The sequence below is a fragment of the Lynx canadensis genome, chromosome A1, assembly GCF_007474595.2.
Source record: "Lynx canadensis isolate LIC74 chromosome A1, mLynCan4.pri.v2, whole genome shotgun sequence".
NCBI classification, from domain to species: Eukaryota; Metazoa; Chordata; class Mammalia; order Carnivora; family Felidae; genus Lynx; species Lynx canadensis.
Window position 1 is genome coordinate 83,391,194 of NC_044303.2, and position 72,089 is coordinate 83,463,282.

At 34.4% G+C, this 72,089-nt stretch overlaps 2 protein-coding genes and 2 pseudogenes across 2 annotated transcripts; all 4 read left to right on the forward strand.

Moving 5' to 3' along the window:
* Positions 1-9,661: 9,661 nt before the first annotated feature.
* LOC115510320 lies at positions 9,662-10,490 on the forward strand (annotated as a pseudogene).
* Positions 10,491-27,082: 16,592 nt separating this feature from the next.
* On the forward strand, positions 27,083-28,033 carry LOC115499614 (olfactory receptor 2M3-like). The gene has a single exon (XM_030293760.1). The coding sequence runs from the start codon at positions 27,083-27,085 to the stop codon at positions 28,031-28,033; it is 951 nt and encodes a 316-aa protein (XP_030149620.1).
* Positions 28,034-56,864: 28,831 nt separating this feature from the next.
* On the forward strand, positions 56,865-57,683 carry LOC115499686 (annotated as a pseudogene).
* A 12,609-nt stretch (positions 57,684-70,292) lies between these two features.
* LOC115499765 (olfactory receptor 2M3-like) lies at positions 70,293-71,240 on the forward strand. Its single transcript, XM_030293963.1, has one exon. The coding sequence runs from the start codon at positions 70,293-70,295 to the stop codon at positions 71,238-71,240; it is 948 nt and encodes a 315-aa protein (XP_030149823.1).
* The last annotated feature ends 849 nt before the right edge of the window (positions 71,241-72,089 follow it).

Below are 72,089 nucleotides of genomic sequence, written 5' to 3' on the forward strand. Positions count from 1 at the left end.
ATATAAAAGTAAACACAAACTAAATATAAATACTTTAAATTAATAATTTAAATTTAAAAACCTAAATATAAACCTGAATAGTTCATGTAATGTAAAGAAAAAGCTCAGCTTGTTGTCTCAATTCAGAAAAAATCAGTAAATCAATGAGCTACATTTATCACTATTCCTATCACTTCAAAGACCATGGAAATTTAAATGGGTTAAAGTGTCAAAAAAAAGCAGTGTGCTTTGTAATAGCTATCTATCGAAAATGAAAATATAACAACAATTTTTGTTGAGTCTTTTGAAATCATTGAGCAACTTAATGAAAGAGGGAGTGAATAAGACTATGACTGCCTTGAAAAGTAATTACTTAAGAGAAAGAAAAGAATGCATATAATATAAAGTATATAAATTAGAATAATATATCAAGGGAAAATTTAAAATATGCTACATTGCATGAATATCACCATTATTAAAATACCATGCTTAAAAACGGACTATAATCTTGTAGTCACTATTGAGTTCCTTTTGCCCAATCATGAACTGAAGAATTTTATGGTTTCAGTCATTAAGGTCTGCAATGACTCAGTAAATAAGCAAATATATAACTAAATAGATAATTTCATAAGTAATTTAATTAAAACAATAATCAATGGATTAAGTTCTACAGGATAGAAAAATGCATCCTTCACATTGCTACACAAAAGATTATATATTATTTATTCCCTCTTTTATAAATAAGAAATTTTTATTTATATATTTATATAAATATATATATTAATGTATTATATATTATTTATTTAAGGTGGAAGAAGTAGTTAAACCAATTATTTTGATTTTTTCTTATTAAATTGTTACATAGGGGATATTTGACAACCTAGACAGTTTAAGTTACAGTTGGTAAATTCAGGGAATGGATTGTTTAAATATAAAATTTGATGGCTGTGTTAATCTGAGTTAAGAATTATAACTTGTAAGGGAACACCTACCCATATCACATGACAAATGAGTTGAAGAATTTTTTAAAACATCTATCATTTTATAATTGTATACTAGTTTGGGAAATGTTTCTATACAGTAGAATTCTAAAAAATGAATGTAATTGTAGCCTTTGCAATGACATGGAAGGGGCTAGAGGATATTACGCTAAGTTATAAGTCAGTCAGAGAAAGACAAATACCATATGATTTTACTCATATGTGGAAATTAAGAAATAAAACAATTAAGAATAAAACAAATGAGCAGAGGTATGTTGGATGTAACTGTTGAATCACTATATTGTAGTCCAGAAACTAATATTACACTGTATGTTAACTAACTAGAATCTGGGTAAAAAAATATATATATATATATAATTTTAAAACACATATTATGATTTATGGCTTAAATAATTAAGGATAATTTATAGAAATAATAAGTGATTTAGATAGGAGACAAACCAGATTATTTTAATCCAAAACTGTCTGCTCTTGGAAGTATGTTACTTTGCCACATAGAAATTCACTTTTTTGTGGCATTTTTAGAAAGTCATATTTAAACAAGATTTTGTTTCATAAGTAAGAAATTGATTTTTTAAGTATTTAATTACTTCAACTTGAGGCAGCCTGATGTTTTTTGTTAATTTTAATTTATCTATGAAGATATCAGGTACTGTTATTTTTTTTTTTTTAATTTTTTTTTTCAACGTTTATTTTATTTTTGGGACAGAGAGAGACAGAGCATGAACGGGGGAGGGGCAGAGAGAGAAGGAGACACAGAATCGGAAACAGGCTCCAGGCTCTGAGCCATCAGCCCAGAGCCTGACGCGGGGCTCGAACTCACGGACCGCGAGATCGTGACCTGGCTGAAGTCGGACGCTTAACCGACTGCGCCACCCAGGCGCCCCGGTACTGCTATTTTTTAAAGCAGATGTCCATTTTTAGAACCCTCAAATATCTAAATATAAAAGAAGACAAATATGTACAATATTCACCTTTATAGGTTGAGTGATTTCATTTGAAAATAAGTGATCATGTAGGTATTTTAAAGAAGTTATGAAAAAACAGTCTGCTTACTGGTGGTGAATGACTCAGAAAAACTGTGATGTGTCTTACTTGTGATACAAATGCTTTTAATATCCAGATTTTGACTAAAAAGCAATGGTGTTCAAGAAAAAATATATACATTGTTTTAATTTGTTATTAAGGAATGATTGGTAAAATATAAAATTATAATTTAATAAAAATAGAAACAAATGTTTATATATTTTCAAATTACATTTTAATAAAATATAAATTTAATTGTGTATAAACTCTTAGATTTTCGTCACTAATCATGAGTTGCATACACTCAAGTGTGGCTTCACTCTTAATCTTTCGATTAGGACAATTCATAATAGTAAATTTTTAGCTTCTAACACAATGAAACGAAGGTTAAGTTCCCAAAGTGCTAGTCTATTAACAGAGCAATGAAAATGATTATATTATTACAGTGATAAAAATGGTGGCTTTATTAAGGGAATATTCCATTTAAAACTTACAAAGCTCTCAGAATTCTAACACTCTCAAGTATGCTAATTTTATGACAAAAGGGATTTCTTTTGTCATTTTCTAAAACAATTATATACAAACATTTTCAGATAAACCAATTCAGACTTTTAAAAACCTTGAGAGTGTTGTATGGAAACCAATTTGTCAATAAATTTCATAAAAAAAAAACAAAAAAAATAAATAAACAAACATTAAAAAATGTAAAAAAAAAAAATAAAAACCTTGAGAAAATCTGTAAAAGAATGAAATTTTAGCCAAAAATCAATACTTAAAAAAACTATTTTTAATTTTTTGAGGAACCTCCACACTGTTTTCCAGAGTGGCTGCACCAGGTTGCATTCCCACCAACAGTGCAAGAGGGTTCCCGTTTCTCCACATCCTCGCCAGCATCTATACTCTCCTGATTTGTTCATTTTAGCCACTCTGACTGGCGTGAGGTTGTATCTGAGTGTAGTTTTGATTTGTATTTCCCTGATGAGGGGTGACATTGAGCATCTTTTCATGGAACTGTTGGCCATCTGGATGTCTTCTTTAGAGAAGTGTCTATTCATGTCTTCTGCCCATTTCTTCACTGGGTTATTTGTTTTTCGGGTGTGGAGTTTGGTGAGCTCTTTATAGATTTTAGATACTAGCCCTTTGTCCGATATGTCATTTGCAAATATCTTTTCCCATTCCGTTGGTTGCCTTTTAGTTTTGTTGGTTGTTTCCCTTGCAGTGCAGAAGCTTTTTATCTTCATGAGGTCCCAATAGTTCATTTTGCTTTGAATTCCCTTGCCTTTGGAGATGTGTCAGGTAAGAAATTGCTGCGGCTGAGGTCAGATTTTTTCCTGTTTCTCCTCTAGGGTTTTGATGGTTTCCTGTCTAACATTCGGGTCCTTCATCCATTTTGAGTTTATTTTTGTGAATGGGTAAGAAAGTGGTCTAGTTTCATTCTTGTGCAAGTTGCTGTCCAGTTCTCCCAACACCATTTGTTAAAGAGACTGTCTTTTTTCCATTGGCTATTCTTTCCTGCTCTGTCAAAGATTAGTTGGCCATACTTTTGTGGGTCCAATTCTGGAGTCTCTATTCAATTCCATTGGTCTATGTGTCTGTTTTTGTGCCAATACGATGCTGTCTTGATGATTACAGCTTTGTAGTAGAGGCTAAAGTCTGGAAATGTGATGGTTCTGCTTTGGTTGCCTTTTTCAATATTACTTTGAATATTTGGCGTCTTTTGTGGTTCCATACAAATTTTAGGATTGCTTGTTCTAGCTTCAAGAAGAATGATGGTGCAATTTTGATTGGGGTTGCATTGAATGTGTAGATAGCTTTGGGTAGTATTGACATTTTGACAATATTTATTCTTCCAACCCATGAGCATGGAATGTTTTTCCATTTCTTTATGTCTTCTTCCATTTCCTTCCTAAGCTTTCTATAGTTTTCAGCATACAGATCTTTTATGTCTTTAGTTAGGTTTATTCCTAGGTATTTTATGCTTCTTGGTGCAATTGTAAATGGGATCAGTTTCTTTATTTGTCTTTCTGTTGCTTCATTATTAGTGTATAAGAATGGAACTGATTTCTGTATTTGATTTTGTATCCTGCAACTTTCCTGTATTCAGCTATCAGTTCTAGCAGACTTTTGGTGGAGTCTATCAGGTTTTCCATGTATAATGTCATGCATGTCATCTGCAAAAAGTGAAAGCTTACCTTCATCTTTACCAATTTGGATGCCTTTGATTTCCTTTTGTTGTCTGATTGCTGATGCTAGGACTTCCAACACTATGTTTACAACAGCGGTGAGAGTGGACATCCCTGTCGTGTTCCTGATCTCAGGGGAAAAGCTCTCAGTTTTTCCCCTTTGAGGATGATATTAGCTGTGGTCTTTTCATAAATGGCTTTTATAATGCTTAAGTATGTTCCTTCTATCCCGACTTTCTCGAGGGTTTTTAATAAGAAAGGATGTTGAATTTTGCCAAATGCTTTTCTGCATTGAATGACAGGATCATATGGTTCTTATATTTCCTTTTATCAATATGATTTATCACACTGATTGATTTGGGAGTGTTGAACCAGCTCTGCAGCCTAAGAATGAATCCCATTTGATCATGGTGAATATTTCCTTTTATATGCTGTTGAATTTGAATTGCTAGTATCTTGTTGAGAATTTTTGCATGGATATTCATCAGGGATATTGTCCTGTAGTTCTCTTTTTTTTTTTGCTGGGTCTCTGTCTGGTTGGGGAATCAAAGTAAAGCTGGCTTCATAGAATGAGTCTGGAAGTTTTCCTTCCCTTTCTATTTTTTGGAAGAGCTTGAAAAGGATAGGTATTTTCTCTGCTTTAAATGTCTGGTAGAATTCCCCTGGGAAGCTATCTGGTCCTGGACTCTTATTTGTTGGGAGATTTTTGATAACTGCTTCAATTTCTTCGCTGGTTATGGGTTTGTTCAAACTTTCTATTTCTTCCTATTTCAGTTTTAGAAGTGTGTGGGTGCTTAGGAATTTGTCCATTTCTTCTAGGTTGTCCAGTTTGTTGGCATATAATTTTTCATAGTATTCCCTGATAATTGCTTGTATTTCTGAGGGATTGGTTGTAATCATTCAATTTTCATTCATGATTTTATCTATTTGGGTCATCTCCCTTTCCCTTTTGAGAAGCCTGGCTAGAGGTTTATCAGTTTTGTTTATTTTTTCAAAAAAACAGCTCTTGGTTTCATTGATCTGCTCTATAGTTTTTTTAGATTCTATATTGTTTGTTTCTTCTCTGATCTTTATTATTTCTCTTCTGCTGCTGGGTTTGGGGTATCTTTGCTGTTTGGCTTCTAGTTCCTGTAGGTATGCTTTTAGATTTTGTATTTGGGATTTTTCTTGTGTCTTGAGATAGGCCTGGATTGCAATGTATTTTCCTCTCAGGACTGCCTTCGCTGCATCCCAAATCATTTGGATTGTTGTACTTTCATTTTCATTTGTTTCCATATATTTTTTTTAATTTCTTTTCTCATTGCCTTGTTGACCCATTAATTCTTTAATAGCGTGTTCTTTAACCTCCATGCTTTTGGAGGTTTTCTAGACTTTTTCCTGTGGTTGATTTCGAGTTTCATAGCATTGTGGTCTGAAAGTGTGCATGGTATGATCTATATTATTTTATACTTATGAAGGGCTGTTTTGTGACCCAGTATGTTATCTATCATGGAGAATGTTCCATGTGCACTCAAGAAGAAAGTATATTCTGTTGCTTTGGAATGCGGAGTTCTAAATATATCTGTCAAGTCCATCTGATCCAATGTATCATTCAGGGCCCTTGTTTCTTTATTGATCCTGTGTCTAGATGATCTATCCAATGTTGTAAGTGGAGTATTAAAGTCCCCTGCAATTACCACATTCTTATCAATAAGGTTGTTTATATTTGTGATTGTTTTATGTATTTGTGGGCTCCCATATTTGGCACATAGACATTTATAATTGTTAGCTCTTCCTGATGGATAGACCCTGTAATTATTTTATAATGCCATTCTTCATCTCTTGTTACAGCCTTTAATTTAAAGTCTAGTTTGTGTGATATAGGTATGGCTACTCCAGTTTTGTTTTTACTTTCAGTAGCATTATAGATAGTTCTCCATCCCCTTAGTTTCAGTTTAAGATGTCCTCAGGTCTAAAACATGTCTCTTGTGGACAGCAAATAGATGGGTCGTTTTTTTTTTTTTTTTTTTTTACCATTCTGATACCCTATGTCTTTTCGTTGGAGCATTTAGTCCATTTACATTCAGTGTTATTATTGAAAGATATGGGTTTAGAGACATTGTGATCTCTGTAGGTTTCTTGCTTGTGTTGATGTCTCTGTTAATTTGTGGTCCTTGCAACATTTCACTCACAGAATCCTCCTTAGGATCTCTTGTAGGGCTGGTTTAATGGTGACGAACTTCTTCAGTGTTTGTTTGGGAAGACCTTTATCTCTCCTTCTATTCTGAATGACAGAATTGCTGGATAAAGGATTCTAGGCTGCATAAGTTTTCTGTTCATCACATTGAAGATTTCCTGCCATTCCTTTCTTGTCTGCCATGTTTCAGTAGATAGGTCTGCTACTATTATTATGTGTCTACCTTTGTAATTTAGGGCCTGTTTATCCCTACCTGCTTTCAGAATTTTCTCTTTTTCCTTGTATAATGTCAGTTTTACTATGATATGTCTTGCAGAAGATCTATTCGAGTTACGTCTGAAGGGAGTTCTCTGTGCGTCTTCGATATCAATGCATTTTTCCTTCCCAGGTCAGGGAAGTTCTGAGCTATGATTTGTTCAAGTACACCTTCAGCCCCTTTCTCTCTCTTCTTTTTCTGGAGTTCCTATGGTACTGATATTGTTTCGTTAGTTTGTATCACTTAGTTCTCTAATTCTCCCTTCATACTCCTGGATTTTTTTATCTCTCTTTTTCTCAGCTTTCTCTTTTTCCATAATTTTATCTTCTAATTCACCTCTTCTCTCCTCTGCCTCTTCAATCCGTGCTATGGCCACCTCCATTTTATTTTGCACCTCATTTATAGCATTTTTTTAGTTATCATGACTATTTCTTAGTCCCTTGGGGTCTGTAGCAATAGATTCTCTGCTGTCTTCCATTCTTTTTTCAAGCCCAGCAATTAATTTTGTGAGTATTATTCTACATTCTTGTTCTGTTATATTGCTTAACTCGTTTTTGATCAATTCGTTAGGTGTTGTTAATTCCTGGAGTTTTTTTTTTGGAGGAGAATTATTCTGTTTCGTCATTTTGGGTAGGTCCTGTGGTAAAAGGGCATTTCCCCTGTTCTGTCCTGATTATCTTGTGTTGGTGGGCGGGGCCACAGTCAGACTGGTGTGTACCTTGTCATCCCCTCTCCCATGGGCAGGACTCTCTGTGGCGTGGTGTGGCCCCTGTCTGGACTACTTGCACACTGCAAGGCTTGCGGTGTTGTTGATGAGATCTGGCCAAGGGAGTATTAGGTGAGGTTGATCCCCGAGGTGCACATGGGTGGGAGGGGCAGGCTTAGCTCCCTTTGCCATTGGTAGTCCCTTGGGGGAGGGGCCCTGCCACACTGGGAGGGAGGCAGGCCCTTCAGAGGGATGGATCCATGGAAGCAGTGTTGGGTGTTTGCTCAGTGGAAGAAAATTTGTTTATGGGAACTGGTTCCTTTTGGAATTTTGACTGGGAGATGGTTAGAGAAATGGCTCTGGCCAGCACCTTTGTTCCCCTTCTGAGTTCTGTCTTTCCGGGTTTCGATAACTCTTCCTCCCCATGTCCTCTTGCCTTCCCCACTCTCCGAGAGCAGAGCTGTTGACTTCTAACATTCCAGATGTTAAGTCCTACTGGCTGTCAGAACTTATGGAGTCCGGCCCCTCTGCTTTTGCAAGCCAGACTTCGGGGGCTCTGCCTTGCCCAAGTGGCTGTCCTTCCACTGCCTTGGCTCCCTCCTGCCAGTCTGTGTAGCACGCACCACTTCTCAGCCCTTCTTACAGTCTTCTGTGGGCCTCTTGTCTATGCTTGGCTCCGGAGAGTCTGTTCTGCTAGTCTTCGGGTGGTTTTCTGGGTTATTTAGGCAGATGTGTGTGGAAAAAAGTGATCAGCAGGATAAGCATCCTACTTTGCCTCCATCTTCCCCTTTGGAGCCAAAATTGTATATGATTCAATCCTTGAGTAATCTATAAACAACAAAACAGGAAGGACATCAGCTCAATTTCTTTTCAATGTAAAGCAGTTGATGAAACATATCTTAAGACTGATGTGATAAAAAAAAAGAAGTAATGGGTTTGTGCAGGTTGTCTATGAAAACTTCATATGCAAGATGTTTAATAAGTTTATGAAAGAGCATACTAACAAAATGGTGTCTGCGGGAACTGATCATTGTGAGTGAGTCTGGATTGTAAGATTTTGAACAGAATTAATTTCAAATAAAGCATGAAAAATTTAACTTCAAATAAAGTGTGAATCACAGTAAACTTAACTGTGGACAGCGTTGTTGTTCATGGTCCAATATTATTATTGTTGCTGTTGTTTGTTATTATTTTGAGGGAATTCAAAGAAAGTGCTATAAAAAATAATACAGGAGATCTAGGAAAATACAAGTAACACATTAAGTCAAGAAGAAAGTTGGTTCATATATCCACTGATGAATAAACCAAACAGAGGACTGATAAAATGATCTATAGAGATGTGATAGCAATGACCAAGAACTTGTTGAGTGATACAGAATCAAAGAAATCAAAAAGGAAGAAATTCTAGAAATGTTGTTGAACATATGGAAGATTAAAGTGAGAAAAACACCCTCCATAATTTAACAGAAAGCAAAAACTAAATTAGTGTTGTAACATTTTGTGTTTAATTTTGTTGTTTTATTTTTTCAGCTAGTAAAACCAAAGAAGGTTTGAAAACTTGGAAAATTGAAGATTACAATGAGGGAATATTAGGGGTAGGTTCAAGAGGCAGTAAGGAAATAATAATACTGGGCTCATTCATTCTCTCTTTAAAAGCAGAGCAGAATAACTAGAAAAATAACTTGAAGTATAAAAATGTAACAAAAATTGGGCATAGATTCAGTTCAAGTAAGTATATCAGCTACTGAGGCTGTATTCCATTTGAGATATTAGAGTAAGTAAAGTTTCAAATTACATTGATATTTTGTCATGGTAACAGAAGAGAATTTTGAAACCATTATGCATAGAAGATTAGCTCAAGAAAAATAAGATCATTTCCCCCATACATCTGTAGCCTCAAATAAAAACATAAGACTGAAAACAATCAAAATATTTTATTCTAATTATCCAGTGTTCAACAATATGATTTACATAATATCTTTCAAATGCAACTGTATTTATGTAATCTGTATCTATATTTGTATGTATTTGATCATGAAATTTGTATTTTCCAATGGAAATGTGTAGAAATATGCATTTAATTTTTATGCTTATTGGTTATGAGCAATATGACTGTAATTTTCACTCCAGTATACAGTAGGATTAAAAATAAAATCATGTAGACTAAAGGAGGTTCACTTAATTTTCTCTCAAAAATATTAGGGACATCAATATATATTAGAATTAGGTAGGAATCAAAACCAAAGTAGTTAAGAAATATCTTTCCATAATTTGATTCTTCATGGGCTCAAGACTTCACTTCTTACTTTCAGGTACATATTGTGTTACCCACAGATGACAAATTCCAATGTGATGATGGGATTTCTCCTCACAGGGTTTTCTGATGTATGGGAACTGCAGGTTTTGCATGCCATAACCTTCTCTGTGATGTTGGGAAACACTGTCATTGTTACTGTCACCACCCTTGACAGGAGTCTTCACACACCCATGTATTTCTTCCTTAGGAATCTATCTTGGTTGCATGCTACATTTCTATAACAGTTCCTAACTCATGCATCAATTCTCTACTTGACAGCAGCACCATTTCAAAGGCTGGGTGTAAAGCTGAGGTCTTCCTAGTGGTTTTCTTTGTATATACAGAGCTTCTTTTTCTGACTCTCATGGCCCAAGACCATTATGTGGCTATCTGCCAACCCCTTTACTACCCTATAATCATGAACTCTCAAAATCTGCATACAAATGACTCTGGCTTTCATACTCAGTAGTCTCATCCATGCTGCTGTACACACTGGCAATACATTCAGGCTGCCATTCTGTCAATCCAATGTTATCCATCAGTTTTTTTTGTGATATCCCTTCTTTGCTAAAGCTCTCCTGATCTGACACCTTTAGCAATGAGATGGTGCTCATTGTCTGTGGTCTAGGGATTGTTGGTGGCTGTTTAATTTTCATCATCAGCTCTTACAGTCACATGTTTTCTACAGTTTTCAAGTTTCTGAGAGGAGCAGACAGAAAAAAGGCTTTTTCTACCTGTGTCTTTAATATATTTGTGGTATCTGTCTTCCTCAGCTCAGGTGTTTATGTATACCTGAGGCAATCAGAAAACTATTCCACCATCCAAGACATATTCCCCACTCTTCACCCTTATTATCTACAGTTTTAGAAATGAACAAATAAATGTGCCATTAATAAAATAAAGAGAATGTTTACTCAGGAAATGTGCAGAAAATTTCTGAGGCTCACCAAAAATTAGTGAGTAAAATTCATGTTTACAACAATAAATTGAGATAATTGATTAGATTTATATCAATATAACTTATATAAATTAATAAATAATGTCATTAAAATATATCGCTTATCAAAATAATTTCCTTTCTGAAGGCATTGGATTATCTGAATGTGCCAGTGTGTAAAGGATCTGGTGTTCCAAATAAGAAATCCCTATTCATGCTTTGATATTGTAAGAAACGTTTAGACTAAACCTTTAGACTAAAATTTTTAGTCTAAAAATCCAAAAAAGTTATCCTTAGAAACATTTCATGTTAAACTTCAGTTTTGTATTTATACACTATTTAAATATTTATAAACTTAGTATTGAAAAGAATTATAAAGAAATAAATTACAATCATTCAAAAATAAATGTGGAAATTATAGGTTCTTTATTTTAATTTCAGTTTTAGTTAGTTAACATACAGTGCAATATTTGTTTCAGGAGTAGAATTCAGTGATTCATCACTTACATTCAACACCCAGTGCTCATCCCAACAAGTAACCTCCTTAATACTCATCACCCATCTAACCCATCCTCCACCCACCTCCCTCCAACAACCCTAATTTTGCTATTACTGAGTCTTTTGTGGTTTGTTTCACTCCTCTCTTCTCTCCCCCACTTCCCATATGTTCATCTGTTTCATTTCTTGAATTGCACTTTGGTGAGGGTAGGGAATCATGTATGAGAGGATCAGAATTATTTTACACAACTTGTATGTGTAAGGACAGGATTCCTTTGTATGGCAAGGAAAATATATGGATACATTATATCTGTCATCAGACCAAATTTTTGCTAAAAATATGTTCAAGTTTGGGGATACATTTACCTGTTTATATTTAAACATTATTTGTTAGGTTGATTAAAGAAATGTACAAATTTTCTCTCCCCACTTATAATCACATGCTTCTCCATACATCCATTAAGACCCTGAGGAATAAAAAAAAATGTTGCTTTGCTTTCTTATAGTGTCATCTAAAATACTTATTTTAGGGGTGCCTGGGTGGCTCAGTCGGTTAAGTGTCCAACTTCAGCTCAGGTCATGACCTCACAGTTTGTGAGTTCAAGCCCCATGTCAGGCTCTGTGCTGACAGCTCAGAGCCTGGAGCCTGATTTGGATTCTGTGTCTCCCTCTCTCTCTGACCCTCCCCTGCTCATCCTCTGTCTCTCCCTGTCTCAAAAATAAATAAAACATTACAAAAACTTAAAAAAATATTTATTTTAATCATCAATGATATCCTTTATATGCTAGACTATAATGCAAGAATTAGTAACATCAAAAGCCTTAGTAGCTTAATATAACAAAGGTTTACTTCTTCATTGTATCTGCCAAACATAGGCCATCAGGGGGCTTTCTGAATTGGATGCATTTGACAGAGCCATTGGAAATAAGAGCTCAGTCACATTGAAATATGATTTTTAAGCATTTATTTTAAAAAATTGAGGTAGAACAAGGGGAGCATTCACCAATAAGAAGCAAAATAACTACAGTTGACATGGAAATATCAGTTCTGTGAGTTCATTCATAAACACAGGCATAATTTAAGGTAGCTCCTGCACACCTTCCAAGAAGATTTTGGCATTGATAGTGGAGAGAGACCCTTAAACTCTCAATTATTAAAAGTCAATCCACCTATGCATTTTGAAAACAAGTTTTAATAGTTAGCAATGTAAAATAATATTTTTGAAAAGATTCAAACATATATTTTGGCACCAAGAAGAATCACAATTACAAAGATATGACATTCATGTGAAAAGAAGTTTTGATGTACATACAAAAACAAAGGGACTCATGCCAGAATTTTTCCTGTTTTCAAATGACACGAAATTATTTTATGGGAAAAGAGAATTCCATAGTCAAGTCTCAGTCACAGAGAGAAAGAAAACTTTAAAAAGTGCACACGGGTTTTTTACGTCTTTACTCATCATTTCTGTTCACATTTTATTGGACAAATAAGTCACATGGCCACATTAGCTGTTAAAGGGAGAGAGTCGGCAACCTCCTCATACTTGTAAGAAAAGGAGATGAACAAGAATGTCATTAGGTACTAGAAATGATGAACTGTAATGATGAGTGTAATGATGAAAACTCAGATTCTGAAGGCTTGTTTTCCATGAAATTATTATTAGCATGAATAATCACTGCATATTTTCTAAGCCAGCACATGATAACAAAAAGTTTTAAAGTTTAATAAATGTAACATATTGTGGTGTGAAATGTGCAAAGTTCTTTTAATGCATTACCTTATTGAACTCTTTAATAACCTCACATAACTGATAATCATGTTCCCACATTTTATAGATGTGTGCCCTACTTTAGAAATATGAGTGTGTCTATTTTTTATTATGTTTATTTATGCTTTAATCTCTATTGTTTTCCTTATACCATGGGCTGAGTTTGTACTTACAAAATATTTTTGTACTTGAAGACTAAAATTAGGTCATTTTATCAAACACTTATGTCTACAAACACTCATGTCTATAAACACTTATGTCTATAAAGTTCCCTGTAAGTACTACTTTTGGTAAATCACATAAATTTTGCCATTTTGTGTTTATTTTCATCTTTCTCAAGATGTTACTGACTGCACATTTGATATTACTTTTGTTCTATTGGTGGTAAAAGAACCTGTTGTTACATTGCCAGATATTTGAGCATTTTCCAATTATCCTTTTGTTATTAATTTCTAGTTTTATTTCACTATGGATGAAAAGTATAATTTGTGTGATTTCAATGTTCTAAAATTTGTTAAAACTTCTTCTTTGACCTAAGTATGCTCATTCTTGGAGAATGTTCCATATATATTTGAGAAAAGTGTATATTCTTCTGCCATTGGGTGCAATGTTCTATATATGATCATTAAGTCCATTTAGTCTATAGTGATGTTCAAATTCATGTTATTAATTTAATTACTGATTTTCTGTATGGATGTTCTATTAGGACTTGATATTATGGCTTGTGGATACTTCTCAAAAGCTCATGGCTTCAATCTCTGAGTTCTTGGGTTTTCTCCCTTCCTTTGGAATAAATAAAAAGACTTTGCAACACAGCACTTTTCAGCCTGATTTCCACAAAATCCAAGTAATATGGAAGCCTTTTTTTATTGAATAATATGTATGTGTCTGCAGTGTAATACTTCTCAAGACCATCTTCACTTTTGACGTCAACTGCAAGTTTGTGGGTATTCCAAACCATGGTCGGTTTCAATAATTCACTAGAAATATTCACAGAATTCAGAAAAGGCTTTAAGCAATGGTTATGTTTTATCACAGCAAAAAAGATACAGATACATATTAGCCAAGCCATACAATACCTCAAATGTCCCAATGGCCCAGAAAAACAAAGACACTTATCTGGTAGGACATTTGAAGGGCTTGTAAGTTAATAGTCTGAGGCTGAGGACAAAGAACAAACTTGCCTTTGGGAAAGGTTACTCCATTGCTGAATAGATTCCTTTAGTCATACTGGCCAGAAAAAAATCTACAAAAGAATTTATCAAACTCAGCACCCCCCCCCAAAAAATAAATGAAATAATAATAATAATAATAATAATAATACACTGGAGAAACAGGCAGAAGACATGTAAGGACACTTTTCCAAAGAGACATCAAGATAGGTAACTGACACATGAAAAGATGCTCAGCATCACTCATCATCAGAGAAATACAAATCAAAACCACAATTAGATACCACCTCACACCTGTCAGGATGGCTAAAATTAACAACTCAAGAAACAATAGATGTTGGTGAGGATGCTGAGAAAGGGGAGCCCTTTTGCACTGTTGGTAGGGTTGCAAACTTGTGCAGCTACTCTGGAAAATAGTAGCGAGATTCCTCAAAAAGTTAAAAATAGAATTACCCTAGGGGAGCCTAGGTGGCTCAATAGATTGAGCTTCAGTCTCTTGATTATGGCTTAGGTCATGATCTCACAGTTTGTGGGTTCAAGCTCTGCATCGGGCTCTGCCCTGGCAGTACACAGCCTGCTTGGGATTCTCTCTTCTTCTCTCTCTCTGCCCCTCCCCAACTCACACAGTCTCTTTCTCAAAATAAATAAATACTTTAAAAACAAAACAAAAACAAAAAAAATAGAAATACCCTACAGCCCAGCAATTGCATTACTATGTATTTATCCAAAGGATACAAAAATGCTGGTTCAAAGGGGCACACTCAACCCAACATTCAATGCTATCAATTATAGCATATATATATATATATATATATATATTCACACACACACACACACACACAGTGGAATACTACTTGGTGTTTGATAAGTTCTTTATAGATTTTGCATACTAACCCTTTATCTGATGTGTCATTTGCATTAATTTGGTTGATTGTTTCCTTCACTATGCAGAAGCATTCTATATTGATGATGCCCCAAAAGTTCATTTTTCATTTTTTTTTAATTTTTAAAATTTATTTTATTTATTTTTGAGAGAAAGAGAGACAGAACATGAGCAGGGGAAGGGCAGAGAGAGATGGAGATACAGAATCTGAAGGAGGCTCCAGGCTCCAAGCTGTCAGCACAGAGCCTGGCTTATGGCTCAGACTCACGAACTGTGAGATCATGACCTTAGCCCTGAGCCGAAGTCCAGTGCTTAACCCACTGAGCCACCCAGGTGCCCCTCACAAAAGTTCATTTTTGTTTTATTTCCCTTGCCTCCATAGACATGTCCAGTAAAAAGTTGCTGAGCTTGAAATCAAATAGGTTGCTTTCTTTGTTCTTCTGTAGTATTTTAATGGTTTCCTATGTCACATTTAGGTCTTTCATCCATTTTGAATTTATTTTTGTGTATCATGTAAGATAGTGGTCCAGTTTAATTCTTCTGCATGTTGTTGTACAATTTTCCCAGTACCATTTGTTGAAGAGACTGTCTTTTTTCCATTGGTTACTCCTTCCTGCTTTGTCTAAAATTAATTGGCCATATATTTGTGGGTCCATTTCTGGGTTCTCTATTGTATTCCATTGATCTATTTCTTTTTTTTCTTTTCTTTTTTTTTTTTTTTTTGCCAGTGCCATACTCTCTTAATGATTACAGCTTTGTAATACAGCTTGAACTACAGAATCATGATGCTTCCAGCTTTGGTTTTCTTTTTCCACATTACATTGGCTATTCAGGGTATTTTCTGGTTCTATACAAATTTTAGGATTATTTGTTCTAGCTCTGTGTAGAATGAATGTGTTATTTTGATAGGGATTTCATTGAATGTGTAGATTGCTTTGGGTAGCTTAGACATTTTTAAAATATTTGTTCTTTCAATCTATGTCCATGGAACGTTTTTCCATTTCTTTGTGTCTTTTTCAATTTCTTTCATAAGGTTTCTATAGTTTTCAGTGTACATATCTTTTATCTCTTTGGTTAGGTTTACACCTAGGTATTTTATGGGACTTGGTGCAATTATAAATGGAATTGATTCTTTGATTTCCCTTTCTGTTGTTTAATTATATGTGTACAGAAATAAAACCGATTTCTGTACATTGATTTTATATCCTGTGATGTTGCTGAATTCACATATTGATTCTAACAATGTTTTGGTGGGGTTGTTTGGGTTTTCCATGTAGAATATCATGTCATATGCAAAGAGTGAAAGTTTGACTTCTTCTTTGCCAATTTGTATGCATTTCATTTCTCTTTGTTGTCTTATTGCTGAGATTAGGACTTCTAGTACTATTGTGAACAATTGTGGTGAGAGTGGGCATCCCTGTTGTGTTCCTGAACTTAGGGGAAAAGCTCTCAGTTTTTCCCCATTGAGGATTATATTAACTGTGCGTCTTCCATATATGACCTTTATGATGTTAAGGAGGGCACTTGTTAGGATGAGCACTGGGTGTTATATGTAAGTGATGAATCAATGGGTTCTATACCTGAAACCAATACTACACTGTATGCTACCTTACTTGAATTTAAATTAATTAATTAAATACATAAATAAATATCAAAAATAAAAAAGAAATAAAAGATAACAAGTGTTTGTAATGTTGTGAAATTAGAACGCTTCTTACTGTTGGGAATATAAAATAATGCAGCCACTATAGAAAACAGTATGGTGGTTTCTCATATAATTAAAAATAAAACTACTATATGACCCAGCAATCCCACTGTTTGGTAAATATCCAAAGGAATTGAAATTAGTATCTCAAAGAGATAACTGTACTTCCATGTTCATTGCAACAATATTCACAATAGCCAAGATATGGAAACAACCTATGTGGATAATGGATGAATCAATAAAGAAAATGTGGTTTGTGTGTGTGTGTGTGTGTATACATACATATATGTATATGTATATTTCACACTGTGGAATATTATTCAGCTTTGAAAAAGAAGAAATCTTGTCTTTTGTGGATGAACCTGGAGGACATTATGTTAAGTAAAATAAACTAGGTACGTAAAGACAAATACTGCATGTTCTCTCTTATATGTGGTAGTTAAAAAAGCCAAAGTCTTAAAGCATAAAGGAGAATGGTGATTACCAGAGGCTTGGAAAAATGGGGAAAATGTTGGTCAAATGGTACAAAGCTTCAGATATGAAGGATAAGCAAGTTCTGGAGATGTAATGTACCATCATATGGTGACTGTAATTAATGCTATTGTATTGTATATTTAAAATCTGTTAAGACTGTAGATCTTAAGTGTTTTCACACCAACAAAAAGAAAAAGTAATTATGGAAGGTGTGGATATGTTAATTAGCTTAATTATGGTAACCATTTCATAATATATTCATATATCAAAAAGTTATGCTGTACATCTTAAATACATACAATTTTACTTGTCAATCATATGTCAATAATGCTGGAAGAAAAAATAAAATACCTAAGAAACTTATACATATCATATGTAAGTGATAAATCACTGAATTCTACTCCTTAAATCAACATTGCATTGTTATGTTAATTAACTAGAATTTAAATAAAAATTTGAAAAGGAAAACAAAAAAACTCAAATAGCCCAAGTGAAAAAGAAAAGACATTTCTATATGTTATCAAAGAGATCAATTTAATTAAAATCAATTAATTAAATTAATTAAAATCAATTTAATTAAAAATCAGAAAATAAAAATCAGGAAATAAAAATCTGTTCAATATAATAGCAAAATTTTGAAGGCTGAATAATGTTAAGTGATGTAAAGAAGGTGGGCAGATACTTTTTTTTTTTTTTTTGGTAAATTGTCTTTTGGAACAAGGTCTGATATTGGCATCTTTCGGTTCAAACTCCTGGTATCAGTTAATTTATATTTGCATATAAATTAAGACTCAAAAATTGTGGCCATGGCCATTTATATAAAAATAAAGTTTCAGAAATATCTAAATAATGAGAAAAAATGCAAATAACTAAAACTTTGGTTTTAGTTATGAATGACAAGCTTCTTAAAGTATGTGACTTAACCAAAAAACTATTAAAAAACAAAACAAAACAAAAAACCCTCTGGATTGAAGTAGTTTGTGATGGAAGGTAAACTTGAACCAATTCTAAATAAATCTTAGCCATATGTAAATATGAAACAAACAAGTGATGATATCTTCAATGTCATCAAGAATTATTTTTAAGCCAGAGGGAAAAAAAAAAACAAGTAATACTGTAATAAATAAAATTAAGTAATGACTTCACATATAAACTTTCATGCAAAGAAATTTGGTAAATATTAATGTCATTATAAATTACTGTAGAAAGACGGTCCAATGCAAAACATAATTTTGTGAAAATTCGAAAACCAATAGGAAAAATATATGAAATTATATTCCTATTATTTTGCTTTCACAAGAGATAAATTAATGAGTTTATTGCAATTAATTTAAGAGTATATCTGGATGGGCAGTAAATACATGAGACAAATACACACAGTAAAAAAATGCATATTAATATAAGAATGAGAAATCATTTCTCACAAATAAGTTCAAAAAAGTTTAAAAATAACAATCAAGCAGTAACAAATGATTTTGACAATGTAATGAAAGAATATGCTCTTTCTGTTCACAAAGCTAGTAAAAATATAAAATATTCCAAGCATTCTTGTATACAGTTGGTCAATATTTTTGAAAAGCTAGACATTTTTCTTCTGGATATTGTTTCTATCCTACATAACTCTAGGAGGGGACGACCATTAACAAAATGGAGTGTTACTTTGAAGATGAAGTGAATATTAAATGAGTAGTAGATTCATACAGAGGTAATGGTTCAGAATTGAACATGAGATAAGGAATAAGTATCAGAACAATATAATATCAGGCATTTGGTAACATATGGATTTTAGAAAAAATATTAATTGAAGATATATAGATACAGTGATCATACATGTGAACCAAAGAGAAAGAGAGGAAAAAATCTGAAAATTTGGGGAAATCTAATTATCCATGGAGGAAAGGTTAACCAAGTGCATAGTATTTGGGAATAACGAAAAGACAACCAGTACTAGAATCAGGAAAGAGTAACCACAATGGCAAGTGTTCAAAAACATTAAAAAGAAGGGAGTGGGTAGTTGAGAGCAAAATAAAAAGACAAAGAAGAAATTAAAATTGTGTTGAGATCTTCAGTGTAGACATCTTAAGTCAAATGGCTCCCAACATTAAACTACTTGAATTATCAATTTGGAAACAGCTAGTGAATTTTATTTAAAAAAAAATTTTTTTTTTCAATGTTTATTTATTTTTGGGACAGAGAGAGACAGAGCATGAACGGGGGAGGGGCAGAGAGAGAGGGAGACACAGAATCAGAAACAGGCTCCAGGCTCTGAGCCATCAGCCCAGAGCCCGACGCGGGGCTCGAACTCACGGACCGCGAGATCGTGACCTGGCTGAAGTCGGACGCTTAACCGACTGCGCCACCCAGGCGCCCCACAGCTAGTGAATTTTAACAGAGTTCTATTTAGAGGTAATAAACCCCAAATGTCAATGAGTATCTCTATTTTAAAATCAGGAAACCAACTGCCTCTTGGTCAGTTAATATTATGGAAATAGCTTGAAATTATTAGAAAAAACACTTTAAGAGGAGAGTGCAAATGGAGTCATTAATATATGAATAAGCCAGGAGATACAAGGGGAAAATGCAGGGGGTTATAGTATTAATCTAGAAAGTAACTGAATTTTATTTTGTTTCTTAAATATCAGTAAGATCACATTTTCAAAATAGAGAACTCATTTTATATGAGGGCTTAAAAGAAAAAAGTAGGTGATAGCATACATTACTATAATTAAAGACCAGGGACTGGAAAACCTGGAGGGATTACAGGTTGAAATCACAGATGACTTAGCAAAAAAAATGTGTTACACAAGTTTTCTCTAGATATTTAAACGTTTTCAGTCACTTAGTAAGTAGTTCCACGTCTTCCTAAAAATATCTAGATGGTAAGTCCAAGGAAGATGGTATATATTTCAAAATGCCCTTCTGAAGTTCAGTAAGATGGAACTACATTTCCTTCAAAAGGTATACATTAAAATTTTTGTTATTTTGAAGTCCTCTGACTAGAGAGGCAACTTATATTTTTACATTCTTTGTAATATTAGCTTAATATGCTTCTTATATTTAATACAGGGACTTGTGAATGTTAAATTAAATAATAATAGTGATGATGCAAAGTAAATGTGAGACATTACTCAGAGCAATAAAATATATGCTAGCTATGGACTATTGCAAGACTCTGGTGAATCTAGTTTATTCAAGTTTTCAATCACTTATGGGGATCTTATGAGCTCTACCTGTGTGTAAACATCTACTGTTAACTCATTACATAAGAAAAATTTAAATATATACCTTAGCAATCGAAAACCAACAATCTAATAAGGAAAACAGAATATTGATTTATTTAAAATAATTGTAAGTAAGCAACAGTGGAAATTACTGCAAGAATCTAATAAAAGTGTGATAAAATGTGTGCAAAAGGTTATGTTCCTCTAAAGAACGTGCACTGAAAGACACTTTGATGAGGAATTCATAAGAATTAACACATTCTATCTTACAGTAACTCTCAAATGGGGGCAGTGGGATAAAATAATCTCAGAGAAGTTAAATAATTTGCCTGATGATATAGGAGTTAGAGGTAGCGCAAGATTGCAAACTCATGTTTGTCTGATCTTAGGGTCCATGATATTAGCTTTTTATATAGAACAGATGTAGATGCCACCCACTTGTAAGTACAATATATACACAACTTTTATCTACAGAATGAACAGAAATATAATGAAAAATGCATGTGCATTCAAACTTGAAACAAATATGATATAATTTACAAAGGTAAAAGGAAAAGGAAAAGACATTCAGAGTAAAAAACAAACTGAAGAGGGACTAAGCTCAGATTTATGTTGTATCTTTGGGATTTGCACAGAGTTGTATTGGAAAATGGAGAACAGGGGCTCCTAGGTGGTTCAGTCAGTTAAGCGTCCGACTTCAGTTCAGGTCATGATCTCGGGGTCCATGAGTTCCAGCCCCATGTAGGTCTCTGTGCTGGCAGCTCAGAGCCTGGAGTGTGGTTTGGATTCTGTCTCCCTCTCTCGCTGCCCCTCGCCTGCTCACACTCTGTCTCTTTCAGAAATAAATAAACATTAAAAATTAAAAAAAAAAAGGAAATGGAGAACAGATGACTTGAAATAGAGACTTTTATGGCTTTCCGCAATTCCTCACAAACGATCGATAAGGACATGAAAGTCTGTTCTGAAGAAAATTTGATCCATTTAATGCTTTTGAGAAGGAGAGTGATATAATCAGAAGGTGCTTTGAAGAATATTCAAAAATATTGTTTCAGATGAGTAAAAAATAGAAAATCAGAATGATACATAATGTCAGTGGATGCAGACGCAAACAAGATGCATGTTTTTATTTTTATTTTCCTAAAGTAACGATGAACTTTTCCAAAAGGCATCAATAATCCTTTTTGTGTGTAGTGGTTTAATCTTCTACCAGGAGGTAAGGGCAGCTTTTGCTATGTAATTTTATGTATAACATATTGCCTTTTTTTGTGTTTCTGTTTGGTGGGGGGATCATAATAATAATTGGTTGAATGCATTTCATCTAACGAAGATACTTGGGCTCAGTGACCCCAGTCTCTTGTTTTGTTTTTCTCTCCGTTGTTCCTCTCAGTTTTTCTTCAGCCCAGGAATTCTTCCTTCATTATTCACTGTCTTTCATTATTCTGTTGTTTGCTCTGTCTTTACTTAACCAATATGGCTGCCCTCCTCTTCTCTGTCCACCCCATTTCCTTTCATTTTTCTTCTAAGCTGTAAGTATAAGTATACAAAAAAATAATTAACTGCTTAGCTACAGTTGTGGTGTATGCTTTTAAAGATATTTGTGACAAACAATGGCTTTTTATTCCAAAGTATGAATACTTGATGATAATTCATGATATTAACAAACTTGTGAGGAAAGTATAATATGTAGACAGATACATATAGATAAAAACAGATATAGATGTACAGTGAAGTAATTTGCATTACATCACTAAGTGCATACCTCTAACATCTATATCAAACCATTATATATTATATAACTGAAAGAAAAGATATTCTGAATATCATATAAGTGACTAAAGCTTTGTTTATATAACTTTCACCTGAAGAAGTCTGAGTTTATTATTTAGAAATAAATGCCTTAGCCACAAAACATTGTTCACTCTCACTTCCTGTGAGAGAGGAGTAAAGGAAATGAGACTTTGTGGTGTGGTTTTGACAAAAAGTGAGTTAATACAATATAACATAATAAAACATAATATTCCTGTATCCTTTTATTCATGTTCAGCTGAAAGCAATAAAAAAAGACACATGAAAAAATTATACAGGATCCACCTCTCCACTTAATAAACTTAAATATTGCATTTCTCTGTTGATAAATAACAATTCAAACTTGTGTCTCAAATTGGTCAAAATCCTACTGACAGTAATAGAAATCAACTAGTCTTGTACCCAAACTGCTATTCCTCAATGGGTTCTGATATGAACTGAATGCAAAGATTATTTTACTTATGTGAAGAGACTTGAAGAGGCATAGTACTAAAATATTCCAGAGTTTTTTAGTGAACAGGGATTATCAAATGGAGTTATAAGCAGAAACAGGGATGGCAAATGAGACCTAATTATAGAGCCAGTTCCTGTCATTTAATAATAATATGGACAAGGGCAACACACTGCTAAATGATTACATTTCTTTAAGTAATTTCTCTTTTATAAGCTACTACAAAGAAATTTGATTTATAGGTTTGAACATAGGGTAAACTGCAGGATGGTAGCAACCTTTCAGTTCCTCTGATGATCCTGGCTGTGTGAGTTGGATTTGGGGCTTAATAGCAGGTTACAGCTCTAATTAAGCAGCAAAGTCAATACAAAGGCCAAACAAGCCACCTGGTCCGTGGCATTCCTCAGGCTGGGTAGAGTTTTTGGCACTCCTAATCTCCTAATTTAAAGACTAGTTATAAATTTTGGTCCAACTTGAGAGAGACAATGAATCTGGCATTCTGTGTGTAATTCAAGACTACAGCACAATTGCTTAAAATCTTACCTTGTAGAAAAGAAAAAAAATGACCAAAGATCTCTTAGAATTAAATTAATCAGACTACTTGTGGGTTGGGTGCTAAGGTTTCTAAAGTTAATACAAACAGCCCAGGAAGGCTTTTTCTCATTTAGATGCTCATCTTCCCAGATCAACAATCCATTTCCACAGCTACAACATAAAGTTTAATAAATCATTTAGGCAAGCACACAGTACAGAACTCTTAAGACCCCACCATCCCCTTGCAAGAGAGGATAAGAACAGGAAGGAAGACATATGAAACACAAAATTAAAAAAAATACAATCATTTCCTACAATAAATATGTCTTTATTCACTAAGTATCTATTGTACATGACTCATCAAATCTCTGCATTCATTTAATTTACATCCTAATGAAGAAAGAGACAGCAATCAGATAAATTGCTATGATGTCAGATGGGGGAGACACCAGGCAGAATAAAAACAAAACAGGTCAGAGTAGGCAGGATATTTAGAGAGAAGCCATAAAGGTTTTATGAAGCAGAAAGCATTTGACAAGAGCCTGAAAATAGTGAGGGATTGGTCTAAAAAATAGGGAATGGTTAAAGGGAACAACCAGTATAAACTCACTGGATTATTGCATTACAAGTATGCTCCAGAAACAAGGAGGCCATCGTTGTTGGTGTTCAGTGAGCCAAAGAGTTCGGAGGTGCAGTGGATGAACTTAGGAGTGTGAGAGGTTCTACTTTTGTGCACACAAAAGTAAAGATGCTCTAATATTTATGTGAAAGCAAGAACAGGCAAAACATAAGCCTCAGAGATAGTTATTAAACTATAGATTGCATCTCAGGGGTGATAGGCTAGGAAAGGTTACAACGAAATCTTTTGGAAAATATCCATATTTTGATCTGAGTGGTAGTCACATAAGTCTGAACACGTATAAAATTTCTTCCGTGGTATATGTAAGATGAATTCACGCAATTCGTCTTTCCATATGTATGTTTCATTTCCATGAGAAGTTGGTACAAATATAAGGAGACGACAGCATAATATTGTCATATTATATCTAAGCTACCCCATTGCTATAGCAATGAATAAAATATATCTATTCATTGATGATGTTAAAAGATGAAAAATCAGTATGCAACAATATTTTTATTCCATAAACATTTTTTCATTACTATTCCTTTAAAACATTATATATATTTTCTTCACACATAAAAGTTATGGTAGGACAAATTTTCATCAATAATTTAGCACCAAAGGGCACCTGGGTATCTCAGTCGGTTAAGTGACTGACTTCAGCTCAGGTAATGATCTCATGGCTTGTGAGTTTGAGCCCTGTGTTGGGCTCTGTGCTGACAACTCAGAGCCTGGAGACTGTTTCAGATTCTGTGTCTCTCCTTCTCTATCTCTGTCTCTCCCTTTCTAGTGCTCTGTCTCTCTCAAAAATAAACTTAAAAAATAATAATTTAGCAGCAAAAAATACAAAACAAAACAAAAAAACAACATAATTTAGCAGCATGCAATATGTTGTAAATGTTTGCATGGAATATATGGTAATCTAGCTTTTGCTAGACATTAATACAAAATAGGTAACTGATTGCTTCACTTATGTCCCTGTGGCCTACCTAGATCATTCAAACTTTAAGTCCGAAAACACATCCTGAGCTGTTAAAGTTCGATGTAGAGTTAAAAAAAAATACAACACATGGGCTTCTGGGTGGCTCAGTTGGTTAAATGACTGACACTTAGTTTTCACTCGGGTCATGATCTCACAGTTTCATGAGTCAGGCTCTGTGCTGGCAGTGCAGAGCCTGCTTGGGATTGTCTCTCTCCCTCTCTTTTTCTGCCCCTCCCCTGCTCATGCAAACAAAACATTAAAACAATGTATAACAATATCATGCTTTAAATTAAAAATGTTCTCAAATAAAATATGCATTTTTAGTAAATTTGGCAGAACCACATGGCAATTTTTCATTTTCCAAACCCTGGAACTAAAACGCCTAGCAAACTTCTCAAAATGACTCCCAGAAGAAGGAAAGCCCATACATTAGAAAGAAAGAAGTCAATGCCTTCATTACTGAATACAGCAGCAAGAGAAAAAGAAATGAGTGTGAAAATAGAAAATAAAATATATGCTATTGTCTAGGCAAAGAAATTCCCTGGAAGAGTCTTGCTAAGGAAATGGAAATGATTATTCTTTTTTGTTGTGTATTTGTTTATTTAGAGAGAGAGAGAGAGTGAGAGAGAGGGGAAGGGGCAGAAAGAGAGAGACAGGGAGAGAGAGACACCTCATGAAATGGGGCTCAATCTCAGGACTATGAGCTTATGACCTGAACTGAAATCAAAAGTCAGATGTTTAACCAACTGAGCCACCCAGCCACCCAAGAAGTGAATAATTTTGTACAAACAAAAATGGTCTAAAAATAAAGTAAGGGCCATATCCTTTTTCTTCAATAATATTTATTTAAAAAGTACTTATATGTCACAAACTGTATTCAAAGTGATGTTTGTACATCATAAATGTGATCTCATTTGCCTTAATAGCACCCTACAATGCCAATATTAACAAATATCAAAATTTGCTAAGTGGAAAATGAGGCTTGGATAAATTAACTATCTAAGGTTACACAGAAAAATAATCTGTTTGAGTCTTTTTTATTATTAATTTTTAATATGAAATTTATTATCAAATTGGTTTCCATACAACACCCAGTGCTCTTCCCAACAGGTGCCCTACTCAGTGCCCATCGCTCACTTTCCCCTCCCTTCCACTACCCCTCTACCCTCAGTTTATTCTCAGTCTTTAAGAGTCTCTTATGGTTTGGCTCCCTCCCTCTCTAACTTTTTTTTCCCCCTTCCCTTCCCCCATGGTCTTCTGTCAAGTTTCTCAGCATCCACATAGGAGTGAAAACATATGGAAACTGTCCTTCTCTGTATGACTTATTTCACTTAGCATAACAATCTCCAGTTCCATCCACATTGCTACAAAAGGCTATATTTCATTCTTTGTCATTGCCAAGTAGTATTCCATTGTGTATATAAACCACAACTTCTTTATCCATTCATCAGTGTGAGTCTTTTGAATTATGCTCTTTAACTATGTGCTAACCTGCTTCTCCAGTAAAGTGACCTATACCAGAATATTTCATGGGTACACCTCATTTTAAGAGGTGGAGTAAGAGATGGGCATATTGGTGAGGAACTACTTCCACTACAACTTACCATTATTAGCAATAAGTATTATTTAAGGTACTTCTAACCCTTGATTTCTCAATGTCTTCTGTTTACTTGGTATTTGACTAATCCCATATAATTTCCACTAGTACATGATTCCCTGTACACTTTGGTAAACAGAATTTTTATTAGTATTATAGTGTGATATGTTAAATTCTATGAAAAAATGTGATGGAAAATCTCATTGACTTCTCAGCAATTCATGAGTTTTCTTATGACTCAGTGTATTTCTGAATAATCCATATTACAGTTTAGTTAACTAGTTGCTAAAATTAGATTATATGCCTCTTTGGAAACCTCCTATGTTCCTTTTTTAAAATGTTTATTTATTATTGAGAGACAGAGAGAAAGACAGAACATGAACATGGGAGGGGCAGAGACAGGAGGAGACACAGAATCCGAAGCAGGCTCCAGGTTCTGAAGCCGTCAGCATAGAGCCTGGCATGGGGCTCAAACTCACAAACTGCAAGATCATGACCTGAGCCAAAGTCGGATGCTCAACCGACTGAGCCACCCAGGCACCCAGGAAACCTCCTAAGTTCTAATGAAAAAACTTACTGTGTGTTGTGTATGTGCTTTATATTTAAAAATCGCATCAGGCTAACAATAAACGTTAATATTCCTAGTATATAAATTTATAAAAAGTTATACTCAGCAAAATTATTTTTTAATATAGAGAGACAATATCATGGATGTGCTGATGTAAGCTAGAAGTCCTTGATATTTCTGTGATACAGTACTGAGCACTGTTCACATGTTATATTGTCTACAGTGAATATATTTATCATGGCATGGGAGAATCAGACTTTCAACTTTGACTTTATCCTCCTGGGAATCTTCAATCACAGTTCCACCCACATCTTCCTCTTCTCTCTGGTCTTGGGAATCTTCACATTTGCCATCATGGGAAACACTGTCATGATTCTCCTCATCTACCTGGACAACCAGCTCCACACCCCCATGTACTTCCTCCTCAGCCAACTCTCCCTCATGGACCTCATGCTCATCTGCACCACTGTACCCAAGATGGCCTTCATCTACTTGTCTGGCAGGAAGTGCATCTCTCTAGCTGGGTGTGGAACCCAGATATTTTTATATGTGTCTCTGCTTGGAGCAGAATGTTTCCTGTTGGCTGTAATGGCCTATGACCGTTATGTTGCCATTTGCCACCCATTAAGATACTCAATTCTCATGAACCAGAAAATCTGTCATCTTATGGTCCTTTCTTCCTGGATTGTTGGCTCTCTTGATGGTATAATTGTTGTTGCAGTCGCACTATCCTTCCCATATTGTGGTGCCCGGGAAATACCTCACTTTTTCTGTGATGTCCCTGCCCTTCTCACTCTCTCATGCACTAATACATTGCTATTTGAAAGGTTAATGTTTATTTGCTGTGTAATTATGCTTCTTTTCCCTGTAACAGTAATTATTGCTTCCTACCTTCGGGTCATTGTAGCTGTCATTCAAATGGGGTCTGGGGAAGGCCGCCAAAGAGCTTTTGCTACCTGTTCCTCTCACCTCATGGTGGTAGGAATGTATTATGGAGCAGCCATGTTCATATACATGAGGCCTGTTTCTGACCGTTCCCCCACCCAGGACAAGATGGTGTCAGCCTTTTATACCATCCTTACTCCTATGCTGAATCCCCTCATCTATAGCCTCCGCAACAAGGAAGTGGCCAGAGGATTAAAGAAGGTGTTAGGGAGGGGAAGTCTACAGAGCAAATTGCCTAATTAACCATATTCTGTATTCTTTAGTTTATGGTGAATTAATGTATTCAACTGATACAATTCTATACCCAATATTTACACACTTTTGTATCAAAAGTTTCATAGACAAGCCCACAAGATTTAGAAAGTGAAAAACTGCATGCTTTTTGTTCAAATATTATATTTTTTTTGTTATGGAACTATCAAATTATGGTCATAAGTAAATATTTACTGTAAGATAACATGCACAATTGTACATTCTGTTTTATAAGTTAATAAATGAGAAGTATTTGCTGTCCATCACAGTACTACATAATGCCATGATAAAACAGGGCACTATTAGCATTCTTTTTTTAACATATAGTAATTTTACATTTGGCTAATCAAAATATTATCCTGAGTCAAATATCATTCTTTAGATTGATTAGTTTGTTAAAATGAATAATCAGGTTAATTATATACCAAGTTATAGCTTTATTAGATTATTATAAGAACTAACATGCTTTACCTAGATAGAGAAAAGAGGTATTAGATTGATGATTAGGTCTATGGAATCTACATTGTAATGGACAGTGTTCTCTCTCAGGATATCAGAGGATTAGGGAGCTCCTATTTATTTCCTTTTTCTACATAAGTCAGCCTTTTACATGGGAGACTGACATGTGAATCCTCAAAGTCTGGTCTTTTCATCCTTAAATGTCTTGATCACTGTAAGGGTTGTATGCTATAATTATATGGAAAAGTGATCAATTTTGTAAATAGAAAATTTTAGGTTTACTGAAGGTCTGAATTTTTTTAATAAATCACATGTCATATGTGTGACATCACTATAGATAGTGGTGTAATGATATATATGAAATTCACTGTAGTTCTGGGTATTCTTCTGTTTTGTTAGAAAAAACCACTACGGCTAATCTGAATTTTTCTGTTTTCTTAAAACTCTGTTGTAACTGAATTAGTTTTCTTTTTCTGCATGACAAATGAACACAAACACAGTATCTCTAAATAATAATTATTAATTCCTAGTATACACGGGTACGAATTCTTGCATTGCTAACCTGGGTATTCTTCTTAAGGTGTCACAAGGTAGTAATCCATGAGTCAACTGAGACTGCAGTTATATCTAAGGCTCAGCCTCATCTTTCAAGTCCATATAGTTGTTGAAATAATTAATTTCTTTGTACCCTAATAACTCATTATCTTACTTCTTCAATCCAGCAGGAGAGGCTGTGACTTAAGGGAAAGACTAAGTCCTTTTGTAAAGGTCTACCAACTGGTTAAGACAAGCCAACACAAGACACTCTACCTTACATAACTTGAAGTCAATTGATTTGGGATCTTAATTACATTTGCACATTAACCTCACTCTCTCCAAATAGAATAACGTAAACATAGGAGCAACATCAGGAGAAATAAATCATGGGGAAAGTTTAGGTTTCTGTCTACCACACACACCCACATAACTTATAGACTCCTATTTACAAAAAGGAATGAAAGGGCAATTACAATAAGTTTTCCTGTCAGTGATATGAGAAAATACTGGTTATATCCTAATGACTGACTGAATTATTTAACTTTAGAAATTATTTTATGGAGTCTGGTGTTGAGGGTTCTTTTAAAGGTAAAAGCCTAGGAGTGCAAAAGTACTTGTTATTGAGATTGAGTAGGGAAAGTGTCTTAAAATTTTTCACTTATACCTGCTGGAAGGAGGTCTTAAAAGAGCCTCTGATAAAGAGAATTAGAAAGTAACATGCCACCAGAACTGGGAAGGCAAATATGTCAGAGCATGACCAGACAATAAGTCTCAAATCCTTGGCTCCAACTTGCTGTGCACCAAGTCTACAGTGAGGAGGCCAGTCTTTTCTTTGTATTGTGTTTAGTATATCATATTTCCCTCAAATACAGATTTACCATTATTAAAGAAATATTTGACATCAAATATTGTTGACTGATTTGGGAGTTGAAGATAGGGCAGGAAAGGAGTGCATTCCCTACTGTGAAATGGGAAAATATTCCCAGAGTAACATGTATCACCTCATTCTTCCTATTAATGACTTAAAAACAAAGCTTCTAGGAAGAACATAATATGATCTATAGCCATGCATTTTCTAAGACGAAAAGAGTGTTAAAATTTTATGTATTCAGGCCAACCTTACAAACTTTGGTAGGGATATGATGTAAAGGTTTCCACTGTAGCAAAGTTCTCATGAACATCAGGTAGATTTCTAATTTACCTATTTTACTTTATATAGAATTTAAAGGTAACATTTTTATGTCTTTTTTTTTTTTGTAAAAAGTATATTCAGTATTGTGGAGAAATAGTCATTTTTTTCTTGGTAGAACTGTGAGTTACTAAAATCTTTCAGGAAGGCAATTTAGCTTTATTCATCCAGCTATGTAATTGTATTGCATTCATCCAGATATGCAAAGTAATAATAATAATTAGTCGTCAAATATTTATACACAAGTAAGGCAAGGAGAAAAGGTAAAAACAATATGTATGGCCTGTTGTATAAAGGTTAAATGCTACACAAACTAATGGATCAATTTCTATTTACATGTGTACTTCCTACTTTCTAAATAATAGAATATGTGTGTCTGAGAGTAATTGGTTTTAATTCTGTTTTCAATTTAAAAATAGAAAATTTTTGGAACACCTGTCTGGCTGAGTCAGCTGACCATCTGACTCTTGACTTTGGCTCATATCATCTCATAGTCATGAGATCTAGCCCTGCCTTGGGCTCCATGCTAGGCATCGAATCTGCTCAAGATTCTCTCTCTCTCTCTCTCTCTCTCTCTCTCTCTCCCTCCCCTCCCCCACCTCAAAAAATACAGAAATCTTGAGATTTCTCATGGCCATTGCATTTATTTATGGATATTAGGTACTATTTTCCCCAAAGTCTTATCAACAAATAAGCAGAGCTATCCACCTTTTTTCACTTGCAGATATATGGGCAATAAAAAGTATGGTTAAGCCAAACCATTTTTCTTCTAATGATTTCCATACTTTGATTTTCTTGGAAAATCACTTTTTTCATACTGGGCAAAATCTGTTTTCTCATCATTAAACACATACATTAACTAGATAAATTTAAGTATCAATGGCCTCCTTTAGTTCTATGTCAATTGAGATGATTTTTTATAATATGCTTGGTTTTCCTACCTCATTTGCTCCTTTTTGCCTTCTATCATCCTTTTTGTTACATCAGTTCCACTTGATCTTTCCTTGTCCTCAGTCCCAACTTTATTTTTCCCTCCCAACTACCCATTGTCTTTTAGCTGACTACTCCACATTCACAATATGTTGTTCCTCTTTCTGCCTTTATATCTTTGCTCATGCTGCCAAAGAAATTCTCATTAAGAAGCATAGACAGATTTTTACAAGGTTGACTTATGGTGAAGTGGTAAAAATACCTTGAAATCAATCTAATAATTTTTAAGTGTTTGTTGGAGGTTTTCAGTCAGGCAATGATGCACAGATTAAGAGTTTACTAGTGATTTTCAAGAGTTATATTGTCTAGAGTTGGCATAGGCAGCTGTATTTAATTGGTGAAGAAAAGTAAAATAAAAGAGAAAATATGAGCGGCATAGTAAATATAGAATAAAGGAAGAATTAGGAGGAATAAGGAAGGAAGGAAAAAGAGGAGGAAGGGATAGAAGCTAATTCCATGGCTGAATGTATAGAAGAAGTGAAGAAGGTAATGAGCTTATTTTTAGATGTTATGTTTGAATTTTGTGGGGCACAAAAGAAAAGGTTGCTTAAAATATAATAGGTTTCAGGTTATAATCTGAGATCATTTGTTTAAAAAGATCATGAAAATTAATGAGAATACTAAAAAAGGTCACATATGAAGGAAAATAATTGTTTCATGGTTAAAGTTCAACATTACATAGAAGAAATATATATATATATATATATATATATATATATATATATGACCACCTGGGTGGCTGAGTTGTTTAAGCTTCAGACTTTGGCTCAGCTCAGGTTATGATCTTGTGGCTTATGAGTTTGAGCCCTGCACTGGGCTTTGTGCTGACAGCTCAGAGCCTGGAGCTTCTTCCAATTCTGTGTCTCTTTCTCTTTCTCTGCCCCTCCCCCACTCGCGCTGTCTCTCTGTCAAAAATAAATAAACATAAAAAGATATATATATACACATATATGTATAAACACAAACATATGTATATACAATCCATATGCATATTATATATAATATATATTATGTATATATATTATATAATATCTTAGAATAATACAGGCTTTAAGAGTAATAAACAAAAACAGAAATCCACAAGGTGTAGGTATAGAAAAAACAGAAATTGACTTATTTAGAATGTAAGTACCTTTTGCTGTGCTATGCAACTAATTGAGGAAAGATCTATATGACCTTGTATATGTCATTAATATTATTTAACCCTCATTACCGCATCTGTACAATTAGGATATTTTTATCTCCTTTACAGGTTTATTTTGATAAACTATAGCACTCCACACATAATAAAGCACCATAATATATTTCATGTTTTATTTTCACAATTTAGAAAATGGCTCCAATTATGGTATGCTTACTTACTTACCTATCTTATGTTTAGTGATTGAATGTATAATTTTATCTTATCAAAATTGTTAATCATTCAATATCAGTGAGTGTGAGCTCATCTTTATATCAGCCAGAAGAAATGTTCTAAAATGTTTATTGAAGAGTTCATGTTTGAAAAATAATAGTGGCTTAAAACACTGACTTATTACAACATAAATATAAAAATTTGGGTGAAGCAACCATCACTTTCAAATATGATTTTAAACATTGTTTTATGCTCAATTCTACAAATATCAAAAATTTGTTTCCTAGTATTTGCTATAGTTGACCAAAAAGCATGCTGCTGTTTTGCTATTTTGGCATTATTATAAGTGGATGGAATTGGGGCACCTGGTTGGCTCAAAGTCTGGATCCTGCTTCAAATTCTGTGTTTCCCTTTCCCTCTGCCCTTCCCCTGATTGTGCTCTCTCTCTCTGTCTCTCTCTGTCTCTCTGCCTCTTAAAAATAAATAAACATTAAAAATGTTTAAATTAAAAAATAAGTGGATGGAATTAAATTTATTGGCTTTTTTCTATTCATTGATGTAATTATCATTTTTGATGTTCAAATTTTTCCATTTTTGTCTACCATGAGTCTCTTCAATTTGTCTCCTGAGTCTTCACACATGATCCAGGTAATATTAGATATATTTCTTGCTATTCATCTGACACAGTGCAATGAGCCAGTCTTATCTAGCATATTCCCTGCTATACGCCTGACATTAGCTATTTGTCCAATGGTAAATTTAGTCTGAAATTATATCAATCAACTGAAGTCATCAGGTTACAGGTGCTTTTTTCTGTTGGCCTTGACTCTAGACTTTATGAATGAAAAAAGTGGAAAAATACACAAATAAACATTTTATATTTATGTTCCAAACATTATGTTTCAAAATGTTTGTATTATGGTTACATACACAAACACATTTTAAATATATAATGTAATTTGTGTGGATTCCTAGTTTAATATGTAATTCTATCCTAAAAATAAGTAAAATGAGTAACAAAGAAAAAATCAACATCTCTTAGCTTTGTTGTATAATGCAGGTCACTAGGCAAATTAGTGTATCAAAAATTGAAGAGTAAGCAGCGCCTGGGTGCCTCAGTCGGTTGAGCATCTGGCTTCCTCTCAGGTCATGATCTCATGGTTTGTGAGTTCAAGCCCCATCCCAAGTTCTGTTCTGAAAGCTCAGAGCTTGGAGCCTGCTTCAGATTCTGTGTCTTCCTCTCTCTACCTCTCTCTGCCTCTCTCTCTCTCTCTCTCTCTCTCTCTCAAATAAGTAAACATTATAAAACAATTGAAGAGTAAAATAAATGGATACAGAAAATGATAAGCTGCCTGTGCAGAAAACTCCATGGAAACCAGGGTTGAAACCTCTGAGGAAAAGAGTACTGAACTGCTTTTATCCAGTGTTATATCTAGTTTTGAACAAAAATTATAAGGCATATGAAGTGTCACAAAACAGCTTGAGGAGACAAAAAAAGCCCTAAAATCTGAGTTACATATGGAAAGGATGTTGTAATTTTCAGACTAAGAATCTGAAATACCTATGGTTAAAATGCTCAATGCACTGATGGGAAAGAAAACATATATAAAATGTAAGAATAGATTCTAACTTAAGCATTAGATTAGCATTCTAACAAAGAATAAATGCTAGAGATAAAAAACACTGTAACATAAATAAAAATGCCTTCGATGGGCTCATTAGTGTAATGAGCATGGATATAGAACTGTAAGATTGAGGATGTGCCAACAGAAACTAAAAATGATTGAAACAAACAGACACAAGAAACAGGCAAAATCAAAATGTGTAACATGCACATAATTGTAACAGCAGAAGGGGAAGAATGAACAGAAGAAATATCCAAAACAATAATGACTGAGAATTGCCTCTAAATTAGTGGCAGCCACCAAATCACAATCCAGGAAGCTCAGAGAATACCAAACAGGATAAATGTAAAACAACAACAGCAACAACATGAACAACAAAAGCAAGCCTATATCTAGGCTTACAATTTTCAAACTTCAAAAATCAAAGATAAGGAATAAATCTTTAAAGAAGCCAAGGTGGGTGAGGAATACAGATTTACTCTATAGATGTAAAATATAATGACATTTGACTTCTCAGGAAAAAATGCAAGGAAGAAAATCATGGAGTGAATTATTTAAATTTTTGAAAGAAAAAATGTAATTCCAGAATTATGACATTTGGAAAATTGTCTTTCAAAAATGAAAAGAAATACTTTCTCAGACAAAAGCTGTGGGCATTTGTTACTAGTACACGCCTTTCAAGAAATATTGAAAGTCATTATTCAGAAAGAAGAAAAAATATACAGATAATAAACTTAGATCAACATAAAGAAAAGAGGGTCGCCTGTGTGGCTTAGTCGGTTGTGTCTAACACTTGATTTAGGCTCACATCATTATCTCCCATGTGGTGAGATTGAGACTTACATTAGGCTTTGCACTGCACATGGAGCATTAAACCTGCTTAGGATTCTCTTTCTTCCTCTCCCTATCTCTATTCCTCCCCTGCTCTCTCTCTCTCAAAATAAATAAATAAACATAAAAAAAGAAAAGAAGAACTAAGAGAAGACATAAATTAAGGTAAAAGAAAGATTTGTATTTGATCCAACATGTTTGAATTATTAGCAAACATAGTTTTGATAATTATAGATTATCCATAAGAGAAATTCATGATAACAGTGGTACAAGGATGAGGAGGAAAAATACTTGGCTATTATAAGATAAATGAAGTATTGGTGAGGATATATATTGTAATCTTAAAGTGGATTTAAGAGTAGTTGTAATTGTATACTGCAGACTCTAGGGAAATAAAAAAATTTAAAAAAAAATGTATAATTTGCTTCAAAGGAGAAAAATGGAGTCACACATAATTCTCAATTGAAAAAAAGGTAGAATAAATATACAAGACAAAAATAAGAAAAAGAGTAAGGAAAACAAAAAGTAACACATAAGTAGATATTAATCCAAATATATCAATACTTTCTTTAAATATCAGTTGTCTAAATACACCAACTGAAAAATATTGATTGTCAGAGTGGATCAAAAAATGCACTCTATATTATATGTTGTCTACAAGAGACACACATTAAAAGTAAAGATGAATTATATGTATATAAATATACATATAAATTAAAATGAAAAGGGATGGAGAAAAATGCACCATGTCAACAATAATCAATGCTGGAGTACTTACATAAATTTCAGGGAAAGGAAATTTCAAAGAAAGGAAAGTTATCAGAGACAAAGAGTCACATTACCTATGACAAAATGATCAATTTACAAGAAGACATAATAACCCTTAACGTGTATGCACCTCACAAATTATCATTATATGTGAGGCAAAAACTGATAAAACTGCAAGGAAGCATAAATGAATATACTATTATAGTTAGAGACTTCAAATCCTTCTATCAGAAATGGACAGATCTAGCAAGCAGAACAATTAGTAAAAGCATAGTTAAACATGAAAGCACTATCAATTAACTGAATATAATAGATATCTATGAAATGCTTTACTCAAAAAAAGCAGAGAATGAAGTTTTTTTCAAGCTCACATGCACATTCACCAACATAGACCACATTCTGAGCCATTCAACTATTTAGAAAAACACAAATTATTCAATTTCTGCTCTCAGAGCACAATGAAATTAAATTAGGAATCAATAAAAGAAATAAAGCTGAAAACCCCCAATGTGTGAAGATTAAAAAACACACTTTGTAATAACACATGAATCAAAGGAAAAAAATTCGAAATAAATCAAAAATAGTTTTAACCAAATGAAAATGAAAACACTTATCAAAATTTGTGGGCTACAGTAAAAGCATTTCTTAAAGGAAATCTTTAACTTTTAACTCATATATTGAAAAGGAAGAAAATTCTAATAATCTAACCTTCTACTTTAGGAAACTGGAAAAAGTAGACAAATTAGATCTAAATTAATCAGAAAAAAATAGAGAAGAAATTAATGAAATTTAAAACAGGAAATAAATAGAGAAAATCAGCAAAAGCAGGAATTGATTATTTGGAAAAAAAAAGAGTAAAACCAACAAGCTTCTAACCAAGCTAACTAATAAAAAAAGAGAGAGATAAAAGCCAAATTACAATATGAGACATGCAAGAAACTTTACTACAGATTCAATGCACATTAAAAAGATAATATAGTAATACTATTAAAAATTTTATGCCAAGAGCTTTGATAACCTAGGTGAAATAAACAAATTTCTTTAATGAACACTGTGTCATAACTCACACAAGGACAGACAATTTGAATAGGTCTATATATATTAAATAATTTGAATCACTAATTAATAACTTCCCAACTTAGAAAGCAACAACCTAGATTTGGTTTAATGATACATTCTACTAAACATTTAAGGAAGAAGTTAAGCTGCTAATTCTAATTCTATTCAGTCACCTCCAGCCTATAGAAGCAGAGAAAGTACTTCATAATTCATTCTATGTGGTCAGAATTTCCCTAATGCTAGAATCATATAAAAAATTTCAAGAAAAGAAAGATATAGACCAATATCTCTCATGAATATTTTTTCTCAATAAAATACAATCAAATGCAATTCAACAATGTTTAAACTTAACTATGCGTCATGACCTAGTGGGATTTAGTTCATGCATGTAAGTCTGGTTCAACATTCAAATATAAATATAATTCATCACATTAACAAACTAAAGAACAATAACATAATCATATAAATATATGCAGAAAAAGTTTGATAAAATCAAGAACCTACATGATAAAATCTCTTAGCTAAATGGGGATACAGAAGAATTCTCTCAACTTGTAAAGAAGATCTACAAAACACCTACAACTAACATAATACTTGGTGGTGAGAAATTAGTATCATTTCTATTAAGATCAGAAAAAGAATATCCCTTTTCACTACTCTCACTCAACATTGAATTAGTAGTCATACCCAGTGAACTAAGACAAGAAAGGGAAATAAAAGAATACAAATTTGGAAATAGAAATAAAACTACATTTATTCATGAGGACATTATTTCTGTAGAAAATAGCAAAGAATCAACCGAAAATATCCTCCTGGAACTAATAAGGAATTATAGCAAAGTTACATGTAAATATACAAAAATTCATTATTTTCTTATATACTAGCATTGAACAATTGTTACTTAAAATTAAAAACACATTACCATTTGTATTAGCACCATCCAAAATAAAATACTTAGGCATAAATCTAACAAAGGCTTATATGAAGAAACTAGAAAATTCTGATGGGATATACAAAAGAAAGAAAAAAAAAAAACACTAAGTAAATGGAGAGATATCCTGTGTTCATGGATAGGAAGATCTAAAATTGTCAAGATGCTAGTTTTTGGTTTTGTTTTTGTTTTGCTTTTTTCAAGTTGAACATATTCAATGTCATTTCATTCAAAATCCCTGGGTTATTTTGCGTATATCAACATTTATTAAAGTTTATATGGAAGGCAAAGAATCTAGAAAAGCCAAAAGTGTTAAATGAGAAAAACAAAGTTAGAAGGCTGACACTATCCAATCTCAAGTTGCACTATAAAACTGAAGTAATCAAGACAGTGTTATATTTGCAAAATAGAGACAGATATGCAGCAATAGACAGAAATAGACACTCACAAGCAAGCGACTGTTTTTGACAAAGGAAAAAAGCAATACAAGGGAAAAAATATGATCTTCTTAATAAATACTGTTGCAACAAATAAACATTCACATGTTGAAAAATGCATCTAGACAGAGACTTAACATTCTTCATGAAAATTACCACAAAATGGATCATTGATTTCAATGCAAGACCCAAATCCTTAACTCTCCAAGGAGAAAAACAAATTTTGATTTTTTTAACTGTATATACAACATAGACTCCAGATTTGTTAAAGATTTAAATATGGTATGCAAAGCTATAGACTTATTTGAACATAATATAAAATCACCTTTCATATAAAGATAAATAAAACAATTTATATGAAAATTCATATAAATGTAATTTATTCACTTAAAGATTTAGACTATTCATCTAGAAAAACTCATGCAAAACTAACACACTGAGACATAGTGAAAGATAATATTTTCCAAGAATAAAATGAACAAACTAATAAAAAATAAAATATTCAAAAACACTACACATTAAAAATTTATGAAACAAAACAAAATGACACTTATCTGCAAAGATACATAGTTTCATTAATATTCAGACAAATGGAAATTTAACAATGATAAAATATTACTTTTTACTCAATAGGAAAATTTCAACATGGATGGAACTAGAGTACATTATGCTAAGCAAAATAAGTCAGACAAAGACACATATAATTTCACTCATGTGGAATTTAAGAAACACAACAGACGAACATAGGGAAAGGGAAAGAAAAATAAGGTAAAAACAGAGAGGGAGGCAAACCATAAGAGTCTCTTAAATACAGAGAACAAACTAACAGTTGCTGGAGGGGAGGTGGGTGGGGCAATGGGTTATATGGGTGATGGACATTAAGGAGGGTACTTTTAGAGATGATCAATGGGCATCATTTGTAAGAGATAAATCACATGGCACTACTTCTGAAACCAAGACTACAGTGCATATTAAATAATTTGAAGTTAATTTTTTTAAAAATAGGAAAATGTTGGGGCGCCTGGGTGGCGCAGTCGGTTAAGCATCCGACTTCAGCCAGGTCACGATCTCGCGGTCCGTGAGTTCGAGCCCCGTGTCAGGCTCTGGGCTGATGGCTCAGAGCCTGGAGCCTGTTTCCGATTCTGTGTCTCCCTCTCTCTCTGCCCCTCCCCCGTTCATGCTCTGTCTCTCTCTGTCCCAAAAATAAATAAACGTTGAAAAAAAAATTTTTTTAAAAATAGGAAAATGTCAAAAGCTAGATAATACTAAATAATAACAAGGATGTGAATAAATTAAAAGGTTCAGAACTGCATTTGAAAACGTTCTGATTTGGCAATATAGAGAGTAATATTCTGCTTCCTAGTTAACTTATATTTGCATGTAAAGTAGAAATTAACAATTTTGTTTGTGGCTATTAATAATGAATACACTCTAGTTATGACAGAGATTAGGAAATCATTCAAATAGTTTACAAACTAATTATGAACAACTGTCTTCTGAATATGTGACTTCATATGTGATGGAAACACAAAAATATTCATTTTATTATGTTAAAATTTGGATTCCAGCAGTTTGGAGATAACATTGTTGTTCAAAGTCTTCAGGAAACCATATCTACTTCAATTATAACATAAATCACAACAGTTTGGGGAAAAATAAATAATTCTAAAATTAATATGGAAAATGAAGTAAAAAAGCATATGTAATAAACATAAAAAAAGAATAATGACAAAAGATGATGTCATCAGTGACATAAATGTTTTTAGACATAGAAATCTAAACCAAGCAATACTCTAATTAAAAAAACAAAAAAGGAATTTACCTAAGAGATCCAGAATCAGAATATAGAATATGGGAATTTGAAAATGGTATTAGATGGCATTATCAATCAGTATAGAAGAGAATTAAACCCAACATATTATTGTATGAAAACTGGATATATGTATTAAATAATATTTATTTTTAGTTTTATAAAAATAAAGTAACAGTAATTCATTTTTTAAATAAAATTCTTTGAAAAGATAAAAATACCAATAAACATGAGACAACTACACAAATTGGTAAAGAAAATGTATATCAACATAAGAGTGAGGAGCCTTTTCTTACAAAAAAAGCTTACAATTTTTTTTAAACGAAGCAATACAAAATGATTTTGAGAAATGATGAAACAAATTTCTCCATTTACATAGGTATTGAGTTCATAAAGTAGTCCATTAATTCTTACACGCAATTAAGACGACTAACAGACACAGAAGAAATGCTCAACATCATTTGTCAACACGGAAATACAAATCAAAACTACAATGATATATCACCTCATTGGCGATAATAGCTAAAATTAACAACACAGGAAACAACAGATATTGTTGAAGATACAGAGAAAGGAGAAACCTCCTATACTGTTGGTGGGAATGCAAACTGGCACAGTTACTGTGTAACACATATGGTGTTTTCTTAAAAAGTTAAATTAGAACTATCCTAAGATCCAGCAATTTCACTACTAGGTATTTACCCAAAGGATACAAAAATACTGATTGAAGGGATACATGTACCCTGATGTTTATAGCAGCATTATTGACAATAACTAAATTATGCAAAGAGTCCAAATATCCATCAACAGACATTTACCCTCCAAAATATTGTTCCTACATAACAACTAAGGAAACAATGTGTTTAACAAAATGTTACATGCTTAAATGGTTTAAACAAACAGTAGATTAACTGAAGGATGAAGGTTCAGAATATGACAGAGTGAATATAAGGCAAGGAAAGGATATCAAAGTAAATATAAATGGTTGGCATTTGGAAATCTGTAATTTCAGAGAAGAAAATATATTGCTGGAAAATACACAAATAGAGTCATTATAGGTATGAATATATGAGAAAGACATGTCCAAAAGTCTTATGATATCAAAATATTTTATGAAGAGAAAATTAACTCAGTATATTTGAGGATGATAAGAAACTGTAGTAGAATCAGAAAAAGAGTAACCACAATTTGCAAGCTTTCAAAGAATCATTTGTAACAGTGCTGAAATCTTAAGCATAGGAATCTCAAGTTGAATGAGTTATTGGTGAATTTTAACAGAACTCTATTTAGAATTCTAAGGCCAGAACACACAATGTGGAATGTATATATTTTATTTGAAAATAGAAAGTCAACTGCCTATTTATTCCTTAACATTATTCAGTTAATTGAAAGTTTGAAAATATGAGAGATTAGAAAAATGATTGAAAATGTCATAATTAACATATGGAGAAATCAGGAGACAGAGAAAAAATATCAATCAAGGTGAGAGGCCCTTGAATTTGATCTTAAATATCAATAAAACTCATATTTTCAAATTGAAAACTAATTACATATGAAGTTCTTTTTTTTTCTGTGTTTTTTTTTACATATATATGAAATTTATTGACAAATTGGTTTCCATACAACACCCAGTGCTCATCCCAAAAGGTGCCCTCCTCAATATCCATCACTCACCCTCCCCTCCCTCCCATCCCCCATCAACCCTCAGTTTGTTCTCAGTTTTTAACAGTCTCTTATGCTTTGGCTCTCTCCCACTCTAACCTCTTTTTTTTTTTTTTTTCCTTCCCCTCCCCCATGGGTTTCTGTTAAGTTTCTCAGGATCCACATAAGAGTGAAACCATATGGTATCTGTCTTTCTCTGTATGGCTTATTTCACTTAGCATAACATTCTCCAGTTCCATCCACGTTGCTACAAAAGGCCATATTTCATTTTGTCTCATTTCCACGTAGTATTCCATTGGGTATATAAACCACAATTTCTTTATCCATTCATCAGTTGATGGACATTTAGGCTCTTTCCATAATTTGACTATTGTTGAGAGTGCTGCTATGAACATTGGGGTACAAGTGCCCCTATGCATCAGTACTCCTGTATCCCTTGGATAAATTCCTAGCAGTGCTATTGCTGGGTCATAGGGTAGGTCTATTTTTAATTTTCTGAGGAACCTCCACACTGCTTTCCAGAGCGGCTGCACCAATTTGCATTCCCACCAACAGTGCAAGAGGGTTCCCGTTTCTCCACATCCTCTCCAGCATCTATAGTCTCCTGATTTGTTCATTTTGGCCACTCTGACTGGCGTGAAGTGATACCTGAGTGTGGTTTTGATTTGTATTTCCCTGATAAGGAGCGACGCTGAACATCTTTTCATGTGCCTGTTGGCCATCTGGATGTCTTCTTTAGAGAAGTGTCTATTCATGTTTTCTGCCCATTTCTTCACTGGGTTATTTGTTTTTTGGGTGTGGAGTTTGGTGAGCTCTTTATAGATTTTAGATACTAGCCCTTTGTCCGATATGTCATTTGCAAATATCTTTTCCCATTCCATTGGTTGCCTTTTAGTTTTGCTGGTTGTTTCTTTTGCTGTGCAGAAGCTTTTTATCTTCATAAGGTCCCAGTAATTCACTTTTGCTTTTAATTCCCTTGCCTTTGGGGATGTGTCGAGTAAGAGATTGCTACTGCTGAGGTCAGAGAGGTCTTTTCCTGCTTTCTACTCTAAGGTTTTGATGGTTTCCTGTCTCACATTCAGGTCCTTTATCCATTTTGAGTTTATTTTTGTGAGTGGTGTGAGAAAGGGGTCTAGTTTCAACCTTCTGCATGTTGCTGTCCAGTTCTCCCAGCACCATTTGTTAAAGAGGCTGTCTTTTTTCCATTGGATGTTCTTTCCTGCTTTGTCAAAGATGAGTTGGCCATACGTTTGTGGGTCCAGTTCTGGGGTTTCCATTCTATTCCATTGGTCTGTGTGTCTGTTTTTGTGCCAATACCATGCTGTCTTGATGATGACAGCTTTGTAGTAGAGGCTAAAGTCTGGGATTGTGATGCCTCCTGCTTTGGTCTTCTTCTTCAAAATTCCTTTGGCTATTCGGGGCCTTTTGTGGTTCCATATGAATTTTAGGATTGCTTGTTCTAGTTTCGAGAAGAATGCTGGTGCAATTTTGATTGGGATTGCATTGAATGTGTAGATAGCTTTGGGTAGTATTGACATTTTGACAATATTTATTTTTCCAATCCATGAGCAGGGAATGTCTTTCCATATCTTTAAATCTTCTTCAATTACCTTCATAAGCTTTCTATAGTTTTCAGCATACAGATCCTTTACATCTTTGGTTAGATTTATTCCTAGGTATTTTATGCTTCTTGGTGCAATTGTGAATGGGATCAGTTTCTTTATTTGTCTTTCTGTTGCTTCGTTGTTAGTGTATAAGAATGCAACTGATTTCTGTACATTGATTTTGTATCCTGCAACTTTGCTGAATTCATGTATCAGTTTTAGCAGACTTTTGGTGGAGTCTATTGGATTTTCCATGTATAATATCATGTCATCTGCAAAAAGCGAAAGCTTGACTTCCTCTTTGCCAATTTTGATGCCTTTGATTTCCTTTTGTTGTCTGATTGCTGATGCTAGAACTTCCAGCACTATGTTAAACAACAGCGGTGAGAGTGGGCATCCCTGTCGTGTTCCTGATCTCAGGGAAAAAGCTCTCAGTTTTTCCCCGTTGAGGATGATTTTAGCTGTGGGCTTTTCATAAATGGCTTTTATGATGTTTAAGTATATTCCTTCTATCCCGACTTTCTCAAGGGTTTTTATTAAGAAAGGGTGCTGGATTTTGTCAAAGGCCTTTTCTGCATCGATTGACAGGATCATATGGTTCTTCTCTTTTTTTTGTTAATGTGATGTATCACGTTGATTGATTTGCGAATGTTGAACCAGCCCTGCATCCCAGGAATGAATCCCACTTGATCATGGTGAATAATTCTTTTTATATGCTGTTGAATTCGATTTGCTAGTATCTTATTGAGAATTTTTGCATCCATATTCATCAGGGATATTGGCCTGTAGTTCACTTTTTTTACTGAGTCTCTGTCTGATTTAAGAATCAAAGTAATACTGGCTTCATAGAATGAGTCTGGAAGTTTTCCTTCCCTTTCTATTTCTTGGAATAGCTTGAGAAGGATAGGTATTATCTCTGCTTTAAACGTCTGGTAGAACTCCCCTGGGAAGCCATCTGGTCCTGGACTCTTATTTGTTGGGAGAGTTTTGATAACCGATTCAATTTCTTCGCTGGTTATGGGTCTGTTCAAGCTTTCTATTTCCTCCTGATTGAGTTTTGGAAGAGTGTGGGTGTTCAGGAATGTGTCCATTTCTTCCAGGTTGTCCAATTTGTTGGCATATAATTTTTCATAGTATTCCCTGATAATTGTTTGTATCTCTGAGGGATTGGTTGTAATCATTCCATTTTCATTCATGATTTTATCTATTTGGGTCATCTCCCTTTTCTTTTTGAGAAGCCTGGCTAGAGGTTTGTCAATTTTGTTTATTTTTTCAAAAAACCAACTCTTGGTTTTGTTGATCTGCTCTACAGTTTTTTTAGATTCTATATTGTTGATTTCTGCTCTGATCTTTATTATTTCTCTTCTTCTGCTGGGTTTAGGCTGCCTTTGCTGTTCTGCTTCTATTTCCTTTAGGTGTGCTGTTAGATTTTGTATTTGGCATTTTTCTTGTTTCTTGAGATAGGCCTGGATTGCAATGTATTTTCCTCTCAGGACTGCCTTCGCTGCGTCCCAAAGCGTCTGGATTGTTGTATTTTCATTTTCGTTTGTTTCCATATATTTTTTGATTTCTTCTCTAATTGCCTGGTTGACCCACTCATTCGTTAGTAGGGTGTTTTGGAGGTTTTCCAGACTTTTTCCTGTGGTTGATTTCAAGCTTCATAGCATTGTGGTCTGAAAGTATGCATGGTATAATTTCAATTCTTGTAAACTTATGAAGGGCTGTTTTGTGACCCAGTATATGATCTATCTTGGAGAATGTTCCATGTGCACTCGAGAAGAAAGTATATTCTGTTGCTTTGGGATGCAGGGTTCTAAATATATCTGTCAAGTCCATCTGATCCAATGTCTCATTTAGGGTCCTTGTTTCTTTATTGACCGTGTGTCTAGATGATCTATCCATTTCTGTAAGTGGGGTGTTAAAGTCCCCTGCAATTACCACATTCTTATCAATAAGGTTGCTTATGTTTATGAGTAATTGTTTTATATATTTGGGGTCTCCGGTATTCGGCACATAGACATTTATAATTGTTAGCTCTTCCTAATGGAGAGACCCTGTAAGTATTATATAATGTCCTTCTTCATCTCTTGTTACAGCCTTTAATTTAAAGTCTAGTTTGTCTGATATAAGTATGGCTACTCCAGCTTTCTTTTGGCTTCCAGTAGCATGATAAATAGTTCTCCATCCCCTCACTCTGAATCTAAAGGTGTCCTCAGGTCTAAAATGAGTCTCTTGTAGACAGCAAATAGATGGGTCTTGTTTTTTTATCCATTCTGATACCCTATGTCTTTTGGTTGGCGCATTTAATCCATTTACATTCAGTGTTATTATAGAAAGATACGGGTTTACAGTCATTGTGATGTCTGTATGTTTTATGCTTGTAGTGATGTCTCTGGTACTTTGTCTCACAGGGTCCCCCTTAGGATCTCTTGTAGGGCTGGTTTAGTGGTGACAAATTCCTTCAGTTTTTGTTTGTTTGGGAAGACCTTTATCTCTCCTTCTATTCTAAATGACAGACTTGCTGGATAAAGGATTCTCGGCTGCATATTTTTTCTGTTTAGCACACTGAAAATCTCATGCCAATTCTTTCTGGCCTGCCAAGTTTCAAAAGAGAGATCAGTCACGAGTCTTCTAGGTCTCCCTTTATATGTGAGGGCACGTTTACCCCTTGCTGCTTTCAGAGTTTTCTCTTTATCCTTGTATTTTGCCAGTTTCACTATGATATGTCGTGCAGAAGATCGATTCAAGTTACGTCTGAAGGGAGTTCTCTGTGCCTCTTGGATTTCAATGCCTTTTTCCTTCCCCAGTTCAGGGAAGTTCTCAGCTATTATTTCTTCAAGTACCCCTTCAGCACCTTTCCCTCTCTCTTCCTCCTCTGGGATACCAATTATGCGTATATTATTTCTTTTTAGTGTATCACTTAGTTCTCTAATTTTCCCCTCATACTCCTGGATTTTTTTATCTCTCTTTTTCTCAGCTTCCTCTTTTTCCATAACTTTATCTTCTAGTTCACCTATTCTCTCCTCTGCCTCTTCCATCCGAGCCGTGGTGGTTTCCATTTTGTTTTGCATTTCATTTAAAGCGTTTTTCAGCTCCTCGTGACTGTTCCTTAGTCCTTTGTTCTCTGTAGCAAGAGATTCTCTGCTGTCCTGTATACTGTTTTCCAGCCCAGCGATTAATTTTATGACTATTATTCTAAATTCACTTTCTGTTATATTATTTAAATCCTTTTTGATCAGCTCATTAGCTGTTGTTATTTCCTGGAGATTCTTCTGAGGGGAATTCTTCCGCTTGGTCATTTTGGATAGTCCGTGGTGTGGTGAGGACCTGCAGGGCACTTCCCCTGTGCTGTGGTGTATAACTGGAGTTGGTGGGCGGGGCCTCAGTCCGTCCTGATGTCTGCCCCCAGCCCACCGCTGGGGCCACAGTCAGACTGGTGTGTGCCTTCTCTTCCCCTCTCCTAGGGGTGGGATTCACTGTGGGGTGGCGTGGCCCATCTGGGCTACTTGCACACTGTCAGGCTTGTGATGCTGGGGATCTGGAGTATTAGCTGGGGTGGGTAGGCAAGGTGCACGGCGGCAGGGGGGCAGGCTTAGCTCGCTTCTCCTTAGGTCATCCACTTCAGGAGGGGCCCTGGAGGCAGCCGGAGGGAGTCAGATCCGCTGCCGGAGGTTTGGCTCCGCAGAAGCACAGAGTTGGGTGTTTGCGCGGAGCGAGCAATTTCCCTGGCAGGAACCGGTTCCCTTTGGGATTTTGGCTGGGGGATGGGCGGGGGAGATGGCGCTGGCGAGCGCCTTTGTTCCCCACCAAACTGAGCTCTGTCGTCCGGGGGGCTCCGCAGCTCTCCCTGCCTTTTGTCCTCCAGCCTTCCGGCTTTCCGAGCAGAGCTGTTAACTTATGACCTCCCAGACGCTAAGTCGCGCTTGCTGTTGGAACACAGTCCGTCAGGCCCCTCCGCTTTTGCCAGCCAGACTCAGGGACTCTGCTTGGCCAGCGAGCTGCCCCTCCGCCCCGGCTCCCTCCCACCAGTCCGTGGAGTGCGCACCGCCTCGCCGCCCTTCCTACCCTCTTCTGTGGGCCTCTTGTCTGCGCTTGGGTCTGGTGACTCCGTTCTGCTAATCCTCTGGCGGTTTTCTGGGTTATTTAGGCAGGTGTAGGTGGAATCTAAGTGATCAGCAGGTTGCGCGTTGAGCCCAGCGTCCTCCTACGCCGCCATCTTCCCTTCGGGGAAAACATATGAAGTTCTAAGAGAAAAAGTGGATGCTAACATAAAATACTATAATTGAAGAACAGGGACTGAATTCCCTAGGGGGATTATAAAGTTAAATCACAGATGACTTACTAAAATTGTGTTGTACAGATTTCCCCTGGAACTTAAAAAAGTTTTCAGTTATTCTGTGTGTAGTATCTTCTTGAGAACACCTAGAAAGTAAGCCTGAGAGAGAGTGTACATTCCAAAACATATAAGGTACTCTGGAGTTCAATCAAAGGGAATCAAAGTTTATTCAAAAGCATTATGTATCATAAATTTTGATATTTTGAAGCTTTTAAGTAGGGAAGCACTTCATGTTGATCTGCAACTTACCCCCTTTATATTCTCTGTAAAATAAATGCGTTTTTTTAAATATTTATCCCAGGTATTTTTGAAGATTAAATTAAATATACCTGTAAAGATGTTAAAAATGTAAGGTATTATTCAAAACAGTGTTTAAATGCTAAACTGAGAATCATTGCAAAAGTCTACCTTTTAAAAAATTTTTTTAATGTTTTTATTTATTTTTGAGACAGACAGAGACAGAGCTTGAGCAGGGGAGGGACAGAGAGAGGGAGACACAGAATCCGAAGCAGGCTCCAGGCTCTGAGCTGTCAGCACAGAGCCCATCACGGGGCTCGAACTCACAGACTGTGAGATCATGAGCTGAGCCAAGTTGGATGCTCAACGGACTGAGCTACCCAGGCGTCCCACAAGAGTCTACCTTTTATCTAGTCTATTTATTCTTGCCTTCAATCACTGCGAGGATAATATGGCCTTCGTTCAGTTGGATTAAACACATATAAAATAAGCATATAGGTTATCAATGTGGAACCAACAATTTAGTAAGAAAAACAGAATATTTTCAAAAATGTCAAAGGGAGCAGTAGTGGAGATTATTGCAAATTAGGGGGAAAGAGGAGTGACAAGAAAGTAAGTAATGATGGTAATTTGTTCATCTGATGATTTCATGCAGTGATACATGTATTTTGATGTGGTTCTTTAAAGAATTAATTAATTGTACTTTATAAAAAACCCTGAGAATTAAAACAAAATCTTAGAGACATTAGTTAACCTGTAAATTGACATAGGAGTTGGTGGTAGAGAAAGACTGTTAACTCACACTTGTCTGATCTAAAGGTCCATAAAATTTCCTTTACATAAAACAGAGGTAGATGCCATACATCTTCTGAAAGTTTTGTATATGCAGATCTTGCTAGCTATTGAATGAAGAGGCATGGAGCAAGATAACCTTGTGTTCGAATTTGAGGGGATTTGTGAATTACAAAGGTAAAAGATTGCAGAAAAGCAGACATTCAAGTTGTAGACACTTCCGAAGAGACCTAAGCTCATATTTATCTCAGTTGTATCTTTGGAATCTGTAAGTAGAAAAATGCATACAGTTAGGGGAAGTAGAAAAAAGATATCTTGAAATAGAGGTTTGAATGACTTTCTGCAATATCTCAAAACAAGTTCAGCATGGATATGAAAATCTGCTATGCAGATAATTTGAGCCATTTGAGAATTGAAACTTTAAGAGGAGTGAAGAGGAGAATCCAGTATTCTTTGTAAAATCCAAAATTATTGTGCTGGGTGCAGAAAAGAATAGAAAGCTAGTTTGATCTGTAATATTGGGGTATTAGAAGGGCTTATAAATACTGATAAGCACTTCCAAAAGGCATCACCAATCATTTTTGAGAAATGTAACTTGAATTTTTTATATATAAGCAGGGGATGGATTTAGGTGAATAACTTCTAAATTCCCTTAAGAACATTTTTTTGCATACCATTTTATCTGTAACATACTGTTTAATTTATGTGTTTCTATAATGAAGGAGAGTATGACTTCTCCATTGACATTATGCAGCGTATCTAGAACAGCCATGTAGGTGAAGTCATCCTAATATGCATTCAACCAAACCCTCCTTGTTTCACTTTCTTCTCCCTCATTCACTATCCCTCTAAATTTCTCTACAACTCATTTTGTTTCTTGAATTCACACGTCTTTCAACATTCCACTGAATGTCAACTGTCTTTATTTAGTCAACATGACTACTTTGCTCTGCCCTTCCTAACCCAATCCTTTAAATCTCCTTTCCTCAGCAGACTTCTTGAAGTTGGTGAATAGAATTAATAAAAACATAAATTGTCTTTAGCTAAAGTTGTGCTGTAGGCTATTTTTAAGTACTTATAGAGAAAACCTATTAACTCCAAACCATTAATTATTTTTTGAGAAATTATATGGATAAGCTTTGATGAATTTATTAGACAATGTAGAAAACAATGGAGTAATGTGCATTATGATGTTAACTTTATAGCACTATGCCTATGTAATTTCTCATGTTATTATATCTATACCTAAATACATTCTTATAAATATAACATAACATAATTCAAGATATTACTTCCAGGAGGTGATGTGGAGGAGCCCAGGATGACAGTATTCAGAAACAAGTGTCTTGACCACCACAAAATATTGTTCACTGTAGTTTCCTGTCATAGGACATGAGGCAACGACACTTTATGGGATTGGTTTGCCAAAATAAGATACAATGTAATGTAATGTAATGTAATGTAATAAATATATAATATAATATAATATAATATAATATAATATGTAATATAATATATCTTACAATGTCCACATTGAAGAAATACAAACATAAAATTTTACAGAAAATTAAAGGGTGAACCTCTTTACCTACTGCACAGTATTACATTTCTATACTGGTAATGGACAACTGAAAACTGTTTCTCAACTCAAAATGACAATTTACTATCTTACATTAATAGAAACCAGTCAATTTTGATCAGTTCTACTATCCTACACTGAAATTCTTCCATTGCTTCTCTGGCTAAGAGCCTAAAATGAGAGGATAATTATTGCAGATGTGGACATAATGCAAAGAGGTATAGATTTAAAATATGACGGAATTTGTTGTTAACACAAGGATTATAAAAAGCAGCCATGAGGAAAAAAAGATCTAATTATAGAGTCAGTTTCTGTCATTTTTCTTTTCTTTTTTATTTTTTACCTAAGGTCAAAATTTAATAGACACCAGCTTGACTAACAAAAACAATTGCATTATGAATTTGAATCTTAATAGAACTTCATTAAAAAAGAAAAAAATAAAATATTCTGAGGAATAAAAAGGGAAGTTGAAAGCTTCCCTTCACAATTTACTTGAACTCAACCCTATCAGGCTTTTCTTATTTCATCTTACATCAAATTAAATTTTTTTAACAATTTAATTTAATTATTTTTTTTTTAATTTACATCCAAGTTAGTTAGTATATAGTGCAACAATGATTTCAGGAGTAGATTCCTTAATGCCCCTACCCATTTAGCCGATCCCCCACCAGAAATCCTCCAGTAACCCTCTGCTTGTTCTCCATATTTAAGAGGCTCCTATGTTTTGTGCCCCTCTTTGTTTTATATTATTTTGTTTCCCTTCCCTTATGTTCATCTGTTTTGTATCTTAAAGTCCTCATATGAGTGAAGTCATACATTTGTCTTTGACTAATTTCACAATATCATAATACCACGTAGTTGTGAATGGCAAGATTTCATTCTTTCTGATTGCTGAGATCATACTCCAGTGGTGTGTGTGTGTGTGGTGTGCGCGCGCATATACCACATCTTCTTTATACATTCATTCCATGGATGGAAATTTGGTCTCTTTCTGTACTTGGCTATTATTGATAGTGCTGCTATAAACATTGGAATGCATGTGCCCCTTCGAAACAGCATCCCTGTGTCCCTTGGATAAATACCTAGTATATGCAATAGCAGGGGGCATAGGGTAGTTGTATTTTTAATTTTTTGAGGAACCCCATAATGTTTTAAAAAGTGGCTGCACCAGTTTGCATTCCCAACAGCAGTACAAAAGAGATCCTCTTTCTGTGCCTCTTTGACAACATCTGTTGTTGCCTGAGTTGTTAATGTTAGCCATTTGACAGGTGTGAGGTGGTATTCTCATTGTTGGTTTTGATTTTTATTTCCCTGATGATGGAGTGATGTGAGCATTTTTCATATGTCAGTTGGCCATCGGATGTCTTCTTTGGAGAAGTGTCTATTAGTCTTTTGCCCATTTCTTCACTGGATATTTGTTTTTTTGGGTGTTGAGTTTAGTATGTTCTTTATAGATTTTGGATACTAACCCTTATCTGATGTGTCATTGCAATATCTTCTCCCATTCAGTTGGTTGCCTTTTGTTCACTGATTGTTTCCTTCACTGTGCAGCAACTTTTATCTGATGAGGTCCCAGTAGTTCATTTTTGCTTTTGTTTCCCCTTTGCCTTTGGAGACATGTTGAACAAGAAGTTGCTGCAGCCAAGCTCAAAGAGGTTTTTGATGGCTTCCTGTCTTACATTGTTAGTCTTTCATCCATTTAGAGTTATTTTTGTGTTACAGTGTACACAAAGTTCTCCAGGTTCATTTCTCTGCAGTGTGGCCTGTCCAGTTGTCCCAGGACCACCTGCTGAGAAAACTGGGTTTATTTCCAATGGATATTCTTTCTGCTTTGTCAAAGATTAGTTGCCCATATGTTTGTGGGTCCATTTCTGGGTTCTCTATTCGGTTCCATTGATCTGAGTGTCTGTTCTTGGGCAGTACCATACTGTCTTGATGATTACAGCTTTTTAATACAGCTTGAAGTCGGATTGTGATGCCTCCTGTTTGGTTTTCTTTTTTCAAATTGTTTGGCTATTTGGGTCCTTCTGGTTCCAATACAAATTTTAGGATTGTTCTACCTCTGAAGAATGCTGGTGTTATTTTGATAGGAATTGCATTGGTATATATATTGCTTGGGTAATATTGACATTTTAACAATTTTTTTTCTTCCTATCTAGGAGCATGTAATATTTTTCTTTCTTTTTTTTAAAATTAAGATTTATTTATTTTTGAGAGAGACAGAGACAGAATGCGAGTGGGTTAGGGACAGAAAGAGAGGGAGACATAGAATCCAAAGCAGGCTCCAGGCTCCGGGCTGTCAGCACAGAGCCCAACGCAGGGCTCCAATTCATGAGCCATGAGATCATGACCTGAACCGCCTGAGCCACCTATGCACCCAGCATGTAGTATTTTTCCGTTTTTTTGCGTCTTCTTCTATTTCTTTCATAAGTGTTCTATAGTTTTCAGTGTATAGATTTTTCACCCCTTTGGTTATATTTATTCCTAGGTAATTTGTAGTTTTTGGTGCAATTTTAAATGGGATGGATCCCTTGCTTTCTTTCTACTGCTTTATTGTTGGTATATAGGAATGCAACCAATTTATATCCTGCCACTTTGCTGAATCCAGGATCATTTGTTGCAGTATTTGGCGGAATCTTTTGGGTTTTCCATATAGAGTATCATGTCAGCTATGAAGAGTGAAAGTTAAACCTCCTCTTGGACAATTTGGGTGCCTTTTGTTTCTTTGTGTTGTCTAATTGCAGAGGCTAAGATTTCCAATACTATGTTGAATAACGGTGGCGGGAGTGTACATCTTGTCTTGTCCCTGACCTTAGGGGGAAAGTGCTAAGTTTTTCCCCATTGAGGATGATATTAGTGTTGGGGTCTTTTGTATATGGCTTTTATTATCTTGAGGTATGCTTCTTCTATCCCTACATTCTTAAGAGTTTTTATCAAGAAAGGATACAACATTTTGTCAAAAGCTTTCTCTTCATCTATTGATAGGATCATGTGGTTCTTGTCCTTTCTTTTATTGATGTGATGAGTCACATTGATTGTTTTGCAGATATTGAACCAGCCCTGTATCCCAGGTATAAATCCCATTTGGTCATGGTGAATAATTATTTTAATGTATTGTTGGATCTGGTTGGCTAATACCTTGTTGAGGATTTTTGCATTCATGTTCATCAGGGAAATTGGTATATAATTCTCCTTTTTTAGTGGGGTCTTTGTCTGGTTTTGGAATAAGTTAAAGCTGGTTTCATAGAACGAGTTTGGAAGTTTTCCTTCCATTTCTATTTTTTGGAACAGCTTCAAGAGAGTAGGTGTCAACTCTCCCTTAAATGTTTGGTAGAATTCCCCTGGAAAGCCATCTGGCCTGGACTCGTTGTTTGGGAGATTTTTCATTACTAATTCAATTTTTTTTACTGGTTATGGCTCTGTTATAATTTTCTATCTCTTCCCATTTCAGTTTTAGTAGTTTATACGTTTCTAGAAATTTTTCCATTTCTTCCAGATTGCCCATTTTATTGGCATATAATTGCTCATATTTTGTTATTATTGCTTTAATTCTGCTGTGTTGGTCGTGATCTCTCCTCTTTCATTCTTGATTTTATATATTTGGTCCTTTCCCTTTTCTTTTTGATCAAACTGGCTAGTGGTTTATTAATTCTTTTAAAGAACCAGCTTCTGATTTCATTGGTCTGTTCTACTGTGTTTTTTGTTTGTTTGTTTGTTTGGTTGGTTTTGATAGCATTGCTTTTTGCTCTAATCTTTACTATTTTCTGTCTTATGCTGGTTTTGGGTTTTATTCACTGTCTTTTTCCAACTCTTTAAGGTGTAAAGTTAGGTTGTGTATCTGAGACCTTTCTTCCTTCTTTAGGAAGGCCTGGATTGGTATATACTTTCCTCTTATACTGCCTTTCCTGTGTCCCAGAAGTTTTGGGCTCTTTAACTTCTTTGTTAGTCCATTCATTCTTTGATATGATGCTCTTTAGTCTCCAAGTATTTGTTATCTTTCCAAATTTTTTCTTGTGGTTGATTTCGAGTTTCATAGCGTTGTGGTCAGAAAATGTGCACAGTATGATCTCAATCATTTTGTACTTGTTGAGGGCTGATTTGTGTCCCAGTATGTGGTATATTTTGGGGAACGTTCCATGTGCACTGGAGACGAATGTACATTCTGCTGCTTTAGGATGAAATGTTCTGAATGTGTCTGTTAAGTCCATCTGGTCCAGTGTATCATTCAAAGCCTTTGTTTTCTTGTTGATTTTCTGATTAGATGATCTGTTCTTTGTTGTAAGTGGGTGTTGAGGTCTCCTACTATTATGGGATTATTATCAATGCGTTTATTTATTTTGTGATTAATTGATTTATATATTTGTGTGTTGCCACATTTAGAGTATAATTGTTCACAATCGTTAGGTATTTTTGGTGGATAGTCTCCTTAATTGCGATAAAATGCCCTTCTTCATCTCTTGTTACTGTCTTCATTTTGAAGTCTAGTTCCTGATGCACCCAGGAACGTTTGCGGGACTGTGCTGCTGTCTATGCCCAGAGACTGCAGCTGGCTGCCAGCCCGCCCCAGAAAAAGTTCATGTGGTCATGTAGCAGCAGCGTTTCAGGGATTATGGAAAATTACAACACACATCTGGCACCAGTCTTCACCCTTAATGACCTTGTTTCAACACCAGCGAATATGGTTGTTCTCTGGGGTCTGCTGGGACCGGATAGCCACACAGCCTCTACCTCTACCTTTCCAGCAGTGGAACCGCTTCTTCCTGTGTGACTCATTAACTTCCTGGACTCTACTTTGCTCCTTGGGATTTGCCTTCCCACCAGAGCACTGCCAGGTATGGAGCTGTGGAGTTTCAGACTCTGCACTTCTACTGTTTATAGAGCCTTAATGAAATGTAAACCCTCTCCTTGCTCCTTTCTCCCTTTTTATTTCAGTCCCTGTGGCTGTTTCTACATTTCCACTCTCTCTCTAGCTGCTTTTGGGGGGGGGGGGTGCTTTTTCCGAACTCTCCCCCCATCTCCGTTCTCTCTTCACAAGCAAAAACAACTCCCTGCTCTCCGCGGCTTCTCTCTCTCCCAGTTCACTTCTCCGTGCCATGTACCTGCTGAGTTTTGTAATTCAGATTGTGCAGAATGTTGTGTTAATCCTCAAATCATTTTTTCTAGGTGTGCAGGATGGTTTAGTGTTGATCTGGCTGTATTTCATGGATGCAAGATGCAAAAACAATTTTTTCCATGCTGTTCTGCCACATTGGCTCCTCCCCTCCAGCTCTTGTCATTTTTATAATGTTCATTTATTTTTGAGAGAGACACACACACACACACAGAGCACAAGCAGGAGAAGCAGACAGAGAGGGAGACACAGAATCCGAAACAGCCTCCAGGCTCTTGAGCTGTCAGCACAGAGCCTGATGCGGGGCTCAAACTCACAAACCATGAGATCATGACCTGAGCCAAAGCCAGACACTCAACCAGCTGAGCCACCCAGGTGCCCCAGCTCCTGTCAATTTTAAGTGATGGGGACAATGAAAGCAAAGTGAGAAAAGATTGCAGCACCCACTTAAGCAATTTCTTTTCCATAAGCTACGAGAACAAAATTTGATTTGGAGGTTTGCACATAGAATGAACTTCAAAATGGCAGGTACATTTTACTTCCCCAGATAATCCCACTGATATGAGTTGGACTGAGTCTCAATAGCATTATATGGCCCTGGTTAAGGAAAAAAGGTAAACAAGAAGACAATTTAATAAAGGTCAAAGAAGTATCTGATCCATGGAGTTTCTCAGGCTGCACAGCTTTCAAGGCACTCCCACTTTCCCAATTTATATAGTTAATTACATAAGTTAGTTCCAAATTGAAAGAAGTGATGAATCTGTTGATGTTCTTGGTATTATTCCAGGATGCACATTTGATTGAAAGATTGCTTTATACAAGGGAGTGAAAAGTGTCAAATTATCAGAAGATGACTTGATGTGTGTTGAATTTATCATAAGATCTATTATTTATATGCCAAAATATGAGGAAAGAGACTTTCAAACAAGTGAAAGAGTGTATTTATGAGCAAACTATTTCCACTACAATTCACAATTATTAGAAAAAAATACTTAATGGACATCTGATTGTTCATTTCTCAATACCTTCTGTTTACTTGACATGTGATTAACGTTGTCTCATTAAAATCAGTATATGATTTTCTCTATACTTTGATAGAATTTTTATGCCAAGTTTCATGGAAAAACTAAAGAAACATAAAGAAAATCTCATTGACTTTTAAGACATTTATGCCTTTCATGACCATGTTTTTATGAATGGATAATCTATATTACACATATTAGTTGACTAGTTGATCTAACCTGATTATATCACTTGATAAAACTCTCATATTTTTATGATGTAACTATGTCTGTGAACAATTCATTGTGCATTAAAAATCACATCAAGCTAAAAATATACTTCAATATACCTAGTCTAAAAATGAAAAAAAACACATGACTACAGAAACAATTGTCCCTTGCTTAGGCAATTTGGTAGAAGTGGTGACTTAGGGAAGGAAGTGCTTGATGTTTCTATAACACAATCACAGCCATTTGTCACTTCTTGTATTCCTTGCAGTAAACATTTATCATGGCATGGGAGAATCAGAACTTTAACTCAGACTTTATCCATGTGGGAATCTTCAATGACAGCCCCACTTGCATCTTCCTTTTCTCACTGGTCTTGGGCATCTTCACAGTGGCCTTCATGGCAAACACTGCTATGGTTCTCCTCATCTGCCTGGACAACCACCTCCACACCAACATGTACTTCCTCCTCAGCCAACTCTCCCTCATAGACCTCATGCTTATCTGCACCACTGTACCCAAGATGGCTTTCAACTACTTGTCTGGCAGAAAGTCCATCTCTCTGGCTGGTTGTGGAGCCCAGATATTCTTATATGTGTCTCTGCTTGGAGCAGAATGTTTCCTGCTAAGACCATTATGTTGCCATTTGCCACCTATTAAGATCTCATGGCAGCTTCTTCATACATTCTTGGCTCGCTTGATGGTCTAATTGAAGCTGTAGTTGCATTGTCTTTCTCATATTGTGGTGCCAGGAAATGCCCCACTTTTTCTGTGATGTCCCTGCCCTTCTCACTCTCTCATGCACCAGCATATTGTTATTTAATGGTTGATATTTATTCTATGTTATTATTCTTATTTCCCCTGTAGCAATAATCATTGCTTCCTATGTTAATGTTATTGTGGCTGTCATTCAAATGGGGTCTAGAGAGGTCCAACGGAAATCTTTTACCACCAGTTCCTCTCACTTCATGGTGATGGTAAAGTAGTATGAGCAGGTTTGTTCATATACATGAGGACCGCTTAAGATTATTCTCCCACCCAGGGCAAAATGGTGTCTGTCTTCTACACCATTCTTACTCCCATGCTGAATCCCCTCATCTAGATCCTCTGCAGCAATGAAGTGGCCAAAGCTTTTATAGGGGAGGCAGAGTCTAGAGAGTAAATACACTGATAATATTTATACTTAGGTTTTATTTCCCTTTATTCTTTGCCTTATGCTTAACTTTATGTATTTAACCAATACAATTAAATAACTAATGTTTACTGATCTTTGTACATTTATAAGGAAAACATAAGATTTAGAAAATTAAAAACTCTGCTGTTTTTCTTCTTCAAATATTTGATTTATTATTATTTTTTAAATTTTTTGTTTCAAGTTTATATTTGAATTCCAGTAAGTAAAAATATAGTGTAATACTGGTTTCAGAATGTAGTGATTCATTACTTATATATAACACCCAGGACTCAAAAGAACAAGTACCTTCCTTCATACTCCTCACTAATTTAAACCATCCCAGTGGCCAATGCCCCTCTAAGAATACTCAGTTTTTTCTCTATACTTAAGAGTCTGTTTTATGGTTCACTTCAATCATTTTCCCCTATGTTCATTTATTTCATATTTTAAATTACACATATTAGTTAAATTGTATGGTATTTGTTTTTCTCTGACTTATTTCACTTATCATATACACTCTAGCTTCATCCACATTATTGCAAATGGCAAGATTTCATCATTTTTGATGGCTGAGTAATATTCCATTGTATATGTATGTGCATACTCCTGAACAATGAGTCAAAAATTTATTAAAATCGAAATAAATATTTTGCAAAAAATAAAAATGGAAATATGACATAGAAAAATTTATAAAATGTGACAAAAATAATTCTAAGTAAAAAGTTTATAGTGATGCATATCAACATTTAAAAAAGATCTTAAATTAACTGATTAAAATAACTTAAAAATAATAATTAATAAAGCCCAAATTTAACAGAAGTAGATAATAATAAACAAGATAGTAGATAAAAATTAAACAGAGTCTATTAAAACCAAATCAATAATCAATGTAATAAAGAACCATTTTTTGAGAGGATAAACGAAATTGGCAAATCTTCAGTTAAACTAAAAAAAAAGGACTAAAATTAATGAAATTATCAGTGAAAGAGATATTGCAACTTATGCCACAGAATGACAAATGATCATAAGAAGCATCTATGAAAAACTATTTGTCTAGGAATTAACTAATTTAGGAGAAAATGATACATTTCTGTAAATATACCACCGAAAATACAGAATTATGAAGACATGGAAAATTGAGGCAGGTCATTAACAAGTAAAGAATTGAATCAATAACCAAAACCACACCACACGGAAATTCCAGGAGCAGATGCCATCACTAGTGAATTCTACCAAACATTTAATGAAGAATTAATAAGTATCCTTCTCAAACTCTTCTTAAAAAATGATGAACAGGGAATGCTTCCAAACCTTTTAATGAGAAAAGTGTTAATATGATACCAAAGAGAGAGAACTCTAAAAGAAAATAAAAATTACAGGCCAACATTTCATGATGACCACAGATGTAAAATTCCTCAGGAACTATTAGCGAGCTGAATTCAACAGCACATTACAATTATTATTTTCAATTATTATTACACACGACCAAGTAGGATTTATTTCTGAGATGCAAGTGTGGTTCAAGATACATGAATTAATCTGATGCATCATATAAACAGAATAAAAAATTAAAAAAAAAATAACGCAGTCCTCTCAATAGATGCAGAGAAAAAAAACTATGACAAAATTCAGCATCCTTTTATGAGCAAAAACTCTCAGCAAAGTGGGTTTAGAGGGAAGGCAGCTAACTCAACATAAGAAAGGCCATATATGACAACCCCATGGGTAACACCATACTCACTGGTGTTAGGCTGAAAGTTTTCCCTCTAAAACAAAGAACAAGACCAGAATGTCCTCTGCTTCTCCTCTATTTAACTGAGTACTGAAAGCCCTAGCTAGAATATTAAGAAATAGAAAAAAAATTAAAGGTCACCTAATTTTAAAAGAATGTAAAATATCACTATTGGCAGACTGGATGACCGTATTTAGAAAAAACTAAAGACTCCCTTAAAATTACTGATACAATGAGGGGGCACCTGGCTGGCTCAGTCAGAAGAGAGTGTGAGTCTTGATCTCAGGCTTGTGAGTTGAAACCCCACATTGGGCGTAGAGATTACTAAAAATATATAAGTAAACTTTAAAATAATTTTGGTAGAAGGAATAAATGAATTATTTTAAGTTTAAGTATGTAAATCAACATATATTAACATTGAAGGAACAATCCCATTTACAATATCAATCAAAAAAGAATTAAACACTTGGAAATAAATTTTACCATGGTGGTAAAAGACCTTTGCACTTACACTGTAACACTAATGAAATGAATTGGAAATGGAAACACACTGAAATGGAACGATAACCTGTGTATAAGAATTGGAAGAATACCTTTGTTAAAATGGCTACACTACCCAAAGTGATCTTCAGATTCAATGTAATCACTTCCTACAGAATGCAATAGAGACCAGAAATAAGCCCAAGTATATGTGTTCAATTAATCTTCAACAAAGACACCAAGAATACACAATGAGAAAAAAAGTTTCTTCAATAATTGATGCTGGGAAAACTGGTCAGCCATGCGCAAAAATAAATACAGAAATAAAGAAATAAATAAATAAGATCCTTACCTTACAGCATACCAAAAATAAAAGAAATACACATTTAACATAAAAATATAAAATATGAAAGTTTACAACTTGTAGACGTAAATATAAGGAAAAACTTTATTGACATTCTTTGCAAATATATATTGATTTCACACCAAAGTCAGAGGCAATATAAGCAAAAACAGACGTGTTGAACTACATCAAATTCAAAAGCTTCTGGACAACAAGCAACAAGATAAAGAGGTAACCTATGAAATTGTACAAAATATTTACAAACTTTGTACCTTATAAGGGCTCGCTATAAAATCTGTATAAAAAATGCTATACAACTTCATAGCTAAAACAACAAATAAGTCAATTAAAATATAGAAAATGTACCTAAATCGATACTTTTCAAATGAAGACATACAAATGGCCAATATAACACATGAAAAGATGCTCAACATCACTCATCATCAGGGAAATGCAAATGAATATATTTTGCATTCTCTTATCGTTCGGAGACTTCTGTAAGTGTTGATATTCTTTTTAATGTTTATTTATTTTTGAGAGAGAGAGAGAGAATGAGCAAGAGAGGGGCAGAGAGAGGGATACACAGAATGGGAAGCAGGATCCAGGCTCTGAGCTCAGCACAGAGCCTGACGTGGGGCTCAAACCCACGATCAGTGAGATCATGACCTGAGCTGAAATTGGACGCCCATCCAACTGAGCCACCCAGATGCTCCAAAGTCATGTTCTTGATGAAAGTCCAAGAAGTCCTTTAAGTTCTGAACTTTTTCTTAATTTACTTATCTTTTTTTCTGTTTAGTATGAACAATTTTAAGTAACCTATCTTGAAGTTCACAATATCTTTTTTTGAGATTGACTCCATTCTTATATCCCCCTAGTAAGTGGTTTTTTTTTTTAATTTTAATTCCAGTAGATTTAACATACAGTGTTATATTACTTTCAAGTGTATAATATAGCGATTCACAATTCTGCATATTACTCAGTGTTCATCATGATAAGTGTATTCTTAATCACTTTCACCTATTTCACCCATTACCTGACCCACCTCCAGTCTGGTAAACATCTTTTTGTGCTGTATAATTAAGAGCTTGGGTTTTTGTTTTCTTCTGTTCTGTTTTGTTTTGTTGAGTTTCAGTTTTGGTTTTGGATTCAGTTTTTCTCTTTTTTTCTCCTTTGTTGGTTTGTTTTGTTTCTTAAATTCCACACATGATTGAAATCATATGGTATTTGCCTTTCTCTGATGTACTTCACTTAGCATTGTACTCTCTAGTTACATCCATGTTGTTGCCAATGGTAACATTTCATTATTTTTTATGGATGAGTAAAAAAGAAAAGATTATATATATCTTATTTGTTCTTCTAATGATGGACACTTGGGTTCCTTCTATATATGGACTATTGTAAACAATACTGCAATAAACATAGGAATGCATATATCTTTTTGAATAAGTGTTATTTTCTTTGGATAAATACCAGTTGGAAACACTGAATCATATGGTAGTCCTATTTCTAATTTTTGAGGAAATTCCATACTGTTTTCCACAATGGTTATAGCAGTATGCATTAACAATAACATCTCTTGAGGGTTTATATTTCTCCACATCATTCTTCTTTTCTTTTAAGAACAGATTTCTTATGATGTACTTCACATACCATAAATTCACCTGTTTAAAGTGTACAATTCAATATATATATATTTTAATTTTTAGCAAATTTGCTGTGTGTTCAACCATCACCACAATTTAACTTTAAAATATTTCCATCCCCACTAAAATAAACCCCATACACATTACCAGTCAATTCTAATTCTCTACCTGCACCTACAACATCTTGAGCAACGACAAGTCTACTTTAAAGCTCTATAAATTTGCCTATTTGGCACATTTTATATGAATGGAATCATACAGTATGTGGCTTTTTGTGACTGGTTTCCTTCACTTAGCATAACGTTTTAAAATTTCATCCCAATTTGTAGCATGTATTAGTACTTAATTTCTTTTTATTGGTGAATAATATTGGATGTTAGAGAATATCACATTTTATTTATTTCATCAGTTGATGTGCATTTAGGTTATTTTAACTTTTTGACTATTATGAATAACGCTGCTTGGAATATTTTTACACATTTTTTTTGTGGGAGCATACATTTAAACTTTTCTCAGGTTAAATACCTAAGAGTGCAATCACTACATCATATAGTAATTCTGTGTTTAACCTTTTTTTTAGTTTATTTATTTATTTTGAGAGAGAGACAGAGAGAGAGAGAATGCATGCAAGTGGCAAAGGGGCAGAGAGAGAGGGAGTGTAAGAATCCCATGACATGGGGCTTAACCACATGAAACATGAGATTATGACCTGAGCTGAAATCAAGAGTTGGGTGCTCAAATGACTGGGACATTCAGGCACACCACTGTGTTTAAATTTTCAAAGAACTGCCAAATGTTTTCCAACGGTTTTGCACCATTTTACATTCTCTGCTATCAATGCATGAGGGCTCCAATTTCTCCACATTCAATCTATTTTTTGTAATTTATTTATTTACATTAAAGTTAGTTAACATACTGTGTAGTATTGGTTTCAGGAGTAGAACCCAGTGATTCATCACTTATAAGATATAAGAAAATATTATGAAAAATCATACGCCAACAAATAGGACAACCTAGAAGTAGATGAATTCCTGGAAACATACAAACTACCAAAGCGATAGAGGAATAAATAAAAAATTTGAACAGTCTGATAACCATCAAAGACATTGAATTAGTAATCAAAAAATTCCCAACAAACAGAAGTCCAGAGCCAGATGACTTTAAAGGCAAATACTACCAAACATTTCAAAAATAATTAGTACCTATTGTTCTCAAACTATTCCAAAACACAGACAAGGAAGGCACACTTTCAAATTCATTCTTTGAAGCAAGCATTACCCTGATACCATAAACATATAAAGACATGGCTAGAAAAGAATACTACAGGCCAACATCTTGGACAAACATAGATCCAAAAGCCCTCAAAACTACTTGCAAACCAAGTATAACAATACATTTAAAAACCATTCACCATGATCAAGTGGGATTTGTTTTTTACTGAGTTGCAAGGGTAGTTCAAAATTCCCAATCAATCAACATGATACATCATATCAATAACAGAAAGGATAAGAACCATGTGATCATTTAAATAGAGTACAAAAATCCATTTGGCAAAGTAAAACTTCATTCATGATAGAACCATTCAACAAATTAGGTTTAGAAGAAACATACTTGAACATAATAAAGGCCATGTATTATAAACCCTGAGATAACATCATACTCAATATGAAATACTGAGAGCTTTTCCTCTATGGTCAGGATGAAGACAAGGATGTGCATTATCACTGATTTTATTCAACATAACTACTGAATGTTGTAGCTACATAGGCAGACAAGAAAAACACAAAGAGAAATGTGGTTTTTTATTAAAATTTTTTTTGTCGTTTATTCATTATTGAAAGATAGAGACAGAGCATGAGCAGGGGAGGCGCAGAGAGAGACACACACAGAATCCAAAGTAGGTTCCAGGCTCCGAGCTGTCAGCACAGAGCCCAACGCGGGGTTTGAACTCACAAACCGTGAGATCATGACCTGAGCCCAAGTCTGACACCCAACTGACTGAGCCAGCCAGGCACCCCCACAAAGAGAAATTTGTAAAGAGGAAGTATAACTTTCACTATTTGCAGATTACATGATACTATATATAGCAAACCCAAAGACTCCACCCAGAAACTACTATAGCTGATAAATGAATTTATTAGATTTTCAGTATACAAAATCAATATACAGATTTATCATTTATATACACTATCATGAAGTAGTAGAAAAGGAACTTAAGAAACTGCCCATTTAGAATTTCACCAAAATAATAAAATATCTAGAAATAGACTTAACAAATGAGGTGAAAGGGCTGTACTCTGAAATCTACAAACCATTGATGAAGGAAGTTGAAGATGACAGGAATAAAGGACAGAATATGCGATGTTTCTGGACTGGAAGAACAAATATCATTATCATGTTTATATTATCTAATGCAATATAAAGATTTATTGTAATTCCTGTTGAAATACCAATAGCATATACACACACACACACACACACACACACACACACACATTTTGCAGAACTAGAACAGGTAATGATAACATATTTAGGTCTAAAATGAGTCCCTTGTCAGCAGCATGACATGGAACTTTTTTTCTTATCAATCCATTCTGTCACCTTACATCTTTTGATTGGAGCATCTAGCTTATTTATATTCAAAGTAATTATTAATGATATATGTTTACCGGCTTCTTATTATTTGTTTTGTGGTTGTTGCTGACGATTTTTTATGATCCTTTCTTGTCATTCTCCTTTTCATGTTTTGCTGATTTTATTTAGTGATATACTTTATTCTTTGCATATTTATTAGTGAGTATTTGTATATAGTCACTATTACCATATTACCTCTTTTGCATATAGCAGTCTTTATTTAATTCTTGGTCATTTAAGTTTGAACCCATTCTTTACTCTTCCTTACATTTTAGGTACATATTGTCACATTTTACATCTTTTTATATTGTGAATTCCTTGATATTTTTTACATAAATATTCATCTGCTGATAGCTAGTTTATTTATATTTGCATATAAAGTAGAAGTTAATGGCTATTAATACTAAGCAAATTTTAATTTGACCTGGATTTAGGAAATCATTCAAACAGTTTAGAAATTGTCACATATGAAGTCACATGTTCAAAAACAGTTATTCATAATTAAACAATGCCTAAACTATTTTTCTTATTTTCAGGTGGAAAACTAATTATGTATGAAGTCCTAAGAGAAAAAAATGGGTGCTAAAATAAATTATTATAATTGAAGAACAGGGACTGAATTCCCTGGATGGATTATGAAATTAAATCACAGATGACTTACTAAAATTGTGTTACGTATATTTTCTCTGAAAGTTAAAGGATTTCAGTTACTCTGTAAATAGTATCATTCTTGATAACACCTGGAAGGTAAGTTTGAATGAGACTGTACATTCCAAAATATCTAAAGCATTCTGATGTTCAATCAAAGGGAACAGAATTTTATTCAAAAGCTATATGTATTAGAAATTTTGATATTTTGAAGTTATTTAAGTACGGACCACTTTTTCATGTTGATCTCTACCTTACCCCTTTATAGTCTCTGTAAAATAAATGTATTTCTTATATTTGTCACAGATCTTTTTGAAGGTTAAATTAAATAATACCTGTGAAGATATTAAATACAAGGCATTATTTAGAACAATGTTATAAATGCTAAATTCAGAATCATTGCAAGACTCTCCAGTGGATCTAGTCTATTTGTTCTTGTTTCCAATCACTGTGAGGATCATATAGGCTTCATTTTTGTGCAATTTTCTTTAGTTGAACTAAACACATATAAAATAAGCATATAGCTTACCAATCAGGAACAAATAATCTAACAAGAAAAATGATTATTTTCAAAAATAATCAAGAGGAATAAATTAAGGTTATTGCAAATTAGGGTGGGGAGATGTGATTTGGATGTAAGTAATGATAGTAATGCTCATCTGATGAATTCATGTTCTGATACATGTATTTAAAGAATTAACCTATTCTACTTTTTAACAATCCTTAGAGGAATGGAGGGAATTAAAATAAAATCTCAGAGACATTAGCTAACCTGTCTGTTGACATAGGAGTTGGTGGTAGATCAAGACTATAAACTCAGTAAACTGTCTGATCTGAAGGTCCATAATACTGCCTTTACATAGAACAGAGGTAGACACCACACATCTTCTGAAAGTTTTTTATATGCAGATCTTGTTAGCTAAGGAATGAAGAAGGAGGCATGAAGAAAGATAGTCCTGTTTTGGAATTTGAAAGGAAGTGTGATTTACAAATGTGAAAGATTGTGGAACAGCAGACATCAAGTAAGAGACACCTCCTAAAAGCTCCTACTTATCTCAGTTGTATCTTTGGGATCTGGAAGTAGCAGTGTCTCAAATCAAGGTCAGCAAGATGGTGAAATATGCTCTGCAGCTAATTTGAGCCATTTGAGAATTGAACTTATAAGAGGAGTGATACAATCCACTTATTCTTTGGGAAAATCCAAAATTAGAGTGTTGGGTAAAGTGAAAAATAGAAACTTAGTTTTATCTGTAATATTTAGATATGATGCAAATAGATGGGCTTTTTAGAAATACTGATAAGCCTTTCCAAAAGGTATCACAACTCACTTTTGAGAAATGTAACTTGAAAATTTTATAGGTAAACAGAGGATGGATTTAGGTGAATAATTCCTAAGTTTCCATAAGGACATTTTTTGCATACCATTTTATCTATAACATACTATTTATTTTTTGTGTCTTTATTAGGAGGGAAAGCATGACTTCTCCATTGACATTAAGCAGCATATATAGAGCAGAGATGAATGCTCAGTTATCCTAATACGTATTCAACTAAACTCTCCTTTTCTCAATTTTCTCTCCCTCATTCACTATCCGCCTCAAATTTCTTTCCAACTCATTTGGTCATTCAAAACACACAAGGTCTTTCAACATTCCACTGAATGTCAACTGTCTTTGTTTAGTCAACTTGATTCTTTTCCTCTCCTCTTCCTATAACAATTTTTAAAATTATCTTTCTTCAAAATACATTTCTTGAAGCTGGTGAGCATAATTAATAAAAACATAAATTATATTTAGCTAAAGTTGTGTCATAGTCTGTTTTTTAAGTATGTATAGACAAAGTCTATTAATTCCACACTATGAGGGATTTGTTGAGAAATTATGTGGATAAAATTTGATGAAGCAATGGATTAATGTACATTATGTTGTTAACTTTATAGCTGTAATGCTTATATAAATTCCTCATGTTATTATAGCTATAACTAAATGCACTTATTAATATAAAATAACACATTTTAACTAAGACATTGCTTCAGAGAGATGATGTGGAGGAGCTTGAGCTGACAGTATTAAGAAATAAGTGTCTTGACCACCAATGTGAAACGTTGTTTACTATAGCTTCCTCTCCTAGGAAAGTAAAGGAAATGAGACTTTGTGAGATCGGTTTGCCAAAATAAAAGATCGTGCAATAACATAACATAACATAACATAACATAACATAACATAACAACATAACATAATATATAATTAATATAATATAATAATATATCATTCTATGTATGCCCACATTGAAGAAATAAGAAACATAAAAAAAATACAGGAATATATAGGCAGAACCTCCTTACCTACTACAAAGTAAATTTTACATTTATCTACTGAAAATGGACAACTTAAAACTGTTTCTCATCTCAAATTATTAAAGATTCTTCTGGCTTTTATAGAAGCCAGTTAGTTTTGAACAGTTCTAACTATCTCCATTGCAATTCTTCCATTCGTTCCTTTTATGGGCTAAAATTCATGGATTGTTTTCACATAATGACATAATGTGAAGGGGAATAGATTTAAAATGTGATGGAGTTTGTTGTTAACACAGAGATTGTAAAAAGCAGCCATGAGCAAAATAAGATCTAAATATAGAGTCAGGTCCTGTCACTTTTAAATAATGGAGACAAGGAAAACATAGTGAAAAATTATTACAACACCCCTTTAGCAATTTATTTTTATAAATTACTCCATAGAAATTTGATTTGGAAGTTTGTACATAGAGTGTCAAGGACATTTACTTCCCTAGATAATGCCACCTATGTAAGCTGTATTCAGTCTAGATAGCATTATATGGCCTTGATTAAGCAGAAAGATAGACAAGAAGACAAATGCAGGCCAAAGAAAAATCTGGCCCATGGAGTTCTTCAGCCTGTGCAGCTTTCAAGGCACTTCCACTTTCCAAATTTATAGAATTGTTATTTATGCAATTAATGTCCAAATTGGGAATACTGATGAATTTGTTGTTTTGGGTATTATTCCAGGATGCACAATTGATTGAAAGATTACCTATTAAAGGGGAAAAAGTGGCAAATTGTCAGGAAATGACTAGATATATGCTGAATGTTCCATAGGTACTAATATTTATGTTTCAAAACATAAAGAGAGAGACTTTCACTAGGTAAAACAACATGAGCAAACTTGAAGTAGAAAGGATATATTGCTTTTTAGAAGCACAGAAATGATAGTAAACCAAGTGATGTTTTAATTTTCTGTTGGTCAATAAATTTTAATCAGAGGCTTGAAAACTCATGTTATTTTTCAGTAGTAATGTTTGAAGTTTTTTCTGTAGCATGCATAATCACTTTTGAATCGCAGTTTGAATAAGGTTAAAAGATTGTGTTAGAAATATTTAATAAACAATTGTGTGTAGAGGAGTGAAAAAGTAAAAATACTTGAAAATTTAAATAGCATGAGCTATGCTTATTTACATAGTGTGGGTTGAGTTTCTTGATAAGTATTATAAATATAAGGAATAATGCTAAGAGAATTTATAACTGGTCAGAAATTTAGGATGTATTAAATACCTGAGTTATGATTGAAATATTATATACACTGAATTGTTGAATGCTACAGAGATAAAGAGTTTAGAAGGACCCAAAGTGGTGAAGAAAATGAATATTCATAATCTGTCCAGGGAGTGTTAGGGAAGAAAGAAAGTAAAGAATTTCTTGTCTCTTGGAAAGGGGATAAAGAAGGGAAAAAAATGAATATGAAAATAAAGAATTATATGTATGCTATTGCATAGCCAAAGAAATCTTAAAAGGTTTTGCTAAGGACATGGAAGAGATTAATTTTATGTAAGCTAGAATAGTGTGGAGGTAAGTAAGTGTGGTCTCTCTTACTTTTAGTAGTATATATTTATTTTAAAAAATATATATCATACAAACTTCACTCCAGATAATATTCACACTTTAAAAATATGATCTAATTTGATTTTAATAACACACTGTAATATAGATATTATAAATATTCAGGTTAATATACTGTAAAATAAAGATTGTAGGAATTAATTGCCTAAAATCACACAGCTGAAGTAATCTGTACCAGACATGCCTTTGCCTTTGTACTCTCCTTTATCCTGTATTTTGAGATCAATACTTGACTGCCTTGTGGACACATATCACTTTTAGAGATGAGTGAGGAAACGGTATATTTATGAGGAACTATTTACACTATAACCCACCATTATTAGAATAAATATTACATAATGGACATCAGATTGCTGATTTCTCAATCTCTTCTGTTTACCTGACATGTGATTAATCTTGTCTCATTTCCATCAATACATGATTTTCTCTACACTTTGATAGAAATTTTATGCAAAATTTCATGGAAAACAAAAAAGAACCATAAATAAAATCTCATTGACTTCTCAGAAATTTATGTCTTCCATGATCATAAAGTTTTTATGAATGGATAATCTACACTACGCATATGAGCTGACTAGTTTCTCTAACCTCATTATATGACTTGAGAAAGTTCTCATATTTTTATTTTTTTAATGTTTATTTATTTTTGAGACAGAGACAGAGACTGAGCAGGGGAGGGGCAGAGAGAGGGGGAGACACAGAATCCGAAACAGGCTCCAGGATCTGAGCTGTCAGCACAAAGCCTGACGCCGGGCTGGAACCCACAAACTGTGAGATCCTGACCTGAGCTGAAGTCGGATGCTTAACTGACTGAGCCACCCAGGTGCCCTGAGAAAACTCTCATATTTTTAACATGTAACTTACTATGTCTGTGAACCACACATTCTTCATTAACAACAAACTTGAATTTAAATAAATAAATTTTTAAACGAAAATAATTCATCTAACATAAAATAATCATATCAAGATAAAACAATGCTTTAATATATCCAGTCTAAAAATGAAATTATGACCAGAGAAACAATTGCCTCTTGCTTAGGCAATTTGGTAGAAGTGGTGACTTAGGGAAGGAAGTGCTTGATGTTTCTATAACACAATCACAGCCATTTGTCACTTCTTGTATTCCTTGCAGTAAACATTTATCATGGCATGGGAGAATCAGACCTTCAACTCAGACTTTATCCTGGTAGGAATCTTCAGTGACAGCCCCACTCACATCTTCCTTTTCTCACTGGTCTTGGGCATCTTCACAGTGGCCTTCATGGGAAACACTGTTATGGTTCTCCTCATCTGCCTGGACAACCAACTCCACACCCCCATGTACTTCCTTCTCAGCCAACTCTCCCTCATGGACCTCATGCTCATCTGCACCACTGTACCCAAGATGGTTTTCAACTACTTGTCTGGCAGGAAGTCTATCTCTCTGGCTGGTTGTGGAGCCCAGATATTCTTATATGTGTCTCTGCTTGGAGCAGAATGTTTCCTGTTGGCTTCAATGGCTTATGACCGTTATGTTGCCATTTGCCACCCATTAAGATACTCAATTCTCATGAACCAGAAAATATGTGGTCTCATGGCAGCTTTTTCATGGATTCTTGGCTCACTTGATGGTATAATTGAAGCTGCAGTTGCATTGTCTTTCTCATATTGTGGTGCCCGAGAAATACCCCACTTTTTCTGTGATGTCCCTGCCCTTCTCACTCTCTCATGCACTAACACATTGTTATTTGAAAGGATGATATTTATATGCTGTATTATTATGCTTCTTTTCCCTGTAGCAGTAATCATTGCTTCCTATGTTCATGTTATTGTGGCTGTCATTCACATGGGATCTGGAGAGGGCCCACGGAAAGCTTTTGGCACCTGTTCTTCTCACCTCATGGTAGTAGGAATGTATTACGGAGCAGCCATGTTCATATACATGAGGCCCAGTTCAGATCGTACCCCCACCCAGGACAAATTCGTGTCTGTCTTCTACACTATCCTTACTCCCATGCTGAATCCTCTCATCTATAGCCTCCGCAACAAGGATGTGGCCAGAGCATTCATGAAGGTGTTAGGAAGGGGTAAGTCTGGAGAGCAAATTGCCTGATAATCTTTACGCTTTGTTTTTTCCCAGTACCTTTTTTGCTTTATGCTTAAATTTATGTATTCAATCAATCCAATTAAGTAACTAATATTTCCTGATCTTTGTAGATTTATAGGCAACAACAAAGATTTTAGAAATTGAAAAATTGTTTTCATTTTTTCTTCAAATAGTTTACATTTTTATGGTAGTTTGAAGCTATGGCTACAAGGAAATTATTTAGTACAAAAAAATCCGCAATTTATTCCATTGTATTATACCAATTTAAACATTTTTTGCCATGACTACATCCCATTGTTTGGTTGCATTGATTAAAATTATGTTTTTATAACATGTCATAAGCTTAACCTTGGAGAAAAAATGCTTTTTATGAAATCCAAAAATCTTAATTTGGAGTGATCAATTTTTTTAAAAAAGTGAATGACGAAGCAATTTATGGGAATGAATATAAGATTATTATGTAAATGAATTTGTCATAACTGGATGGGAAATAAGGGGTATTGTATTGTGATATAGCCACATCGAGCTTTAATTGTTCTAGAAATTGTCCTTCTTAGGGGCACATGGGTGGCTTGGTCGGTTGAGCGTCCGACTTTGGCTCAGGTCATGATCTCAGGGTCCGTGAGTTCGAGCCCCGCGTCGGGCTCTGTGCTGACAGCTCAGAGCCTGGAGCCTGTTTCAGATTCTGTGTCTCCCTCTCTCTCTGCCCCTCCCCTGTTCATGCTCTGTCTCTCTCTGTCTCAAAAATAAATAAACGTTAAAAAAAATTTAAAAAAAAAGAAATTGTCCTTCTTCGGGATAGTAGATAACTGGGGTGTTATCATTTATTTTATTTTCCTATAGAAATCAAACAGT

Excerpts from the sequence above, each read along its gene's own strand:
- LOC115499614 (XM_030293760.1), top strand. The coding sequence starts at position 27,083 with ATGGCATGGGAGAATCAGACTTTCAACTTTGACTTTATCCTCCTGGGA.
- LOC115499765 (XM_030293963.1), top strand. The coding sequence starts at position 70,293 with ATGGCATGGGAGAATCAGACCTTCAACTCAGACTTTATCCTGGTAGGA.